We start from the raw sequence: 71390 nt of genomic DNA on the forward strand, positions 1-71390 counted from the left end.
CCCGTATGGCATCTTGCTGAATGAGTGAATCCATCCTGACAACAAATGGGATATAAGACAAAGAATATGTTTCCCTTCACTCCCCCGTATTACTAATAGATAGACTGTTGGGTTGCATAGCATAAATACTTTAACCACGTCTTCTCCATTTGTAACTGTGAGGCCCAAACAGATTCAAACAGGAACATATGAAATATAAATTTGCTATTTTATAATGGGCCTTTGTGTGTGCCTAAGTGTGTGTGTTCCATTGTAGGGATGCTCTGCAGGGACTCTCCTCAGCTCTTGCAGGCAGAGTAAATTGAGGAGGAAGAGAGACCAAGCTTTTCTGTGGGGACCAGAGACGTGATGGCAGGCAACAGCGGCAAGTCAGGGGAGGGAAACTATAATTCATCCAGCGACTCTTCTGCCCTAATTATCCCAGAAGCCTGACAATAAGCAGAGGAACTCTTTTAGCACTGTTTTTCACAGTAATCACTGCAGAAATGACAGAGATGTAGACGCATAGTGACATGCACATGGTGTGCATATGGTTAACTCATCTAAACAAGACAGTTGTGCATCAATTATCAATTTTAGTTACCAACAGTATTGCGTTAGCCCTTCTCTAAATGTTTTTTTTTTTTGGTCTAAGAATTCACTCTTTAGTACAGTTTATGGCACATGGCACTGAGTCTTGTGTAGTTTTAGAGAGCAAAGCAGAAGTTAAGCCAAATTGGAAAGGAAAGAAGATGGGAAAGCCAAATTAGAGGGAAAAAAGTGTGGGGAGGGGGGTGAAAAGAGCAAAGACAAGACTGCCTGGAACCGGATCGCACCGGTTGCTTACCACAGGAGAAAGCCTCGTTAGTTGAGCAAATGTACAGAGCTTGTTGACCAGAAGCAACATGGTGTCTTGGAGCTTGTACTACACAGCTGTTGGACATCATGTCAACCCGGGGATGATCCATCACGCTCAGGAATGCCCACACACACACACACTCGTGCACGCCGCTCCAGATTTGTCATTGTAACATCTGAGTAACACGTTGTTCGTCGGAGGCAGAACCGCTGTACAACAACTCCAGTCGAGGGTCCATCGTTGTAGCGGTCTGAGTTACATCCTGGCTTGTCTTGTTACGAGTGTAGGACTGCAGGCTGAGGCAATTATGGCGTCATGGATTTACACATAAACACACGCAAAAAACAACACTCCTAAGAATATGTTATATTGACTTGCGCTTACAGACACCGCTCATCTACACACCCGGTTACATGGGAACGACTGAGCGGACACAAATTGCTGAAATGATCTTAGTTTATTAAGTCTAAAAAAAAAAAAAAGGTGTAATAACTGGAGCAATGTGGAGAGATTGCAATAAAAACAGTTGCTTGTATCGATCCACGACTTGAGTTTAAAAACAAATGTGAAAAAAAAAAGCTACATAAAAGAACATTTTTGTTAATAATATTAAATAAACTAAAACATTTAGTTTATTTAAATGTTTTAGTTTAAATAAACTAAAACATTTAATAGTTTTAGTTTTAGTATTGCTTTAAATACTTTCATATTTAAAGCAATATGAAAGTATTAGTGTGAAAAGCAGAGACGCACATAATTTTCCACCACAAGTAGTTTTTTAAAAACTAAAGTAGATTATGGCCTACTGCCGAATTTGAGAAAATACGTTGATCACAAAGGGATGAAACCTTAATTATCTCTGTCTTGAATAAAAGGACTATTTTCTTGAACAAAAATGGGGGCGTAAAGTAAAAACAATTGTTAACTGCTCATGTAGGTTGAAGCTCCAGTGGATGACTTACATCCAAACCTAGTGAACACCGAGTATAAAAGAAGACAAAATCCTCTGAGGGGGGACAAGGAGAAATTTGGGCTGTGAGGGATTGGACAAAGGTCCGTCCACCTGAGAAAAGCAGCAGTTTAGATCGCCGCGGTAGTCGCTGATTGAGAGATAATCTCCTTATCCTCTCTTTTGTGGCAGGCGGCCACTGGATTTATCTGGAGTGACTCAATGCTGCTCCCTGTCTGCCTGATTGCCCTGCCTGACACACACACGCAGACACACACACACACACACACACACACATGAACGTGCACGCTTCAGACACTCTGCAAGACAAAATCCTTATGATATCAAACATTATTACACATTTTTCCAGCCATAATTCAGTTTACCATTATGTTGTGTCAGATTTACTTTTTTAAATTCTATACAACCACTTTTTTCACTGCTAGAGGGTAATAGTTAAATATAGTTTCATTTGAGTGAATGTTGTATTTGTGCATTTTTTTTTTTTTAGCAGCTGCTTGTACTAGAAGAGATGAAACCAGAGGGCTGGAGAGAAAAGCAGAAGTAGGGGTGGAAAAAAAGAGAGTTGGACCATTATTCAAATGTTATTAATGACTCGCTCATATGCATGTGCCGGACAATTAACCATTCACAGGTGAATGTAACCGATAGGCGCCTTAGCTTTCCTGCAGCAAATCGAATGAACTTTGATAACATCAACAGCATCCCTCTTTTCCCAGCACTCATTCATTTTGCTCTCCTCTTTTTTTCCCCCCGAGCTGTGGCCACAGGATGCTTTGGTTATCAAACTATCGCCAAAATTTGCTCAACCATATATCGAGGCCGAGCCAGGCAAGAAGAGCGGTAGAGGAGCCTAATTACTTTAGCCTGTTCCACTGTCAGGTCATTAATAAAAGAAAAACCCTTGTTATCTGCCGGTGACGTCCAGCCAGGAGACTTCCATATCGTTGCCTTATCTAAAAAAAATATTTTGGATTGTTTGGTTTTTTTACCTTCTCAAATAATTTAAGATTTTTGTCAGGTTTACATATTTAGCGCGGACAGAAGAAGAAAAATAAACTTTCAGGCTGTGCCAAGGATATTCACGATGTTAATGGAAAAGTGCGGGCCTGCATCTGTGTGTGTGTGTGTGTGTGTGTGTGTGTGTGCGTGTTTGTGCATGTGTGTGTTCCGCCTGGATAAATGTGCTAGAATTACATTGGCCTTGGCTTCATAAACACTGATGGATCTCGGCAACCTGCAAATGCAGATAAGGACACTGGGGGGGGAGAAAAAAAAATCACCGGGGCGGCTTTTTCCCACGTGACCGGTGTGTACTTTAAAGGGAGTTATATATGCTATAGGTTGCACATCCATTAGTTATTCCTTTGCCCCCGCAGTACATCAATGACATGCATGGGGAAAATGAATAGACAGTAATGCAGTGGCGGCGGGCTTGGCTGCCCGCGCATGTGTCACACCCACCTGTATAAAACAGGAAATACGATAGGGACTTCATTTCAGGCACCGTAACCCGCTGGGCCATTTCTGCAGCCCAGAGTTTGTAAATCAGGTTGGGAACACGGGGCAACTATGTTTTCACCTGTCACACTACAAGCCTGAAACCCAGGTTTTTGATCCCGACACCCGTATCCCAGCTACAGACATGGAGGAGGCGGACGCCCTCAGTGACTTTGGTGTCTGGGACATTGTACCAGGTCAAAGTTTTAAACCTTCCTGCTCACTATTATCAGAAATATTCCGCACAATGTTCCCGCCGAGCCCTCTGGGATGCAGCCCACATAATCTGCCTCGTTCCCTTTGCTCCCACTCTCTCTGTTGACAGGTCACTTCCAGCTGCTTTGAAGCCGTAGCGGCCCCCCAGCCGTGCGCACATCTCCCATCAAACAAGAGCCGCATTCAGCGGGAAAAGTGACTCAGTGGGGTAGCTGAATAAGAGACGGCACCGCTCCTTTTTTCAGATCACAGTGCTGCCCTCTCCTCCTCAATATTCCAGTGTATCAGCGCTCGTCGGAGGAGGGAGGAGCCGCGGCGAGATCAAACACCTAACCCCAACCCTAGCCGGAACAGGTGTCGTGCTTGTACCCAAAACTCCTCCAAGTTTAGCAGGGTCAAGGCTGACGCGAGGCAGTGGCATTGATTAGAACAAACACCTGGTTGCAGCTGTTGCCACTAACCCGAATGTCACTGCACTTTGTGATGTCACAAAGAGCTGATTTTCAGATAGCTGTTTTTTGTTTTTAAGATAAAGACTTTATCATTTCATTTGTAGACTAGAAACACAAATTATTGATACACTGAATTTTCCCTAATATGAGACCATTGATAATACAATTGTTGTTTAATCCAAATTCATGGATGTATTTTTATAGCAACACACACAGGGAATTATTATATCCTACATAATAGCAGGGGGTCGATGGGACAAAACAATTGGAATGTATTCCTTTTCACAACACTGTATGTGTATCAGCCATCTAAGTTGCTCACTAATGATGTTATCCTTGCTTGTTTTGTTTTTTTAAATGACTGTTCATGACCGCAGAACATTTCTTATGAAATTAAAATTGAACAGACTCTCAGATTAAATCAGCCTCACAGCTGGGGCACCAAGTATTTCTATTCAATCACACTGCTTTTATCTAATACGCCCCATGATACACACATAAACACACACACACACATGCATATACACTCTCTCTCTCTCTCTCTCTCTCACACACACACACACACACACACACACACACACACACAGAACCCTCCCCCTCCGATTCAGGGTCAGCCATGCCCATCTCCTCTGCTCTGCATTTAGGACTCATGAATAAGTAATGACATCTCTCATCACCTCAGAGCACTGACAGTTCAGGCCAAAAGCTTTCATCTGCTCCAGCCCATGTTCAATGTTAATGTTTTCCTTCCTCTCTGATCATGTGACAGACAAGCAGCTGACCCGAGACCACCATAAACAGTAGCAACCTGTAAGTGCATGACGGTGAGGCGATGGAAACGTCAGCCTTCATTATTCAATTTTAATTTGAAATCCTTTTAAAGTCATTACTTGAGCAGACTAAGATCTCCGGTTTACAAACTTTTCAGACCTTTGAAATGCATGAATGCTGTATTGATTGACGGCAGCTTGAAATATGATCTTAATCGTTGATGGCGTAAAATCATTTGAGCACTAAATCACTGCTTGTTTCAAAATTAGAAATAAAAGGATGGTTAAAAAATGTAGTTTACTGAAGGTTCTTTAGCATGTGGCTGCTACGATTCACCAGACAAGTCTTAAAGTGGTCCAAACTATATTTTATGTCCCAATCCGATAGATTATGAGAGTTTTAGGTTTCTTTATTCCAGCCAAGCTCATGTGAGTCCCAACGACACAGTAAAGTCTAAGAGACTGCATAATTTCCATGACCACTTTGTTGAAAGTAAACCATATGCACCACATGTTTGTTTTTTTTAAATGGTATCTAACTTGAAATCTGTTCAATTAATATTCACATGAGAAAGAGTTCACAAATTGCATTTTGAAATCAAGAGAATCTTTCAATAAAACATCATTGCTGGTTGGGCAGAAACGTTGATTATTTTTTTTTTAACTCTTCTCTTACTGAGAAGTTTGTCTCCGGTTTTGATGCAACTGCAAATCTGTCATTGTTTACAAAGTTACTGTAACTTCATGTTCAAGGCACAACTCAACCCTGGGTAAAGCTTTCTGTCCTCAAACTCTGCTGATTGGTCCTTCTGGCTGCAAACGAACAAACCAGCCTGGAGCTTTTCAAGGTGGATCTGGGAAAAATTCACCCTGGGAATCAAACACAAAGCAAGGTGGCCAGTCTGGTTTCATGTCCATCTTTGTTTAATGGTTTCACAAGGAAAAACTGCAGTTGCCCGAGTTTTACTTATATGTCCGTGTAACTGTGAGGACGCCTTAGTCCAAGCAGGGCTGCATCTGTGATGTATTCTCATCAGTAGATTTATTTGTGTGCGCAACAATGAATTGTGGCCGTGATTTGGCTCCGCTGCTTCCACTTTGTCATTGTGAAACACAGGGAAACCAAAGCGCCTTGTGATGGATTCGTCTCCAGGATGAGAGAACGCTTCTTCTCTTTTTTTTAAAGTATACTAATAATATCAAACCAGTCCCCATCTGTTATGTTCCCGCTCGCTCCCTTCTCCTCTTTCTTCCTCCCTTTTTTTCTGCGTCCCATCTCCCTCTTTTGTCATTGTTGAAGAGGCTGGCTGGTTGTTGCCATCCCTCCCTCTCTCCCTCCCTCCCCCCTTTTTTGCATATTCATTTCATGTTAAATTGATGGATTAAGTTATCCCTGGCTCAAAATCAATCGTGGCTCGCTCTGCCTTATTCCTTTACACTGGACCGCAATCCAAAGGAGAAGGAGGCGAGGGAGGGAGAGAGGGATGGAGGGAGGGGAGTGAGAGGAATAAGAGACTGGGAGAGAGAAAAGCATTGAGACACTGATAAGGCTCAGTCCCATTATATGTCATTTTAAACAAAGCAGCAAAGCAGCCTGCGGAGACTCCCTATCAGCTATTAAACAGAGACGTAGCAAGCAGCCTGAGATTGATGATTAGCATTTTCTCCTGGTAGAATAAAGATGCCGGCCTGGACCTGCGATAACCGCGGAGAGCAAAGGAAAGAAAAAAAAGAGAAAAACAGAAAGGCTTGCTTATTTCTGCCCACTTTTTCTTGTTTTTCTTTGAGCATTGTTCGCCCCTCTGTTCATAACACCATAAAAAAGCCATATCCATATTCTTTATTTCCCTCACCCACTTTATTTCCCTTCCCTAAACTCTCCCGCTTCCTCCTCACCCGTCACCCGGACGACGCGCCCCTTTGCTCTCCCCGCTCCCTTTCATGCCCAGGCTAATAAATGCGCGGGCCGCGTCGCTGTTCTTTTGTCTTGCGTCCTTGTATAATCTGTTAGGAGTGGACAACACGGAATCCCTTATGTCGCAGCCGGAGACTTGTAAGTCCCGGCCAGATACAAGGCGGAATGACACAGAATGAAAGTGGGCTAAAAGGAGGGATTTAAGTAAGAGTTTGATAGGAGCATGTCGGGTCATTGTTTTCTTTGCGGCGGGACCAATGTCAAGCATTGTGCCGGGACAGTTTGAACACCATGTAAGGGCTGTGAGACAGCTGGGCTTTAAGATGCGGAGAAAGGATGTTTGTGTTTGATAATCTACTGGTGAATGTCATTGTACGCAGCCGCCATGAGAAACTGCAGCGCCTGCTCCAAAGCTGCATGGAAACCAACCCATGGGTTTTTAGTGATCTCTTTTGAAATACTTCTCAGGGGTTTTGCAAAACGTATATAAAACACTACTTTTTATTTTTCTGTCTAAAAATGATAGAATCCCCAAGATTCAGCAGCATTTAATGAAAGTTGACCCTTTTTTCTCTCTCTAACCATTGCAGCAGTTCTGCTGCTGTACAGTTTAGGAAATTTTGCTTGTTTTTTTTTTACATTAATTCTATTTATGGGTTGTTTTTTGTACAACTATTTTAAATTTATGTCATGAAACTTTTCGTTAAGCAGCCAAGAAAGTCAAATATTTTAAACTTTCACATATGTGCTGTTGTCTCTCCTTCAGAGCAGAGGTGAGAAAGAAGTTTTGGTTTCACAATCCAATTCATTGCGTAATTTCTCTTTATGTCATTATCCTAGTAGACTTATTGTTCTGTGTTTCAGTGTTGAAAAAAAGTTTGTTCGACACAAAGATTGTGGTCCCTTGTCTTAAAATTGTTTGTTTATGAAAATAAGAAGCATTAAACAGTCAGCGGCAACACACATGCACATACTTTGGTGAGCTTTACACAAATGCATACACACATACACACACTCACACAAGCAATGTTTGTCTTGTGGTCCTCCTGCAGTGGCCTTCCCATGTGGTCAGAAAAACATCACTAGAGCTCCTCCATTTGCTCACACGTAGTACTGCAACAAGATGCACACGTACATACAGTACATTGTCTGACAATGTCAAACTTTGATGTACATCGTGTCAGAGTGGTGTATATATGTATCTCTAATTTAATATGTATGTATGCAATAATGTGGAAAAATTTCAAATTGGGTGTTTCACTGTGGTAATATATCAACAACATTCTTGCTTAAACTTAATATTTACGTGAGAAAACATCTTTTATGTCTTTGAAAAGGGAAATAATTATTATTTAAAATAAGCAAATTTAATCCTGTTGTCATTTCCCTTTCAAGAAAATAAAATATATCCAAACTCCCTCTTTAAAAACGCATTGCGGTGAATCGTCAGTGTTTCTATGCGCAAAAATGTTCTCGACTGAGTTACCCTCAAAGCCATCTTTCGACGATGCTCAGATCAAATTAACTTGACAGACATAAACATAAAACATGCATCGGCCCATATGGTTGCCTGTTGCTCGGCATTAGAATAAAGCTCAGTGCTCCCGTTTCTCAGTGGAAGCTGATCTCTTACCCATCCTCCTCGCTGAGTCCTCAGCGAGTTAACTGCTTGCTCAGCAGTAGTTCATTGATTGAGGGGTTTCTTCTTCCTTTTTTTCCCCTCTTCCCATTGTTTATATGTACTTTCCCAGGTCTGAGGTTATCTAACAAAGATAAAGTCTTGCCTTTTGGCTGTCATCAGAAACATGGCGATGTAGATCAGATGTCTGGGAGAAGATCAAGAAATGACCGGAGGAGTCCAACAGGAAGAGGGCGAACATGACATCAAAATCCTCTGATATCTTTGTCATCGGCAACGATGGCCATTTGGACTAAACATAATCTGTGGCGCAGAAAACGGACACTGCCTGAGAGGCAGAGAGAGAAAAGGGAGAATACACAGTTGCTGCACTGCGAACAGACATAAGACTAGAAATTTGAGCCTGAATTCAACTTTTTCGTAACGCGCTCATGCTGTATTCATTCCTGTATTCCACGGCAACTTGTTCCTATCAAAGTGGAGTAATTCTGTTTTAGTCTACATCTTTTTTTTTACATATGCTCTCAGGTGTGAGTAGACAAATATCAACAGGAATTATGTCAGCTACATGGCATTTATTAATCACAGCACTTAAAAAGTAAACACATCCCTGAAAGCGAATTTGCTTTACTGTTTTATTATAAACAACAAACAAAGTCTCTCTGAAATTCTGACTCCTTTTACACCTGTTTCTATAAATATCAAATAATATAATCCTCCTGTCAGATTTTTTTTTTTTTAAATCACCTTTATTTGCATTATTTAAAAAAAAAAAAAAAAAAAAAAGACAAATAATGTGTCCTTCATATTTGTCTATATTCATCCAAGGCTAACAGAAGCCCAAGGCAGCACGGCTGCTTTATTCTATGTTCTTCATCCAAAAGTAACCCTTAATGGATGTGGACTGCTCGAGCGATAGGTGTGCCTTTTAGTCAGGATCATTTAGGCCAATGCATATGCATAATAGATTGCTCCTACTAAATTATGAAGTGTAACACCTGCCATGCTATGATGTTGGCTGCGATGTTGTTTATTTCCGAAGCCAGACCGACGCTTGTTCCGAGCTCTAGCTTCTTAACCAGCGCGCCATGATAGCGCGGCGTGGGATTGAGGAAGTGATCAATTTGTAAAGGAACCTGTTGTCAAATGTGAATACATTTAATGTAGATAGTGATTCCCTTATTTTCTATTATTTATTATTGCAAAGTGTCGAGTAATGTGCCTCTCCCTCATTCACACACACACACACACACACACACACACACACACACACACACACACCAGCGTGTGGCTGTCCTGGTGCGTTATCATGGCTTTGGCAGTGACAGAGATCAGTGTGTTCTGTCAGCTGACACTCGACCCTTGGCCACAGCACAGCGTGGTATTTGTAATGTGTGTGTGAGTGCGCGCGTATGTGTGTGTCTGTGCGTGCACTGACAGCAGGCAGGAGTTTTATCACATTTCTCTTCCTGCTCTCTATCATCCCGCCACATTCCAAAGCCCCGACCTCATCCTCAGACATGCCCTCTTATATCCATATTGTCCCTCATCCATGTTTAGCCGGAGTCTGACTCTCTTGCGTCTTTGTGTGTCAAGTACCTTAAAGAGGCTCTCGACTCTTGTTTTGCCAGAAAGGTTCCCCTTCAATCGCCTTTTTTGAAGTCTTTAGTTTCCATCCCGGTTTCTGGTGGAGTAGCCTGGCACAATTGTTTATCCACAATAACAAAATACTTTTGTAGATCAAACGTCGGACTATGGTTGTCAGTATGAGGGATTTGTGCTTTCTGAGCTCTCTGTAGCTGCGTTGCCATTACAGGTTTTCGCAAAAAAAAAAAAAAAAAGCAATATTTCTAAAATTTCCCCAAAGTACAATTGTGATTTGCAGGTGTTTACGTTTGTTTACATTTGTTTGCTGTCAAGAATGGTTGTGGTTTGTTTCTCTTTGATTACTTGTAAAAAGAAAAAAACAATATTCCCTCTCCTCCTCCGTCCAAACAATGTGCTATTTTCACTTGAAGTGAACTGGTCACGTGACCCCGTACGCCAGGTCCTGTGACGTTTAAATAAAAAAAAAAAAAAAAAATGTCATATGCCAATATACCTCTATATAAATACGTCTGAAAAACCACCTCATGAGAGCATCAAAACCTTCTAGCAATATTTGAGAGTTTTTTCAAAGTTTAGGTGTTTCCATTACCAGTTTTCTATTGCAATATTTAGGTTTTGCACAGTTCTAGGGTTAATGGAAACGCAGCTTGTGACGTCACCAAGGGGCTCTATATTCCACATTACGTGAAATCTTTCTCTCGCCCTTTTATCGCGCACATTTTCTGAATGGGTGGGCAGGCAAAACAGGACTTAAAGGAAGGATGTTTGTCTTTTCTGAAGCTTTCACTGACGGTAAACATTTGTAAAGTGTATTTTTGTGTGCCAATCCTTTTGAAAGTAGGGTGAAACTTTGTCGTTGGATTGCTCACACCAGGCCGACAAAAGCTCTCTCCGAGGGTTCAAAGGTCCGTCACCTGCCGACATTTGTCACAAGTGTCAAATGTCACATTCATGTGTTCTGCGTATCGCTCTCACCTCCTGAAAGGCACGCTCTTTGGAGATGGGGGGGGCGGCGGCGATGACTTTTTCCCCGTCAAGCATTGCCCTTCAGAAGAGGCCACTCAGCGCCACTTAGCAAATTCTTCATAGCAAAAAAAAAAAACAGGCCTGCGAGCGCGCACTCCGCGTAAGCCCTCGTTACCCCCCATCGGCGTGACTCGTCTTTGTTTTTTTTTGGCCTGTGTAAAATTACAGTTGTACAGGTGTCCAGCGGCCAATGTGACGCTGACAGACAGGCACGCAAAGAGGACAGCCAAGCACTTGTGTTCGCCACAAAGATCTTTCTTGTCTTACAACTGGCTGTTCTGCCCGGCATGTGGCTTTGGTTACAAAAAAAACCCACTCTTTCAGCGAGAGCCGCCTTCATCTCCCGGCAAGGGGGGGGGGTGGACACAGAAGGACGGCGGAAGGTGCTTTCCAAGACGGGGCGGCAAAAGTGGCTTCCTCTTTCAAAGGGCCGCGGATGTACACGGCTCACGGATCCCCCGGTGTTTGCTGCGAGATAGCGCGGCACCTGGAAGAGGCCAGACGGGAAGAAAGGACGAGAGAGCAGAGGAGAGAGATGAGGCGGGAAGAACAACAGAGGGGAAGCTGCTTAGATGGCGTGCCAGGGAAAAGGCCGGCGGCTCTCTCAGATTTCAAATGTCCGTCGTGTGAAATTGCAGTTTCAAACGCTAACAATCTGACCGCCTGCTTACGTCCAACTCTCCCCTCCACTCCCTCCCCTTTTATCCCGCTCTCGCCGTCGTCATATCATGAAGCGTGTAGATTAGGGCTTCCGCAAAAGGCGCGCCGCACAAAGCCGAGCACCACGAATTTCGCATTTTACCTGTTGGACAGTAATCCCGCTCGTGGTGGGACAAACGAAGACTCCTTTTTCCGTTGTCTCTTGCCTTGCGGTTTCCTGCCGGGGCCAAATGTAAAACAGTTTGCGCTGACGAGACAAAAGGCGACGTCTTTGCTCTTGAAGCTCGCGACAAGGGGTAAAAAAAAAACAAAGGGCCTTTGGTGATTGACGCGTCCAGAGAGTCTCCTGCCAATCTTAGCGCACAATCCATTTCCCCCCAGCCAAAAGTGTTCCCTTTGTGCGTTGAATATGTTTGGGAACACGCCGGCCATTGATTGACACGGGCGCAGGGGCTGGTAAAACATTACTGCGGTGCGGCACGAACAACAGCCCGTCTGTCGCCCGAACCTCAGATGTTTGGCCTTAGGGGCTGTGCCGGTGTAATAATGTTACAAAAATCTGGACATTCTCTCTCTTGTTCTCATTCCCTTGTCCTCTCATGCTCTATTCCACTTGGCCCTGCTGAGCTAAAACAGTCTAATTTGTGTGTGTGTGTGTGTGTGTGTGTGTGTGTGTGTGTGTGTGTGTGTGCGTGTCCCCATGTCCCCCAACCCTGAATCTTTTCAACCCTCCACCTGCTCATTTCAACATTTGAACTGATCTGCTTCCGCTTCCACAATAGTGCGCAACCTAGATTAAAACTATATACTTCCCGAGGGGTGGAAATAGAAAAGTGTGAAGTCTTACCAGCACAAAAGCTTGTCCATCATGTCGACACCCCCAAGATCGGACTAATCACAGCCCCGCTTAAGTTTACTGACACAAAGTTTGTTCATTTCAAGGTTGATGGTTTCAAGGTACTGAAAGCAAAGACAATTTTTTACATTCTTTCTTTCTTGAGCTTGTACTGTAATAGAGTTGTGCTAAAACATCCCTTTCCACACCTCAAACAGTTGCAAGGCATAGCAGTGACACCCTGTACGAGTTGCCACCTTGCACCTTTCTGCCTCCAAATGAAAACATCTGAGAAAATGCTGTATGTATAAAATGTCCCGGTACTTGTGTATTTCCAAAATGTCATATGGATTGATTCAACAATGGCATTACAATTTTAATCAGCGGTGTTGAACCAGGTGTTCAAACGCGCGCGGCAGCCCTCCGGGCCATAAGAAATTGGACAAGGCACCAGGAAATTGTGTCTCCTCCAGAAACAAGTGTTTTGTGATTGTTTACCCCATGTCTTTAAATTGCATTTCTTCCTTTTTAATTTAAGCACCACAGCTACAGGAATTGAAGGAGGGGAATTGGGAGAGGAAAGGGGATGTGGGGATGAAAGTGGGGGTGGGCACTTTCCACTTGTTTTTTTTATTTTTTATCCCTCCATCTGCTGCAGTATTAACCCTGTCTGATGTGATTCCTGTCAAATGCAAATGTCACGACCTGATATGGTCAGCCCACGGGGCACTTTGACTGCATGTTTTCTAGCCAAATTAAAAAATAAGACGTTCAATGGTAGTGTGTGTGTGTGTGTGTGTGTGTGTGTGTGTGTGTGTGTGTGTTTGTATGTCTTTGAGTCGCTGATCTGGAAAAAGTTGCACAAACTGTAATTGCTCAGAGAAGAAAAGAGAAATCAAGTGAGTACATCACATAACCAAGTTCAATGCAGTCCAATCAATAGGTGCACAAGAGGAGATTACAGACTTATTCTTGAGAGTATATAGTAAAGAAAACGGCAAGCAATGAATGTGATGCCAAAAAATAACATTACATCAAGACACCTGTTTTTTGTGACATTTCGAAACTGCTGTGCATCCTGACACAAAATATTGTTTTCTTTCTGTTGTGATTGTAAGGAAACTATTTTCTGTTCTACGTGTCATTCTGCTCTTGCCCTCCAACACGACAGAACTCAATGAGAAGGGTCTGTGTCTGAACATTCCTGTCCTGTGTCCATGACAGCGGTCACGGGGTGAGGTACTCCAGACTGTATTGTGATGTTGTTGCCGCTAGAGGGAGGCACGCACTCAGTTTTTCAACGGCAAAGCGCGCGGCATTATTAATACAAAATTATACACCCGAGTTTGACTGAATGGTCGGCATAATTACACACTTACCACTTTGGCGTCATGGTTTATATTTATAGAAAGTGAACATAGGGCTGTATCATTGTTTTGCCTGTTAACAAACAATGTATTTTTAATAATGACTTCTTCTTTTTTTTTTTTTTACTCAGATAATTTCAATAGCATACAGCCTTCATGCAGCTTCTCAAGTGACGCATCAATGCATGAGGAACAGCGCGCATTCTTGAGACGCATACTTCCACTGTTTCACATCTATCGCCTGTGATTAGTATTCGCGCAGGCTGTTGACTTGTAGCATCCCTGATTACCTTGCGGTGATCAGCGGCGCGATGCGGCGAACATATAGCGTGTACATCACCTTTAAAAATACATTGTTCATCAATATATTCATGAGGTAATGTCTTGTCTGGCTGCTGAGAGTCATTTCACAGAGCCACTGGCTGCACTCAAAGCATTAGACCCACTCAGCTAACACGCGGCGGACACTCACACACGGCGCTCTTCTTGTCGACCATAAAACCCACTTCAGCGGTCGTTTTCATGTAGCTGCCTCATGATACGGGCACATTTTATGACTTCTAACCCTCTCCGAAGAATGTACTATCGCTTCTGTTTTTCATGGAATCTATCTATCTATCTATCTATCTATCTATCTATCTATCTATCTATCGGTATTTAAAAAAAAATGTATATAATATTAAAATACTAAACGATAAAAAGCCATCATTTGTATTCAAATGCCTCCAACCACTAACCAGCAAGCCCAAGACAAAAACAAACAAACAAATTAATATCAACGATCAAAATTTACGATATTTCACTGGACTCTGAAGGCAACATCCCGTCGTGCCGTGTGGATGTATCAGGGATGGAGATGCGAAGGATGGGTCCTGCGCATGCGCCCTTGTCAGCGCAGAATAACCGTGGTTCCCTTAGCATCCAGAGCTAACGGAGTGCTGCTGAGGGACCGCGGCGTGAGGGAAGGCTCCCGGCGTACTGTAGGTACAAAGATATCGTCGACTTGAAATATCCCCTCCTAATCCCCTAGCTAAGCATTATCCCTCCGTTCTGTCCCGGAAGGAAAGATAGCAGTTATATCCCCGCGCTGCCACCTCAATTAGCCGCCGTGCGAGACGGAGGAGAAGGGGAACTGCGCTGTGCGTGAAGGGGCAGAATCACTTTATCTCATCCAAAGACTAATTTAGCCCTCTCGGGTCTGCTTTAAAGGAACCCTGCTTCTTGTGAGAATGAGGCTGCCGTCTAGCAGACAATGTGGGACGGAAGGAGATGGGAAGAAGATGGACCAGGCACCTCCGATCAGGAACCCTTTTGTACACGTCTTGAAATTCACTCCTCTGGAAAAGGCAAAGGTAAAGTCAGGGGGTTTAAATGGGCGTGCTCATAAAGAAAAAGAAAGCGGTGCCACTTTTTTTCGTCGAGTCCAGTGAGATGCTCCTGTGGTTGTTTGTCGAATATGAACGCCGCTGAGTGAAAACAGGCTGTCACCATCACTTCACTTGGTACTTGGCGTGGTATCTGCGGAGCTGGTGTTAGCTCGCCAGCTAACAGAAGCTACGTACAGTACATGTTGCTTTTCTCCGTTACCTCGTAGGCTGTCTCCCTTCGAGCGTGGCTTGGTGAGCGTTTGTCTCAAACGCGATGACATGACGCGAAGTCCAACAAAACATAACAAAAAACACTCGACAGAGCCATCTGCTAACAGCCCACTAAAACGGGATAGAGCTATTTTAAGCATGGCCGCCTGTCCAGGGCGAGCCTAGCTTGTTGCTCCTTGATGGCTATCGGACGGAGCTAGTGGAAATTAGCGTATTTATTTGTTTTGTTTTGTTTTTCAACATAAACGTAGCTGATCAGTGAACGAAAAACCTTATTTTGGGTCCAATGTGCGCTTGCCTTGCTTCGGTGGTTATCATCACGTTAGTGAGGCAAACACGTGTGGAGAATGTGATGGAGATGGGAAGATGACATCTGTTAATTTCTGTTCTTTCTTCGGGTCAGATTAGATTAGAGATTTATTTCCATTTGTACAAGTTACAAACAGGTTCAAACAGGTACATACAGGAATTATTGCGCGTTTCCCTGAGTCAATGTAATGATAGTCTTATTCTACACTCCTAAATACGTCATGCTTACTTACATTACATAAATAATAAAAAATAATAGGGGCAAAGGCCGAAAATAATATGGGGGGCGGGGGGCAATTAATTTAGAGCTAGAAAAGGGTTTGACTTGGTATGGTTACACAAATATTGCACAAGGTAGTTATAAGTAGCGTATTCCTTCCCACCGTTTATTTATTTGTTTGTTTGTTTGTTTACCTATCTCTTGGATCCCTTGCTTTGTCATTAAGGTACACAACTCTGCAGCCATTCAAACCCACAACGTGTGGCCAAGATGCTGGTAGTTGCTGTTGCTAATCAGATTTAGGGCTTGCAGGTTTCAGCACTCAAGCTCGCCAGCTACTAAAGGTTTCCAGCAACTGGTGCTTTGCTGTTACTGAGCTTCATTGTGGGTCAATAAACACCTGGGAGTGCATCGTTTAGATGTAGCGAGTAGATATTTAAGATGTTTGAAACGTTCCAAGGCTCATTCATGCGATTGTGTCAAACACAATGCGCAGTTTCCACACAAAACATGTTGCATCAATGTGCATGTACAGATGAAAGAATGAGTGCGTTGCCTGTTCGAGTGAGGGGTGACTGTACGCACACACGGGACCGTTTTTCTCCCTGATGTGCCTGAAGCGCTCGGATAACAAAGGTAGTGTGTGGGCGTGCGCGAATCCATCCAGAGCTGTGTGCAGGCTTCTGCACAGCCGTTTCATTCATCACGACAATAAAAAATAATTAAGGCACGTTTTATTAAACAAATCTGTCAACAAAACAACAGTTTCAAGAACCGTCCGTCACTTATTGCGCATTCACAAATAAACTCCTGGGGTTGATTCAGTTCCAACAGGAAATGCCTCGTGCGTTTTTTGCACCTGCATGTACTGAAACAGGAAAAGCACATTAGTATCTCTCACATGGCATCTAAATGGTCCATAAAGACCGACAGATAGTGGTTGCGCTTGGAAAGTGTGGAATTGGGACACTGCTGTAGGGTGTTTCCAATAACAGACTTCACTCTAACCTGAGAGCCTGGTTTTAATGAATGGCGCTGCTCTGGCACGGCAGGTACAAGACCGTATCGCGTTACGTGTGAGAATAGGGTCTGTCGAAGGTTCACACACATTTTGTGTGGCAACAGGTTGTTTTGTGGCGTGCTGTTTTTGCCGCAGTTTCCCTGCTTTCAGGCAAATGCACAAGTTGGAACTCATGGAACGGGCTATCCCAGCAAAATACACCCCTTTGAGGTATAGCATCCATATGACATGCATCAGTTTCAGATTGGGAGAATTGGGTTGGAAGCGATGAAAGTTCAAAGCTATTGGTTGTACAAAATGTTCAATATGTGTGCGAGTTCTACTGGAAAAATGTGCAAGACAGCAAACATCATAAGCAGAAAGCACAGAGACCTTGCTGAAGCATTCAGTACTGAACAAGAAAAGTGGGATGTGAAACTTTGTGGACTGGAGCAAGTTACAGTCAGTGAGAAAGAGAAAGAGTCTAGTTTTGAGATGAGTGTCAATTAGTTGCCCACATTTGTCTGAAACTGTCGGAGTCGATAAATGAACAGTCTGTTTGTAGTTGACTGGAGAACATCACAACTACTTTTCCAAGCAGGTGCTTTATTCCTCTTTAAAAGTTGAACTGACTGCGATTCTTTGCAGTCGACTGTGCAGGATGGCAAAACCTTAGCAAGACCTTTCACTTCTTTCCTGTGTCTGCACCTTTCAACTGCCTTCTTTAAAGCAGTGGACTGGCTCTCACTCTCACTTCGCAAGTTCAATGAATAGTGATGCTCCTCCACACCTCTGTTGTTGAACACAGTGACCTAAGGGGAAGTAAAGTTGCTGTTGCAACTGGTTGAGCAAATGAATTGGTTTAGTCATCATACTGAACCAATGTTGTTTTGTTTTGTTTTTTCAACCAATTCAGACCGTTCAGCAAAAATGCCAATTGGCATCCAGCCGCCTCAAACCTGTCAACGGGCTAGCTGCTAATGTTGTAGCCAATTGAAATCCCTGTAATGCTTCGACAAGCCTAATTTACATTCCCTTTGTGGTTTATTAGGGAAACCCACAAACACCTTAATCTGTTATGATCCCACTCAGGCAGCAACAAGTCAATAGCTTAAAACGCCACACAGTGTGGGAATAAATACCTGTGATGTAGAGGTCAGTGAAGGTGTGAAGTGACCGCAGAAGTGTGCAACCAGCAGAATTAGGTAGTAGGTTCAAGGTTTTCTTTTTCTTTTCTTTTTTCTTTCTTATTTATTGTAGTCTTGTGTTCTGTGACCTGATTAACATGTAAAGATAACAGACAAATGGATCAAAATTTCTCTCCTTTTTAAAATGTAATTTCTTTCTTTTAAGAAATGTATATATCTGGTCTTACTGTTCAATGTGGGGATCAGCTACACCTGCTGCTTCTTGAAACTGCAAACTGTCTTGCAAAATTTCCTTTGTATACACAGTGAAAGGGGGGGAGTGTGAGGCATTTCGCTGACAGGAAACTCTGCATGTGTCCGCCGACTGAGAGAATCAGAGCTTGATTTAGAGTCACCTTCTGGTTATGAAGTTGCTTCCTGTTTAGGTGTAGTGTTAGCAAAGTGACTTAAGTGAGCACCAATATGTGGTTGGGCGGTCGCAGTTAGAGGAAATGGTCCCTCACGTCCACACTGTCATGCGCACATGTGGTGGTTAAGAACAACCCAGGTTAAACGAGACTGCGGTACCCAGTGGTAACTTTACCCTTCAGATTGCTGACACACAACATCTACATAACACAACTCTGCAGAATTCAGAATGTTTGAATTCTCCAGTTCAAGACTGCTGTGACCTTTTCTGGATGATTTTTTTTTAATATGCTTTCAGGGAAGCTTCTTTTGGAGCATAGCTTTTATATAAACGCTTGCTTTCATTTCTGTATTCTCCTGGTTTGGCGTAAGATACATTTTTAATCAAGTGCATTATGCAGTGGCGCTCCAGCACTCCCAGTATGGCCTCTTTTACATAAAATGAGGGGGGAAAAATGTCAATTGTTCAGCCCCATGGGTGCAAATATAGCTTTTTATTTAAATGAAATTGGAGCGATGGGTTGTGGCCATGAATTATTCATTCATCGTTATTGCATTTTAACGTAAACAACATGAACAAATGGGAAAATTGTTTTCAGTATATTTAAAAATTCTAAAATTTGTTTTGGATGTCATTTTAGGACTCCCATTCTACTGGGCATAATGCAAAATGTAATTTTCCTATAACCTTTTCAAAGGAGGATTCTGATAAGGGGGTAAAGGCAGAAGCATTTCTGTGTCACAAACTGGTAAATTAATCATTCAAATGTAATTTGACATTATAGAGGTGGAAGTGCTCAAGAATTTTTAGAATATCGTCTGGGTTTAAATAATTTCTAATGCATTTTTGTAAGTTCATGATTTTCATCCTTTTCTCACTTTATGAGCTCGAGAACAAAAATACCCATTATTTTTCTCATAAGTTTACACTTTATGAAAAAACAAAAAAACAAAAGACTGGTTTTCGGTTTTGTTTAAATACAGTTATAAAAAATCACAAAGAAAAAAAAATCAGCTCAGTCATCAGAAGCAGTCTCTTTAGTGCTTTTGAATTATGAGAGAGAGAGAGAGAGAGAAAAAAAAAATCATCTCCATTGTACAATTCAATAATGTTTCACATCCTTCACATCCAAACCAGGAACTGGTGCAAATTGATTGATTTAATCTGATCTGTTCTAGAGGCTGGCCCTGGATCAGATAGTGGAGATAAATCCCAGGCCTCCCAACGGTGGTCGCTATCAAGTCAAATATTTGCAGAAGATAGGTGCTGCTATCAGGTAGCAGTAACAAGCTGTTAAGCAAACAGTCATCAGTAGAATTGGAGCGCAGCGCCGGGGCCTCGAAGAAGAAAGAGCCAATGCTCTGATCGTCACATAGTGCAACATATAAACCACACTGACAGCGTCTCGGAAATGTTTTATGGTCCTGCGCTCTTGTCTGTTTTTTCTATTACGTACACCATGAGATTGCTGGAGCTCCTCGATCTCGTTGTACGCTCGCTAGACCTCGGAGAACGTGGCTAAAAAAATCTTACGACGTTGGGCTCTGTGATCATCTTCCAGATTGATCTCTGCAAGTCCAAGCTGAAGCCTTCCGCCCTGCTGGGCCTTGGCTGTGCTTTGCCTTCCTTGTAAGTAGGGTGGGGGCGGGGCATGAGTGAGTGGGGGAGGACTGGCTCTGCTGTTCCATATGACTCTAGCTGCTGACTGTTTAGAGGGGACGGGCATCACTGACATTGGGACGCAGACAACAGTTTGACAGCTGGATGAAGGCAACAATCATGTGTGCACCATCGGTGTATCACTCGTCAGTGACATAATGTACGAGTCAAATCCCTTGTTGGTGTGTGCAAACTTGGAAAACTTAAAGCTGATTCGGAAAGACAACATGCTAGACAATTATGTTTTGGCCTTTTTTTTTGTTTGTTTTTTTGTTTTTGTCTCGTACATAAAATATGCACTGCTTCTTTTACTGGCGCCCTTCCCTTCTGCAATATTTATTCCAGGAGCAGGAAGGTTGCAATAATAGTATTGCCCTTTGAGTAACATTGTGTTTGTTTCCTTCAGTGAGCTCGTTGAGCTGAGGCTGTTGCCGAATAGGCCAATTATATAGAGTACAGCCCTTGTCCCCGTATTCAGTGCCCTTTTCTGAATCTAGTTGCATCTTGAATCAGATTGTGTTGAGTGTTGTGCAAGGGTCGAGCACCAAGTGGTAAAAAGATATATTGAGCCAAGTTTGACTAACCCATTGTAACTCTGTATTTAGAAGGTCCCGTATAATACAAGTCACTTACATTTCGAACAGTAGTGAGCACCATCAAAAAGCAATTCTGTTATAAGTAATGTGTGACATTTCAAAAACCAGCAAGCCTGTCGCTGAATCTGCCCCCAAAAGAAACATCCGTCCTTCACTCTTTGGCGAGCTTCAGGAGGCGCGTGCTAAAACTGCAGTCAGTGGTGAAAACCCATTCTCTTTGATGTCACAGGTTTGTGTCAGTCAGCTGTAGCCTGGCGCCATCCACACTGAGTTCTGACACTGCCAATGTGGCAAAATGGGAAAATGTTCGGTGTTATTTGGACGTTATTTATTTATTTATTTATTTATTGAAGCCTTTTTCGCTCTCTCTCTCTCTCTCGCTCTCTCTCTTTCTCTCTCCCCCCCCCCTTTCTTCTGCCAACAACAGATCGCACTGATGACAGTGACGCTGTTCCCCATCCGTCTCTTCTTCGCTGCTTTCATGATGCTGTTGGCTTGGCCTTTTGCCTTCCTGGCCTCAGTCGGCCGCTCGGAGACCACTGTCGAACCACAGTGCCTCTGGAGAAGGTGGGTGTCCGTTCCTTAGTGCATCTACCAATACGCTTTTTTTTTTTCCCACTTCCGCACACACTTCCAGTGTGAGTGCGATCCATGCATGCCAGTACTGTTACTGACTATTACACCGCATTTGTGTGTCGCTCTCGCTCTTGTTTTTGTTGCGGTGTTATGTGTGAAGTTGCACAGAGCTGCGTTGATTAAAAACAATAAATAAAATCTATACAAATCAAAAATCTGTTGGGAGGATTTGAAAATGGCAACCCTTGCAGCGAGAGGAAGCTTGGTTGTGTGATTGTGCGCAAGGCGCGGCAGTCTCTGCGTGCGTTGACTCCACTGCGCCATTGATTGTTATCACAACAAAAACCGTGTGTGCACCAGCACCTGTTCACGGTGCGTTCAGTAGCTGCTCGGAAAAACTGGGGATACGCTACCAGTCAAAAGTTTGGACTCGCCCATTGAATTTAACGTCTTTTCTTTCATTCTCATGACTGCTGACATTGCAGTTTCTCACTAACCAATATGTGTGAACACACATGGGATTATGTAGGAAACAATAAAAGTGTAAAATAACTCAAAATTTTATATTTAAATTTTTCAAAATAGCCACCTTTCATAACAAGCATATTTAGTTATTTAACGTGGTTTTTCTTTGCTACATAATTACATAATATCTTGCTCATATATTTGATGTCTTCAGTGTCTATCTGCAGTGCAGGAAGTACTAAAGATAAAGAAAAACCATTGCATTTGATAGTGTGTCCCAACTTTTGACTGGTAGTGTATATTGAAGCACACGAGCGCTACTGCTGCAGTGCTGTCCGCTCGCTCGTGCTGCTCCTGTGATTGGCACAGAACACAGTCGCTGCCTGTTGGCTGCTCGCGAGCGCCTGAGTTGAATCCTTGACCTCGTGGAACCTCACGTGCCTGTGGAAGACTTGGACTCCTGCATTCTCCCACAGGCCAAACGCACACACACACACGCACACACACACACACACACACACACACCGTAGGCTCCGGTCATGACTCATAAGAAGCTGAATCTGAATTTCACTGTTAGCGGTTGTTTCTCTATGTTTGTCCTTGGATGAACTTCCAGTCTAAATCCGACTTCTACCACAACCCAAGTGGGAGAGGAAGGGAGACAAGAGACTTTATATACGGTACATGTTTGTGTGTGTGAGACTGTATATGCCTGTGTGTGTGTGTGTGTGTGTGTTTATGTGTGTATCATGGGGCGCATTAGTTAAAAGCAGTGTGATTGAATAGAAATTCTTGGTGCTCCAGCTAACATCAGTAGTGAGCAACTCAGATGGCTGACACACATACAGTCTTGCAAAAAGGAAAACAGGAAGACATTTTTATTGTTTTGTCCCATTGATCTGCTGTTATGTATGATATCAATCCATTTCCGCTACTTTGCCTGTGTGTGTTGCTAAAAAAAAAAAAAAAAATATCCATCCATGAATTAGCAATTGTGTTATTAATGGTCTCATATTAGGGAAAATTCAGTGTATCAATACTTTTCCTTTCTAGTCTACAAACAAATGTGTGCGTGCATACCTGTGTGTGCAAATATGGCACAACTTTATCCTGAAAATTAAGGCTAAAAGTTTGAAATTAGTGGCAGGGTTAGGTTGAGGTCAGGGTAAGAGTTCGGATTGTCTTGTACAATGGAATGAAAAATAAATTCTCTGAAAGATAAAGAAACGAGTGTGCTTGTTTTTGTTTGTCTGCTTTTGGTTCCCAAGGTACTTTTCCATTAACCCTCTGTGGTCAGGACACACCTTTCATTTTCATTTTTATTTGAATATATTCATTTTGCACTTGTAGCAACCAAGTCTCAAACACTTCACTCCTAATTGAACCACCCTCTCCTCCTCCTCCTCCTCCTCCTCCCCCTCCTCCCCTACAGGCTGGTGGACATCATTCTGAAGATCATCATGCGGGTCATGTGGTTTGCGGGAGGCTTCCACTGGATGGCGATTAAGGGGCGGAGGGCGCTACCCGCGGAGGCGCCCATCCTCACCCTGGCGCCCCACTCCTCCTACTTTGATGCCATTCCGGTCACCATGACCATGGCCTCAATCGTCATGAAGGCCGAGAGCAAGGACATACCTCTCTGGGGCAGTAAGTGACAAAGAAAGAGCTGCTTTTCGCCCCAGAAGCGTTCATTCATTCTGTCAGTATTTGATGATCGGGCTCTCTTTCCAAAACTGGCATGTTTCGACGCGGCTCTTCCTGTTCAGAGGTGTCGACTGTTGCTGTGGTGTGCCTGCCTTTGCTGCGGAGGCGTGACTGTGGAGTTCCGTCCAAACATGTCATTTTGAAAATACCTTTTTTTTGTGTGTGAGTGGAAAAGGAGCTAATGGTCTAAATATCTGCTTTTACCGTTGGCATTCCAGAACTGTTGAACAGTCTGGCGGCTTTGATCGGTTTGAAAAGCTATCTAGTAGGTTTTCAGACCTCCACAAAACTCTTTTTGGCTCAAGCAGGGATTCACTCTTCATACCTGCAACACCCTCCCATGTTTCCTCTCCTTCGCTATAGGGTCAGTGAAGTAAAACGCTCCCAGTCTAGTCAGTCTGGGGAGTGTCAGCTGCATCCCAGAAGCAGATCACTGCTCAGCTCGGCTAAAAATATGCGTCATTCCTTTTCTACTTCTTTTTTTTTTGTTGGACAGGAGCCATGTCCGCTATGTGTCATCTTAACCGAACTGATGACACCAGCCTGACAGTCACACACAGGACCAACATGAGCGTACGGTCGACTCTAAAAAAATACAATTCTAGCCGCAGTTTAAGAGCTCAAAAACAGAGAAAAGGCCTTGAAGAAAGTTGCCATGAGGTTACTGTAAAACCATAGAACCGTAACAGACAAATCAAGACACAATTCATGCCCGGTGAGTCCACACCAGACAGGTAAATGAACCTCCTTTCACATCCTACCGCTGGATCATGTGATCTCACAATCGCAGCTCCCTCAAGCAGAGCGCCGCTCTGCCGAAGAAGCTCCCAGTCTGGCGTGACAGTGTGAGGAGGTCGGCGCGAAGGCTCACCCAGCGGGAATTAGGAGGTTGTGCTGAAGTTCATTCAGCCGTGTTAAGAAACAAGACAAAATTTTCCCCTGAAAAGCATATTTTTTTGATGAAAAGCTAAAGGAGAAGAGTTGTCCGTCTCACCAGCCCAACTCTCATAGTTTTGCATGCGTTGAAGCCAAATACTGCCCACTGCGGAGATATTACACACAATGTGTGTGAACCTGCCCTGCAAGAGGAAGTGAAGAGGAAAAGCAGCTCCGCAGCTCATTTTTCAGCACATTAATTTCTTTCATTTGCATCGTTGTCGCCCCATATAACTTCACATTCTAAACTCAGCGGTTAAAAAAAGATATAGGCCAGGGTGAGGGTTGCGTGTTTGCGGTTTCCCTTACTACTGCATTCTCACCTCGCTCCTGAGTGCATCCTGTAAGGTGCCTCCAGATAGAAAACCGTCTACAGGAAATGCGCGCATCACCGTCAGAGGATCTGTCCACCGTATTTAAAATCACTCACCCGCTGTGGTTTCCAACGAGCTGCCAAATGGAGACTTAATTCTAAGTTCATCGGTCGCAGCCGCTGTGGTGCATCCCTCAGAAAAAGCAGAATAGGTCAGACGGCCGACCTGAGATTTTCTCTCTGCGCGCCACGCGAAGCTACATGCGGAGGCCAATCGGAGGGCTGCTCAGCGGCAGTCAGACGCACGCCAATATACCAGCAGCAGATCCTATTAACTGGCCCGGCGTGCGTAGCTGCCTCCAATTAAAGGCCTGGATGTGTGTCGCTTTAGTCGCCTTCACTTCTCTCCGCTACGTAAAGAAATTGTCGTTGTTATAAGGGAAAAATTCCAACATCAAAAGGCGTCTTTGCATCTCATTCTTTGTCGGCCGTGTGAAATCCCGGCCTGCTCCGAAAACGTCTTCAGTCTAAAGTGTGTTTTTTCTCCCCCTTTCTGCGATTTAATCTCCGAGCCTCCCCGTGCAGGATGATTTATGTGCTCAGTCCGACACAATAAGGCTTTCATCACTGAACGCGCCGCTATGCGCCCACTGTGAGTATGATTTCAGGAGGCAGCATTCAGCACTTATAGCCACAATCCTTCCAGCTCTCTTACGAACTGCGTTTCTATTACCTCTAGAATTGCACAAAACATGAATATCGCATTAAAAAACTGATATTGAAAACACCTGAACTTCGAAAAACCCCTCAAATTTCGCTAAAAGGTCTTTCATGAGATGGTTTTTCCGACATATCGATATCGAGGTATATCGCAAAAATGTCAAAAGTGAAAGTGGGGCCTCGCGGGACGAGATTTTCCGAGAATTACGCCTGATGCGCTTCACACCATTCAATGGAAACACCTGCAAAACGCAATTGTACTTTGTTGAAATTTTAGAAATATCGCTTTTATTTTGTAAAAAACTGTAATGGACACACAGTTGCACACACAGCTGCAGTAATAATGGACTTGACACAGAAGTACGAGGTGGCTTTTTTTGAAAAAATAACGGTCAGTCTTTTAGACTTTTATTTTTGGTGAATTGCCTGGTCTTAAGCACCACCCACCCGATGGTTGACCAATCAAGCCGAAGCTCGAATAAGCATTAAGACCTGATCAGCCGCGGTGACGATTCAGAGTCTTAATCTCGTCCTGTCAGCAGACAAGTCACAGTTGAAGTCAGTTCACTCTTTCCATGACCTTCCTGTACAAGTACTAATGGAGGTGGCTGGACATAAAACATGATTTCAACCAGGAAATGAACCTGCAGATGAAAGCAGACCTCGGTCGACTGCAGTTCCTCTCCGAATTCCATTTAGCTGAGTTCAGAATGCGCCAACCTTGTGTTTAACTGCATAACTCCCACTGTGACCTTTGGGGAAAAAAAGTTTTTTCTCATAATGGCAAATGAATCAAATACAAAGTCCTGATGTTTGCGTTTTTTCTGGAGGAGTAAGCTTTAATCACCCTGCTGGATTGTGTTTTTCTTCTTCTGAGGGGGGGAGATGAGCTGCATTATACACTGGTGGCAAATAGATTCTTCTTTTGTTTGTGGTCATAGCAAAAACAGAAGTTAGAACTAGTAGGAGGCAATGTTCTGCTGGTGCTGGGTCTGCTCTGCTCTGTCAAAGTTCAAAGTATTGTTGGGTTTCTTCTCGGAATGATTACTATGGAATTTCACAGTGACCCTAAACTAACAAAATAGAATAAGAAAATTATCTCAAATTGGCAGAGTTCTCCCGAGGTCAAAACACACCAGTTCGACTCCTTCCAAGCACTGAGTGTTCAAATCAAGGTGTGTGTGTGTGTGTGTGTGTGTGTGTGTGTGTGTGTGTGTGTGTGTGTGTGTGTGTGTGTGTGTGTGTGTGTGTGTGTGTGTGTGTGTGTGTGTGTGGAATTTCTCTCGAAGTTAAGCTAAAGAAACGCTGGAGCATCATGGAGTCGGTGGCGGAAATGAGACTGATGTAAAATATTTAACATGAGCAGCAGACTGTCACTATGCTCCACTGGGTTTTCCACGCTCCTCTGGTTCTTGTCATGCTCCTCCGCATGATGCCGTTCAGCTTTGGCTGTTTAACTTATTCAAGCTTTATTTTTGTTTCGTGGTCTCATTGTGTTCTGTGTTTCTATTTCCGAACCTGGCGTGACAGAACAAACTTTTCTTAAATCCTTTAAATCTGCCTTTTAAAAAGTCGGTTGTGGGAAGTGTGTGTGTGGGGGGGTGGCATCAAAGTATCTTTATTGTCCCATACAGCAGCCAGGAAGATGATCTCCTCCCTGTAAACTTATTGGCCACTTTACCAAGACCACCAAGCCTGTTTTTATTGGGGTCATGTTTCCTTACCAAGCAACAATGCAGAACATAAAAACAGATTCAGTAGAACTTCTGTAAAAGGGAATCATCATCATTATCTCTGGGCTAATGTTAAAAGAGGGCATTTCCCTCAGAAAGTAAAACGGTTGGGATTTTTTTTGTGAGTGTGGAGGCAACATAAGAAAATGAAAGCACAGATTACTTTCCTCCAACTACTCCCAGGTTTGTATTGCTGTCTGCGGGCCCAGTATCTGTACCATGGATTTATTCTAAGAACTGGGTACCGGACTAGTAATATGGCGGTGTGCTGGTTTTTCCTAATGGCCACGCAAGGTACTGCAGCAAAATAAAATCCCATGGGTCCAAAAAGAGTTTTTCCCCATAGACTGCAATACAAACTTAACACCTTTAAAACGGCTGACGGGGACGACTGTGACCTCAATCGCGATTCATAGCAAATCCTTCTATTGTAAATGTTCTTTTAGGCATTTTCTAAAAAAAATGATAAAGGCCAGAAAACCAACAGTAAAGAGTTTATTCCCAGTGTGACGTCACAACATCGTACGTGCTGCCGTGTCTCAGCTCGTTGTGATCGGCTGCGTCCTGGACGTGTCTGTAAGTGACGTTCTCCAGGATTGTTCTGATTGGCCAAATAGATCATGCGAGTTTCAGAGGCATGGTGGGAAGTAAGTGACACTACTGTGCGTGCTCGATGGGCCCATTAATGCGGAAGTCAAAAGCCTTTTTGCCGTATGCACTGCGTGAGAAACGTCATTGAAATGAGTGACCCTGAGGGTGTGGTCTGCACCTTTCATGATGGTTAATAGGGCAAGGACGGGACTTCCTCAAAACTTTTTCGAGTCAAACTCTTTGATGATTGCATGAATCTTTTGTCTGTCAGAGCGGACTAATCAGATTTTCCGCTGCCTGTTGAACGTTACAGTTTGGGGCTTCCTGCTGCTGCTCCCTCAAGAGCAGATTGCAGTGGCTCACTGCACCACTTCAGCGTTTTCCCGCATGGGTTTTTTTTTCCTCGTGTTGCTGCTAAATCAAGTCTCCATTTGTACAAATCCGGGATACCAGCAGAAATGCAAAGACAGTATAAACAGGGGACGCACACCGGGGCAAAGCGTCGGCCCTCTTGCCCCGTTTGCACATTTGTATAAATCATAAATAAGCCCCCGGGTCAACAGTTGTTTGCTCTAATTCCGTCAAGCTCAGCACAAGTTGCTCAGTTTTTCCGAGGTGTCTGAAAAGAGCCTCGGCTCCTGCGTTTAGTCACGCTGTGTTTCTCTGCTTCCTTTCAGCTTTGATCAAGTACATCAGGCCGGTGTTTGTATCGCGGTCAGACCAGGACTCCAGAAAAAAGACAGTGGAGGAGATCAAACGCAGAGCCCACTCAGGAGGAGAATGGCCTCAGGTAAAGGGACGTGGAGTCTTGTGCACATGATTTATTTTTCCCTTTGATATCGTCCATCTTTGCCAAACAGAGAACATGATAAACAGCTAGAATAAAAAAAAAAAAAAAACAAGCAGCCAACTGGATAGTTTTTTGTTTGTTTGTTTTTTTTACTTCATTTCGAGTTTCAAAACATCCTTCATACTATATTTAAATACACAAAGGAGTTATCTTAGACCTGATTACGGCTCCCTCTGGCTTAAGTGAGGGAAGAGCCAGCGGTTGCATTTAACTAGCCAGCTCTATCCTAACACCCTAAAACGCACACACACTCCCTGTTTGGGTATCAGCTGCTGTTTTGTTGCTGTTGTTGTCTGTGCGTGTGAATCGCTCTTTCTTTGCCAGATCATGATTTTTCCCGAGGGAACGTGCACCAACAGATCCTGCTTAATCACCTTTAAGCCAGGTAAAGCTCCCGCCGTCATTTATTTTCTCGTTTAGCCCTTTTCCCGGTTTCTGCCCTTCCACGGTGGAAAACCAAACAGTTTAAGTGCTTTTTGCCACATGCTTTTTCGCGATATGTTACGACTCAAAACGGGACGTGCTTAGTTGTGATTCCAACAGAAGCGCTGCTTCGGACCAATTCTGCTCACGACTGTGACATGTTTGCTAAAATGTCATCTCTTTGCCCTTTTCCCCTTTGCAGGGGCATTCATTCCAGCCGTGCCAGTGCAGCCTGTGGTCTTTCGTTACCCCAATAAACTGGTAAGCTTGCACCAAAACACATGAGTCAGTCCTTTGAATCATTTGTTGGAAAATCATTTGCAAATTGTATGACATGAAAATAAAATCCCTGGTTGGTAATACCTGGCTTCCCAAATGAGCCAGTGGCAGCTATTACATGGAGGTAGAGCTTTAATTTCTCCTGCATCAACTTTGCAACCTCTCTGCTGCCCACAATTTCTACATGCTCCAAGGAGTTTGTCACCATAATCACTGGTGCCCTGACATTCTTTGCAGAACGGGGCCTTGACTCAGGAGACACCTAGTGGTAGGCCAGGGAGGTTGACTTGTTTCAAGCCTGGTAATGAGGAGAACTTTGTGTGGCGCGCAGTGCAGCTTTTTGATGGCCTGGCTGAGAATCTTGATAATCACAGTTTGGAGTCCCGGCAGTGTAAAGGCGAATTTGTGAGGCTTCAGAGAGAAGAGCATCAAGAACGGTGGGATAGAATTGCATGCAAGGCTCTAATTGAGGTCAAGGTTGGGCTAAGCTGCTGGACAGTGCTGCCTGTTTCTTTTGGAAATCCTGGAAACGGGAAAAACCCTTGATAAAACACGTTGTAAGAATCACACTTGCAAATTTTGTTTAGTTGTTGAATGACGTTTTTGCAAACCAAGCCAAGAGTTTGTGTATAAATGTATTAATATATATATATATTTAAAAAAAAAAAAAAAAACATTCCTATTCGTCACTGAAGAAGTGGCCTTGCAACTTGTGTTGAAACTAGTGCAGCTGTGTGCGACTGTGTGGGTTTTGATTTGAAAAACATCCACAAACACAAGCTGTTTCTGCTCCCTGGAAATCTTTTTCACACTCTGTCTAACAACAATGTGTGTTTTTTTCCTCCTTTTTTTTTTTTTTTTTTTTTTTCTGTTTTCTTTCAGGACACAATTACATGGACGTGGCAAGGACCCGGAGCGTAAGCACTGCTTTCCTTTTTTGCTTTACTTAAGTGATGAGTGAATAATGTGAAGAAATGTGAAATCCTCTTTGCAACGTACCAGCCCAGAAACATAGAGCACTCTATCCATTCAATCCAGTATTTCTGTTACGTCACTTACTTTCCTTACTGTCCTTTTACACGTTTTTAGACAATGTTGTGTTAAAATATCCACCACCAGTAGGATCCAAACCTTTTGTGTTGGTCGCTCCAAATCTCACGGTGCCACCTCGGCATGTGGCCTCTTTGGTTCTTCTCTTTAATGTGAAACAATTTAGTCTCAAAGGTATTAATTAAAAACTCATTGATCGTGTGTGTGTGTGTGTGTGTGTGTGTGTGTGTGTGTGTGTGTGTGTGTGTGTGTGTGTGTGTGTGTGTGTGTGTGTGTGTGTGTGTGTGTGTGTTTTAATTGCTGGTGTCTCTTTTTCTATCCAGGTTTGAAATCTTGTGGCTGACGCTGTGCCAGTTCCACAATGAATTTACTATTGAGGTAAGCGCACGTGTTTTCTCCGCCCTTTGGGGAGAACTTTATTTAACTTTATTCTGTGCACCTGTGGCGACAAATGCCATTTCAAGATGAAGTGTCTGCTAGAGTAGCAGCCAGTATTGACGTTTTGACAATCGCTGGTCTGTACCCAAGCAATGCTTGGTCGCTTGTAAGACTGGCTGATGCGCGTTGGCTCCCCCTGCAGTTCCTTCCTGTTTACACGCCCTCGGAGGAGGAGAAGAGGAATCCTGCCCTCTTTGCCATCAACGTGAGACGCGTCATGGCCAAGTAGGTTGACAAACGCCATCTGCATGACATGCCAAAGTGCACTTTACCAATGCTGCCACATTTCTCGTACGAGTGCATTTATTGGGTTGTTCTGGTTCATTCGACCATAAACGACAAATTCAACGTAACTTTGCATCATTTTCTGCTCATCATCTGTGTGATTATGGTGTCTTTAAGAATATGTCATCTTTCGTGAATCTCGTCTTCTTTGGTTGAGATGTTTTGCGATGCTGCAAAAAAACTGCTGGTATCTCTGCTATGTTCAGAATATGTGAAAAAAAGTGTCAGTAGGTTTTCAGTCATCAAGGTCATTTTAATTTTTAGCTCTTGTCTTGTCGACAACTGAACTTTGTTCTTAATTCCTTGATGACGTTTCACCTTTTTACTCAAAAGGCTTCTTCAATTCTCCAAAGAAAAAAAGAGGTTTCCTTTCATTCTTATGCACTGAAGTGAAAAGTCTCCAGGTGAACCAGAACAAAGTCCAGTCACCTATATATCGACTCGTAAAGATGCAAAAGAATTTAGCATGATTAAAAAAAAGTGCTCACAACATTAAGAGCTGTACGTGTTACCGCTTTGGCCTTTTGTATTGATTTGCCTGCTCCACTCTGCTGCTCAGAGCCCTGGGGGTTCCCATCACCGACTACTCATTCGAAGACTGCCAGCTGGCCATGGCAGAGGGCCAGCTGAGGCTGCCAGTCGACACCTGTCTGCTGGAGTACGCCAAGCTGGTCCGGAGACTCGGGTGAGTCACTGGACCCGTCCCACGTTTCCCTCGTGCTCTCGTCAGAAAGTAAGGGAGGGAAGGAATGAGTGAGACAGGCAGAGGAGAGATAGTTACTGTGGAATAATGCAGGGAACTGGATTTTCTCACTGTGGCCTGAACAAAGGTTGCGCATAGAATTTATGAATGTGTGTGTTTGTATTTTATACAATGACAATAAATTTCTAATCTAATTAGGTGATTAGACAACGGGAAACATTGGAGAGCACATAGCCAAAGTCAATCAGGCACAAATTATTTCCAGCACGATGACACACTCATGCCTGAACTTGATGATTTCACCCGTCTCTCTCACTCTGAAAATGCTGCTCGTTTTACTTCCTCGCACGTGACCAAACCTTGTCGGACGTATTCGCTGCCCTAACGAGCGCTTCCCTCTCGCCGTCCCAGGCTGAAGCCGAAGAACACGGGGAAGGTCCTGCAGGAGTACGGCAACAGGGCCCGGAAGCTGGAGGGCCAGAAGCTGGACCTGGACGACTTTGCTCAGTTCCTGGACGTGCCGGTCTCGGACCTGCTGCGAGACATGTTTGCTCTGTTCGACGAGGTAGACGCCGTACCGATGTTCATCTGAATTTGACGTTGCACTTCCTGTGATGCGCTGACGGCTGCAAGCCGTTCTCTTCAGTTCATTGTTTTAACAAATGCTTCTCGAAACTCATCACCACACTTAGCTCAAGGATACTTTTGCAGAATGGCACTCAGAGAGAACCCGAAGGCCTTCTGCACGAGTCCTTCGTCTCCACGTCCTCACTCACCCTTTTTCCTGTTTCGTTCCAGCACGAAGATAACTGCATGGACATCAGAGAATACGTGATAGCCTTATCAGTTGTATGCAGACCTGCAAAAACCCTGGAGACAATGAAATTGGCCTTCAAGGTATTTTTTCTCACTGTTTGAAGTTTTATCTTAATCACCGGGCAGAGACGACTTCTCTCTGCTTGCAAGCGGTCGCGTGACATTTTAGTGTGTTACAGTGTTTCAATATTTTCTTGTCTTGCGTCAGAAACGTCCAGATTGCTGGAATAGTGAATAGTGGAATACTGTCGTTGTAACCGTGTAGATAATCTGAAGCTGATAGTTTTCCAGGATTTTTAACAAATGCATCAGTTTATGTGCTGAAAAGTAACATATTTACACACCTTTACTTCATCATCCCAGGCTGCAGCCAATTATTCTGTCATTATTGTCAGCAATGTAGAACAATACGCTGTGTGGATCGTCAGAGAATTCTGTTTTGCCCTCCAGCCTTCAGCAACTCTTATCACTTTTATGTCCCTGCTGAACCTGAGGCTTTGTCACATTTTGCATGTTTGAAAGGGAACAAGAAAACAAGGTGGCCTCAGAGTGTTGCCACCGTCCTGTCAGAGGTTTCAGTGCCCTTTGTGACATCACAGTGGGCTGATGTCCGCAGCCACTCGTTTAATACAAACTTGAAAAGCGGAGCAAGCAAAAGAATCAAAGACAGGATGGACTTTTCCATTTCCCGTGACCATTTCCTGCGACCGCATCTCCAGATGTTTGAGGCCGAGGAGGACGGAGCCATCACGGAGATGGAGTTGGCCGTCATCCTGAAGACCGCCCTGGGGGTGGCGCGGCTCAGTGTGTCGCATCTGTTCGCTGCCATCGACGTGGGCGACACGGGGAAGATCACGTTTGGTAAATGGAATGAAATCAGCCCAGGCTGTTCACTCAGTTTCCCACATGAACTCCTTTTCTCACACGTTCATGACAAGTATGACTCGGTTTGTTTCTTTTTATTAACCGTTGTTTTTGCATCTCTGGCGCCCCCCTGTGGTCGTCTCGCAGACAAGTTCCGGAGCTTTGTGGAGCAGCACCCGGAGTTTGCTGAGGACTACCTGTACACAGAAAACGAAGGCCTCCACGGCGCCCCCTGCTCCCACCACCACGCCAGCCCGCCTTCCCCGACGCTGCGCCACGGCACCGCGAAAACGGCCAACGGTATCTGCCCCGACTTCAGCCCCAACGACCACCGCACAACACACGGCCACCTCAAGAAACACAACTGAAGGGGTCTCAGATGCTGGATTGAGAAATCAGACTCCTCTCCTGGTGAGAGGTTGTTCCAATTTTTCTTTTCTTTTTGTTTTTTTTCTTTTAGAGTAGACATTTGAGCAGGAAGGGACTATCACCACAAATAACTCATGTAAAAAATGAGGTTTACCCAATTTTTTTTTATTAGATACAAGACCATGAATTTTTAATTATTTTAAACTTCTAAGATTATTTTGCTACAATGTTTTTTGCCGATTTCTTTCTTTCTTTTTTTTTTTTTTTTCTTTTTTTTAATATTCATGGCAGCGATCGTCAAAATGCCAAACACGGCTTTTTCGGGCTTTATAATGCTTGACTAATTTAAAGGGCAGACACTCAGAAGTAAATGCAGGGCAGATGTCTAATGTTGCTCTTCTTCTCCCTCCAACACGGTACAAAATGTGCATGTCTTTGCGTGAGGGGAGACGGAAATAAGACGAGCCCCGCGGCCCTGAAATCAAATATTTTTTTAAGTAGAAAAGAAAAAAAAAAGGCCAGTGTTGGGTTCTCTGCTTATTTGTGATATTGACCTATTTCCTCTCTTTGATGGTAGCTGCCTTTTTTTCACCGTCAGAGTGCAGAATGCATGGGCCCGCTTTACTTTACTGAGCTGAGTCACAGATTATTTGTGCGGAGGAGGAAGACCCCCGAGGCGACCAGTGACAATTGCGGCTCCTCGCAGCGTCCAGCTACAGCAGCCACGTTCGAGGTGAACTCGGGTCTCTGAGAGTCGTGTTTGTCATGAGCCTGTAATAGCGACTTCTGTACACACACACACACACACACACACACACACGTATACATATATAGACATTATAAATATATACAATGATATATTTCTTTTAGCTCAGGGTTCAGTGGCAAAAATTAAATTCTAACTTCTATGATGTCATCATACTGTCTGCTGTTCAGTTATGCCTGTGTCTTTTTTTTTCTCTTTTTTTTTTCTATTTGCATCATGATTTTGTTTAGCCCAGTAACTCCTCAGTCCTAGTTTCATTTCAGAGAAAAAAAAACAACACTTTTTGTTTTCATTTATTCTTGAACTCATACAAGATGGACCAAAAACGCATGATGTTTGCGTCACCTTTTATTTTTTTAAGCATCATTTCAAGTGATTTTCAGTGTTCAGCTGCTGAAAAAACACATTTGGCTCACGTCAAATGACCTCCCCGTTTCTTCTGAGGCATTCACATCACTACTTCACTGCATATCATTCCTGAACCACAGGACACGCTGCAATAATACTGTACAAGACCGTCTGCTAGTTTCAATTTCTGCTTTGAATTGCTTTTGGTGACAAAGTTTATTTTAGTTTTTTTTTGCTGCGGTTTGTTTTAAAAAACAAAACAAAAAACAATCAGCGGTATCTTGTGAAGGGACCAGACTGGATTAGGATTTTATTCTTTTTACCTCCGCTCGCATGTATGCTTTGTTTAAAAGGTGATACAGATGCCATTGCAGAAGTCATTGGCACACAAAATGTTTCCCTCTGAATGTGACTGGACGACCTCTACTGGCCGGATCAGGCCCATCCTCTTCCATTCCAATGGACATGAAGGAATAAATACCGGATCTGTTATATCTGTTATTAGTCACGTGACACATTTTAATCCTAGCTCTTTTAAGATAATGTTGCCTTGATTAATACGAGAGAGGAACCACTAACTGCGTACACTGCAAATATGTGTTGTTTTTTTAGTGTTACTTTAAGAAACGTGAAAATTACAATCAACTCTTTGATGTGTTAAAAGTTGGAGACAAAAGACATTTTCACTAACATGTCCACATTACCTACTGTTACATCTTGTGCCTGAAAGCGCACAACATAGGCCGTCATGCAAAGACGAAGAAAAACAACAAAGTATAAAGGTCAGAGGTCAGATCAAACTTGAATATTAAAGGGATGTTTTGTTCCCCCCCCCCCCCCCCCTCCCAAGACAAATACATGTATTAAAGGGAATAATTCCAGTACACATTCACATCAGTTTGCTGTCGGTTGTATGTAAAATCCGGCCTCACCCATCGATCGCGTCTGCGGCTGTTACAAGACATTTATTTATTTTTTAGCTGTTGTGCGAGCGTGACATTTCCACCACACTCGAGACAATGCATACTGCACATGCAACCTCCTGTTTTGGCTTTCAGTGAAGCAATATCTCTTAAGCCTTCTGCGAGCGTACGCTTTCAAAGAGTTCCAGTGTGTATTATTTTGGATATTCCGGAATGCAGGCCATTTTCGCGAATGTCCAACGTACACGTATGAACGACTTGTTCTCACTGCCATGACAAAGATCTGTGATCTTCTCTCTCCTCTGCGGATTGTACTGACGATTAAAACAACGAGCCAGTTTTCTTTCTTCTCTTTTGTATAATACTGCAGTTGTTTTTCTGTGTTATATTCCTCTGACGCAGTGTAAAGTTTTATTGCTGTATTAATATTATTAATTATTATTATTATTACTATTTACGCTAAGTTGACTGCTTAGACACAAAAATGCAGATTTCTTATGGAAACCAATAGCCTTGAATCTATAGGATTTTTACGCTGAAGAAGAGAATGTAAAGACAATCTTGTCACAATCAGAAGCTACTCAAAGCGCTGATCCACAGTGGATGTTTTCTTCCCCCCATGACCTGTCGGGTTTCAGCTGGACACCTGTTTGTCCCATTTAAACCTTCTCTCTGTTTTGTCTTCGAGGTGTAAGAAGTTGAAACGAGTGTGAGTGTGCGCGTGTGTCGAGCCCCGAGGTGACGTGTGCTACCACATGACGGGCCACGCGACAACAAAACACTCTAGAAGTGTACAAGAGAACACATTGAACCACAATCTTAGTATTTATACCCCTTTATACGTTTTAAATTCTCTGTATTTGTGCTTGCACTTTACATTTTTTTTTGGGGGGTGGGTTCTTTTTTTTTTTTTTTTTTTAAACAAATATCACATTGCTGCGAAGCATCTAAAGTTTTTAGGTTACATTATTGTATCTCAAATTTGTTTATAGGGTTTCTTTTTTGCCTATTGTGGCTGCAATAATGGGAGCACAGAATAAATGAGGGGCCACGCTTTTAAGGAGGGTGTCTCCCATTTGGTGTTTGAATATTGTTTTGTTTAATTTTTTTTTAAACAAAAAAAAAAGAAGCCTGGATAGATTTGAACCCACTATTGAGATCATTTTGTTCAGTGTTGTCTCATGATTGTAGAAAACCTATAGTGTGAAATGACTGTGAACTCGTAGGACTCTACAGCAACGTACCAATTTGAATGACTAAAATATTGTTTGCACGGTGGAATTGATAAGTATTAAATGTACTCCTAGGTAATGTGATTTTTCATGGCAGGCGGCTGAGTGTGTCATTCACCTCGTCCTGTTACTGTACATTGGTGGGAATCAAGTCTGAATCGCGCCAGAAACACAGTCGATGTTCAAGGCCGGGACTCAAACGTTAAGACACTCCGGTCCTCCTTTGATTTTTTTTTGTTTGATTTTTAAACAAATTGCTTTTGAATGTCTTAAGGATGTCAAACGTTCATTGTTGTGTTCATCAAGTTCATGAGAATTCGTTTGCTTCCCCCTTTTTTTTTAAGAAAGTACCTCAATGGAGGGTTAATCTGGTAAAAATGTAAGCCCTGCGAAAGATCAACTTGTATTTATGCTGATGCTGCTTGCCTGTTTTGCCACTGTTTGTCCAGCCGTGAGCCTAAGACGAAAGACCTGTGTACTCTGACGGAGCGATGTTGTCTTTCTGACGGCTCACTGTCTGTGGATCAAGAAACTGAGAACTGTTTTCTCTGTAGTTTACTCCCTGTCCTTTTCTATACACAAGTTTTATTTTGGTAATGCATTTTGATGATGAAGAGTCATTTACTGCAAGCTACGTTGAATTTGTCTGTTCAGGACTGCTATGATATAACTTGTTCATGTGACTCTTGGGATTGAATAAAAAAATGCGAAAAGGTAAACGCACAATGAAGCGATCGTTGAGTTGTTTTTTGACGCCTGTGTCAATTTGAATGGTGTACGGATGCTGTTTGCCCGGAGGCATAATTGAATGAAGTTGAATTAAATGATACTGCTTGTATACAGGACATTTTGAATAACCACAGTGTGGGTCGTTTTTAAGAGCTTGCTTATTGCTTAATATAATGCGTGTTCTGAGGTACTGCCCATAAATCCATTGTGGCAATACCAGTTAACCTGGCCGTCAATAGCTGTCAACGGAAATGCCTATAATAATAATTACACATTGGCAACGGTGCAAGTTCTTGCGTTGATCGTACATTGATGTCTGTAGACGCTCTGTCCCCTCTAACCAGGATTTTGTTTGCTTACAAAAAAAAAAAAACTCCACTGTGACCATGTTCGTTCTGACGTTCTAAATGGTGTTAAATGTGCTCACAAGAGTAATGTTCTGGAGAAACCCGAGATTTTCTTTTTTCTTCTCTCATCAGCTATTTAAAAGTGTTTCTGACCTGTACCACAGCTCACCACCAGAGAGCGATGGCGGTATTTTCCGTGCTCTTTGAGGCGCTCCCTGAAGAAGTGTTAAACTTTGTGAGTAACTTAACGTATCTGTTACAAAGAAGAAAAAAAACTATAACCATATCAACATGCCAACGTATTAAGTAGGAACTTGGGGTAAGTATGGAAATGTGAGCAGACATTGCACAGTAGCTGTTAGCTAACACGGCTAATGTCAGTTTTCCCTCCCGCTGTCATTTGTTTTTTACAGAACGTGCTTCAGATGTCTGAGCATTTACAATAAACCTTGCAGATCGTATTTAAAGATTTAAAGTGTGTCATCACTGATGTAATGTTTACTTCAAAATTATTCGTCCATCCACGGTTTTAATTAGACGCCGTTTTGTGTTTGGGGGGGGGCACGATTGACATGTTAATTGTCCAAACTCAGTGGTTTGAGTCATGACTCACTGTGTCAAGAATGTGTCCTCAATCCTTTCTTTCTTTCTTTCTTTCTTATGAGTGACACGAAGACAGTGGTCAGAAAATGCATGTCTCCCTTCATGAGATATATTTCGACTACCTGCCAATGCTTATATTGTTGTTTATGCCTAATTATGTTTTTAAAGGTCTCATCGTGAACCGTTTCATCATCAATTTATATCCCAGACTGCAGCGGAATGTCTGCACAATTAGTTCTTTTAAAAAAGGTTTTCAGATTCGCCTAAATGTACCCTTCTAGTCAAAAGCTTGGACACAACTTCTCATTATTATTATTATTATTATTTTTATTATTTTTATCTTTACAACTTTCTACACTGCAGATAAATACAGAAGACATCAAATATATGAACAAGATATCGTGCAACAAAGAAAAACAACTTAAATAAATCTAAATATGCTTTTATGAAAGGTGGCTGTTTTGAAGACTTTTAATATAAAACATGTTAAGAGTTAATTTACTCTTTCGTTGTTTCCTACATAATTCTGTGTGTTCATATGTAGTTTTGATGCCTTCAGTGAGAAACTGCGATGACAATAGTCATGAGAATGAAAGAAAGGACATTCAATTCATAGGTCAAAACTTTTGACTGGTAGTGTCTATATAGCCTGAATCCTGTTAATTGAACACTATATGTGGCACAAAACAAAATTAGCCGTCACCTGAGCAATGTGTTGTTTGACCCTCCGCGTCTTTGGACAGGCACTAAAACTGCGACCGGAAGTGTGTTGTCACTAGGGAGAGGCTTTGGTGCCCTTTATGACATCACAGAGGGCTGGTTTCCAGAACAACACATTTTAGCACAACCAACTTTTTTTTTTAAAGCAATAGAGCTGGAAGCAAACTCAGGAGTTCGCTGACAAGCTAAAAAAAAAACATGTTACAGAACATTGCAGGCCAATTTATTGTTCTTGATTACACTATTTGTCCTGCCTTTTCTCCTCTGTCTTTCTTCTTTACCTCACCCATCGTCTTCCGCCTCCATCCCTCCATCCCCCCACCACCACCAGGCCCCAGCTGGTGTCTCTCTGAAAACAAGACATTTAATTATGTGGCCTCATCGTTGTGTAAACTCCATCAGAACACTCGCGTCCATCCTGGCATACATCGACCTGGCAATTTCTGATGCGAGACCCGAAGGGCTTGATAGATGATTGCACTTTAAAGGGCCTTGCGTCTTGGCGGAGATTAGTGTCCAATTGATCATTGCGATTGGTGTGCAAACAACAAGCCGTCATTCTGGATATGGGGGGGTCATAAATCTATGCAGGCTGATCGTGTTATTTCGTCTCCCTGCCCGCCCCACCTGCTTTTGCTTGTGTTTTAAATTGGAGCAGTCTTGATATCAGAGCCTGTGTGTTAAAGCCTGTCAAGCATCACAGGACTTTTGTCTAAAGACTTCAGGGTGATACTCTGTTACAGAGTAATACAGGAGGACATTTTTTGACTTGCATAGGCAGGAAGGCAAATACACATCAGGCATGTGCTGTATGTACATTTGCAAATGTGAAACAGAAATATTATGTGGCTTTTAAAGAGAAATGTCCTTTTTTCTTGTTTCACAGGATGAGGGACAGTGAATAGATATTATTTACATCCATTAATTTATGGTGACTCATTGTTTCTTCAAATATATGTATGTATATATGTATATATATATATATATATACATATATATATATACATATATATATATATATATATATATATATATATATATATATATATATATATATGTATATATATGTATATATATATGTATATATATGTATATATTTGTTTGATAATCCATCTTGTTGATCAGCCACACTTTAATCATTTAAAATATTATTTTTTGTGTGTGTGTGGCAACAAAGTGAGTTGTTACTGTTCTTTTTAATGACAGGATTACTTATCAAAATGATATAAAACAGACAAATCTTAAATGAAAGAGATCATTTATCATTTATCTTTAACACTTTGTCCCAGACAAATCATCGGACATATTTTAAGTTGAACAACATACCTATTAAAATTATAACAGCCTTCGTCCTGCAGAGATCTGTGTTAAAATAGCTCATTTGTGCCTGTGTTCGCCCCCACAGTCGTGGAGGTGCCGAGACGGGAGAGAGAGGGGTGGGAGCAGATGAGGCTCGGGTGAGGCAGGAGGGAGGAGAATGATGCTGAGTGACGGGGGGCGAGGAGGGTGTTGTTGATTGTTTCTCTTACAAGAGTGGTATTACAGACGGATCTGCGGAGCACACCACAGGGTACCCTGAGCTCTGGTGGGAGGCTCCCAGCAACTCTGAGATTAACTGTTGCTGTCATTTCTACCCCTCTTTACCCTCGTCTCGGTCTTGCTTCCACTTCATTTTTTTCTCACCCAAACAAAAACATTTTTTTTTCCTGCAATCAATGCAAGAAAAAGCTGCTGCGGACAGTCGACAAAATTATGGTTAGCGACATTTTCAATTGCACCGAACAACATCAGCACAGCAGGAATTCAATCATCCCATCTGCCAAGTTGAGAAGCTTTTACATGTAATATTTTTCACAGGTAAGTGTTTTATTCCCTTTTCATGTTTCTTTTTTAAGTTAAGTTGTTTTTTGTCTTTTTAAATGAGAAATGATCTTTCTCCCATGAGAACTTTTGACTGTAACTGAATATTGACAAGATAAAGTTAGAAAATCTGTAAATTTATTTAGTTTCATTTTTATTTCAAAACAATTTACAACATAAAAAGTGTTGTTTTTTTTTTAATTACCTGAAGAGCAGAAGGGATGCGTTCAGTCCTGCAATGTGTGTATATAAAAAGTGAACAGTCAAAGAGAAAATAAATATTTGCGTTTTTTTCTGTGGTGTGTATGAAAATGCTTTCATTCATTTCAATAATTTCCTGTCTGTCTCTTAAAAAAAACACATTGCTATAGTAGATAAGAAATCAACAAGGACACAAAACTACTTTGAATTTAAGCCTTGAAAACAGGAATGTACATTAAATCAGGCAAAAAAATAAATTTTCCATTGAAGGTTGGTCAACCCTGAGCGAGACGTATGATCAAAATGGCGATCAACAGGTGCGAAATGAAATCAGCACCGGTCTCTTCCCCCCCACTGCAAGCCGCCATCTGCCTTTCTTGATTCATTTTCCATATACACATCAAAATGTTTAAAAAAAAGTTTTTGAAAAATCTTTTGACAAGTATTGAGTATTGTATTCTGCGCTGAATACACTACTATATATGTTTGTATTTGTTATGAAATATAATTAGTTTCCCCTCTGTTGTCTTTAAAGATACCCTCAGTTCTGTCCTATTTGGCTCTTTACAGGAGGCTCTTTGGCTGCACCTACATTTTTCCACTACCAGCACCACCCCAAAGCCTTTGCAGCTCTCTATGCTGACAGAGAGACTTCCTGTCGGCCTGATGTCCTCTGTCGTAGCCCCGGAAAAACCTGCCCCCAACACCATGGGCCCCAAAGAGGTCAGGAGAAATCTATCAAAACTGTAGTTGAGTCCTCACATTGAGTCTCTTTGAGTTCTCTTACTCACTGTTTTCTATTCGTGTACGTCCTCTCATACAGGCTGCAGACTTTAAAGTACAATAACAGCGGCACATGCCAGATTTGATATGTTTGCACAGTAAAAATGACTCGTTTGATTTACGACTGACTCAGTCTCGGAAAGTGAGAGTTTTAACAGAGATTTTGGTGAAATACCAGGCTGGAAATACCTGCCCAGCACCAACAACCATGTTCAAAGTCACCTAAATCCTCTTTCTTCCACATCTGACAGCCGTGGTGAACATCTCTACCTTGTCTTTCCCTTTGCCTTGTGATTGGCTGATTAACTATTTTTTGTTGACAATAAATTTTGACAAGAAAATTGTACCTAATTAAGTGGCCAGTAAGTGGACATTGTGTTTGAACTGTAAGTTTGTTTGTTTTGTTTTTTTGTTTTTTTTTAATAATTATTTTTCCTCTGTTATCTGTTCTTGTAGGATATGGTTCATTTCTAATAATGGAATTTGTTTTGTTTCTTGTTTTTTTTTATTATTGAAAACTCAGTCTTATGAAAACCTAAGAAGTTGTTCATGCCGATAAGTCCTGAACAACGTGACCCTCCAGGTGGAGCTGATCCTGGTGAAGGAGCAGAATGGGGTTCAATTTACCTCGACGACCCTGGTGGCTGCGCCTCCCTCCCAGGCGAACCGCTGTGAGGAGGAAGACAGGGAGACCTGGGGGAAGAAGATCGACTTCCTCCTGTCTGTCATAGGCTTTGCCGTGGACCTGGCCAACGTCTGGAGATTTCCCTACTTGTGCTACAAGAACGGAGGAGGTGAGAGAGGCCAGAGGGCTGAGTGTATATGTGTGAAGATGATGCTGCTCAACTTGAGCAATCAACACTAAAGAACGATGAGACAGTGAAGAAGATGATAGTGATGCTTACTTTTTTACGATATTTCACTTGAATGATCAACGCATCAATCCTGCATGGATGGATGAATGAATGACCTCTGTGTACAGTGTTTATGAGGACGTGAAGGTGTGTGATGTTGTGTGTTATCAAGTCTTATCACTTACTCTTTTGTTGTTTTTCACCTCTTCCCAGAGATCAAAATAGAGGGGGGGGGATGGGTGTGGGGGGCACTGCAGCTGCTACGAATAGATTAGCGCTAACAATCACTGTCACTAATTGCAGCTGTTTAACATAGGGTTCTAATTACGTTTAAGAGCTGCAAATGCTGCTGTAGCCCTCGTCAAGACTCGGCGCATGTCTCCAGACTCTGCATGTTGTCATGTCAAAAGAGAAGAGTTGCACGTTATGAAGCAAACCTGTGCTGCTAAGTTTCACCCAGGGTTTTTAATTAGCAAACAAATTGGTCTTGTCAAGGAAATTGTCAAAGCAAAAAGTCCAGTCCTAAATAAACTGATGCAGCTGCACCATCCGTGTTGCAGGCACCACTGTTTAGAAAGCTGGCTTTAGCTTCATGTTTTTGTCACACAACTGAATCCTGCCCCGCAGTTGCCACCTTTTTCTCTTCAAAGGACTCTGACAGGTCCAGTTAAAAACATCTCGGGTGGGGAATTCTGCACTTGAATCTCAGCTGCCTCTCCAAGTTTGGGAACGTGAGGTAATAAACTCGTATAATTATCATTAACCACTTTCATTGCGTTTTTGTCTTCGAAGGCGCTTTCCTGGTGCCGTACCTCTTCTTCATGGTGATCGCTGGCATGCCCCTCTTCTACATGGAGCTGGCTCTGGGACAGTACAACAGAGAGGGAGCAGCGGGGGTCTGGAAGATCTGCCCCATATTTAAAGGTACGAAGAGACACAAGCTGTGTTTCCATTACCCCTAGAATTGCGCGAAACCTAAATTGCAATAAAAAAACTGGTAATGGAAAACACCTAAACTTCAAAAAGCCTCTCTAATATGGCTAAAAGATTTTGACGCTCTCATGAGGTGGTTTTCGTATCGATATAGACGTATATCGCAAAAGTGTCATGGAAACACTTTTTTTGCATTTGCACGTCACCAGACGTGACGTACGGGGTCACATGATCAGTTCACTTCAAGTGAAAATGGTGCGTTATGTCTGGACGGAGGAGGACACTGAATATGTCTGTCTCCCGATGACAACAGCGGCAACAGCAGGAGTGACAACTGAAATATCTGCTCCAAAATGTTTTGTACCTCCCTCCTCCTCAAAGTGGGTTCTCGCGGGACGAGACTTTACGAGAATTACGGCTTATGCGCTTCACACCATTCAATGGAAACACCTGTAAATCGCAATTGTACTTGTCGAAATTTTAGAAATATCGCTTTTATTTTGCAAAAAACTGTAACGGAAACGGAGCTCCTGAGGCGTGAACATGCCAATTACCGCTGCCTGACACCTGCATGTCTTTTTTTTTTCCCTCCTCCATGGGCTGGCCAGCAGGTGTGTTAGATCTGCCACTGTGATACATCCACCTGCGTTTCGTGCTTTCCGCCTGATAATTTCGAGCCTCCTCTCTCTCCTCCATGTCCTCGTCGTCCTATCTTCTTTCCTTCCCACACGCCTGTCCATCCGCTCGCCGAGCTCCATTGTCCTCTCGTCCCTGTGACGAGCGGCGACAGGCGCTGTTTATCCTCCCCGCAACGTCGGCCTCCGTTGGCACTCAGATGGAAAGCGAGTGAAAATTGGGCTTTTAGACTTTAGTCCTTAAGGTCCAAATCCTTCCGTCAAGCATTGGTGGAGCCAAGAGCAGACGCTAACAAGTGGTACTTTTCAACACATCAGTAGGCATGCAATTCTGGGCAACATTAAGACCAATTGAGGCAAAAGCTTCAGGGAAATGTTTTAAATTGGTTGCACAATTCCTTTTTGCAGTTTACATTTATTCATTTATTTTACATTTTTTTAAGGAAACGGGAACAAACTAAAGTAAACATCATTTCTTATTCATATTAAGTTCTAAAAATTGTACTATACTACTATTCTACGTATGAACACACATGGAATTATGTAGGAAACAGTAAAAGTGTAAAATAAGTCAAACACGCTTTATATTTAAATTCTTCAAAATAGCCACCTTTATTAAAAAAGCGTATTCAGAGTTATTGAAGGTGTTTTTCTTTGCTGCATAATTACATATATCTTGTTCATATATTTGATGTCTTCACTATCTATCTGCAGTGGAGAAAGTTGTAAAGATAAAAAAAAAAGAAAAGGCATGAGAAGGTGTGTCCAAACTTTTGACTGGTAGTGTATAAACAGCACAAACAACAAACTACTGAAAGATATCAAAATAAATATATATTTTTTTACTCCTGTAGCTTCACTCAAACCCCATTTAACACAATCGTTCAACAACATTGGCATTTAACCTCAAAGACCGTTGTTGCGTTCCACTGTTAACCATCATCGCTCGCCTCTGTGCCACTCTATTATGTTCCTTTGTTCCGTATCATCCCTGGTGGTCTGAAGGTGCCTCGCTGTGTCTACAGATTCCTTCCCGTATGTCTGGTTGGGGCCTTTTGAGACAGACTGTGCATGTCTGATCGCCACTGTGTGTGTGTGTGTGTGTGTGTGTGAACATTCGCCATCTGTCAAGGGAGCGCACTGAACAGGTTGACACTCTAATCACACGCTTCACTCTCGCTCCTCAGCGGGCAAAGAACAGTAATCGTTCAAATACACACATACACATGGCGGTATTGACAGTAATTACTCTGATGAACTCGCTGGTCCCCCCCCCCAAGGATCAATGCGTTTGAAGACAAACAAATGGCGAAGGACAGATTTCGAAGATATGGGAAGAAAATATGGCCGCATGTGGCGCTAATAAGAGGCATCGCTCCTCAGCCAAATATCACATCCACATCACAAAGGAGTCGATAAAGTGCGGCTGTGGTCATGCTTTCCTGCAAAGGTTATCAATTAAATTCAGTCTTAGAAGGGGCAGCGTGGCACACACTTTGTCTTCTTCATATTGACACTTCTGAGGCTGAAGACTGTTCATATGGGTATGACAGTTAGTTGGGGCCATGCTGTTGTCATGTGCGGAAATAAGGCCTTTGATAATACATTACATTAATGTGGCAAAAGATGTTTAAGTTTAGAGAAATAAATCAATTCTATTCACAGAATTGTTCTCTTTTTTTGCCATTATTAGTTGAGAGGGTATATTGCCATGTATCTACCTAAGGGGGAAGTGCTGAGTTCAATATTATACAACCTTCAGATTTTAATAACCTTACCTTCATTGTATTGCATCAGGGCACACACCAGGCGCCTCAAGGACAGTTTTTATCCTCAGGCAATTAGAGTATAAAGTAGCACTTAGTGTCTCACTGTCTTACGCTGCTTATTTATTATAGAGCTAATTTGTTTCCCAGTTCATTTTCTAATCTAAATGATGTTCCTTTCTTTTATTTATTCACTCTGTCCAAGGGTTGTGCAGGTGTCAGCCGAAATGAATTTCACTGAATTGACAGCACACTGTAGTTTTAATGTCTGTGATCGTGAACAATCGATTGATTGAAAAGACTGTCTTGCTGGAAGCATAGAGTCCGTCTGTTTTGGGTCAAGAAGGACCAAAACATTCTGCTGTTAGATTTCTATGAAGTCCTCCAAATGAATAAAGTAGCCGGTACCTGAATATGATTCATATCTTCTGTCTCTATTTTCACTGGTATTACTTGGTTTTTTTTTTCTGACAGGTGTGGGCTTCACAGTGATCCTCATTTCCCTTTACGTCGGCTTCTACTACAACGTCATCATCTCCTGGGCGCTCTTCTACCTCTTCTCCTCGTTCTCCAGCGAGCTACCGTGGGTCCACTGCAACAACACCTGGAACAGTCCCAACTGCTCCGACCGCGCAGACAACAGCTCCCTCAGCGACATTTACAAGCCCACCCCGGCTCAAGAGTACTTTGAGTAAGTCAGCGGGCACAAAGGAATGCTTAGAAAGCAGTTGGTTCACATGTCGACGCTTCGAACTGATGAAGTAGAAATTTAGAAAATAGCATTCACCTGAACATCAGCAACGTTTTCATTGACACATTCAGAGATTTATAGCCCGTGAACCCACGTGCACAGAGTCTGAGCCCCCCGCTGAACATTTGGCAGTTCACCCACTTCCAAATCTGTCTTCAGTGTTAGTTATTAGTGATTGTTATTTCAGAGCCTCACACAATGACATGTGCAGCCCTGTTACCAAAGTTTCTTCTTCCCCCAAAGGCGAGCGGTGCTTCACATTCAGGACAGTAGCGGTATCGATGATCTTGGCCGGCCACGCTGGCAGTTGACCTCCTGTCTCGGTGTGGTGATTGTCCTGCTCTACTTCAGTCTCTGGAAGGGAGTCAAGACCTCTGGAAAGGTAGGAAGCGGTACAGTCGCCACACGATAATATACTTTCACTCTCACGGGAAAATCTTCGGACAAGTCGGCATTACGGAGTGTGAAATATGATTGGAAACAAAAGGAAACGTTCCCTGTGGCTCTTCAGCCATTGTTTTTCTACATTTGCTCTCAGGGATGCGTACAGGAAGTGTGACTCTCTGGCTTGAGATATTTTTTTTCCCCTTGCGTGCGTGAACCTTCTGCGACCGTTCCAGGTTGTGTGGATCACAGCCACGATGCCCTATGTGGTCCTGACTGTGCTGCTGCTCCGTGGAGTCACCCTGCCCGGAGCCATGGATGGCATTAAGGCCTACCTGTCTGTGGACTTCCGGAGACTCTGCGAAGCCAAGGTGAGCTCTGACAGCAGGGATGGGGGGAGGGGAGGGCACGACGACACGGTCTGCCTCGACTCTCCACTAATGCGTCACTTCATTTTTTTTTGTATGTTTCTTTATTGTTCCGTTTGTTTTCAGTATAGCATTTTATTAAAATCAGAAATATAATCAATATCCTGTCTGATTTCATATTAACTAGGCTAGATTAGTATCAATCTATATCATTCATAGTAATAATATGAATAATTAGCACAAAAATTTAGCGCAGTGGTTCCAACTCAAAATTGTACTCACTCAACAAAAAATTCCCAGAATCATCTTTGCATGGTTGAAAAATAAAACCCGAATGTGAAGCCTGATTCATTTGTAAATAATAAGCTGTATTCTGAGGTTGGCGATCTCAAATATCAACCCAGAAGCCGTCCTCGTAAGGACAAAAGAACAGCGTGTACCCTGCTGTTGAAACATTTCACTAATAGCATAAATAGCAGTAAACCCATTATTAGATCATATAAGAACACCGTTGGTTTTTTTTGTTTTTTTCAAGAGAGAAGGCGTGTAACAAGTGAGCATGTGCCACTTCACAACTCAGCTGTGGAGAATGAGAGGGAAAAAGCGACGGAGAGAGAGAAAGATGCACGGCGGCAACCTGAGAATTAGATTAGATAGATGCATGGAGCAGTAATTTGCAAAATTACCCCCTGTATTCAGTGGCGTCTTTCATCTACTGCCGTTGAATGAGTTTCCTGCAATTATCCCTAATAGTGGCTTTTTTTTTTTCCCCCTCCTGCGCCTTTTGTTTGCCGCTTCACACGAGTCTCCCCCGGGTCTGTCGCACACAGGTTTGGATCGAGGCGGCGACACAGATTTGCTTCTCGCTGGGAGTGGGGTTTGGTGTGCTAATCGCCTTTTCCAGCTACAACAAATTCACCAACAACTGTTACAGGTAAAAGGCACATGATGGGGCGGGGGATACAGAGGAGAGAACGGGGGGGGGGGGGGGGGGGATCGCTCTGACATCCACAGTCGCACGTGCAACACGAGCAGGCGTATCGCAATAACCTTTGAAGCACCTTGAAACCCGCCGCGTCTCTGGCACCACGCTGTGCAAACAGACAGCCGCCACGGCAATTGGAGCTGTCGCACTCTCTGGAAATTACCAGCGTCACGCGGGAGGCTTTTATCCCCACTTTTTTTTTTCTTCTTGGCTTTCTAATGTTTACGGCGACCGACGCGAGACGCCTTGAGGATTCTCACTTTGACAACGCAACAAAAATATTGAAACGAGGGCTACAGATTTTTAGATTGCGATCAATCCAACGTACACAACAGGACACTCACATTACTCTTATTTTCTTTTGTCCAGACAAATAAGTAGAGATGTAAAGATTACCTGCTTGACAGTTTTGACTATGACTCCAGTCTTCCACAGAAGCGCCATTTGATGTGCTGCTGAGGTGTCATTTAACAGCTGACCGACTAAAACCGATAAATGACAAGTCAGCAGCACGTCGGAGGACACTTTGACTGAGAAAGACTGGAGTCGCAGTCGAAACCGTCAAGCAGGTAACATCTTTACGTCTCGACTTATTTGTCTGAACAATGAAGATCAAGACAAAATGAACATTTTTAGTCTACGACACTCACAGGTCAGACAACAGTTTCTATTTGGACTGGCTATACATTTGTCTGTGTTCTCATTTTGGGCCTACTTCTTTGTTCAGGGACGCTATCATCACCAGCTCCATCAACTCTTTGACCAGCTTCTTCTCCGGCTTTGTGGTCTTCTCCTTCCTTGGTTACATGTCCCACAAGCACAACGTGGCCTTGGACAAAGTTGCCAGAGACGGTAGAGACATCGATGATGAGAAACATTTCCTCTAACAACAACATCAGCATGTTGAGATTTTATGCCAGCAAGCAGAGTTGTACAGATTATTCATTGAAGTACATTTCATGAAAGTACCTCACATTTTTGAATCAAGTCTTAATGGTTGAGTTTTCTCTTTGCCTCTCTCCCTCTTATGTCATTCTGCAATGTCTTGATCTTCAGGTGCGGGCTTAGTGTTTGTTATTTACCCAGAAGCCATTGCAACGCTCCCTGGGTCGTCTGTGTGGGCGGTTATCTTCTTCATCATGCTGCTGACTCTGGGAATCGACAGCGCTGTGAGGATGCACCCACATGCACTCACACATGGGACGCCCGTCGTGTCAGCCGGGTCATATGTGTATATACAATACATTTTTATCAATTAAAAAAAGAAAAATCTTAGAGGTGTCAGAGGTTGTTTTGGTCAAAGTTTGTGAAGTAGAAGGTTTTCGAAATCCAGAGATTCATTTGATATTTGATGGATCTGCACCTATATTCCCAATAAACTCAGAATAATTATTCCCACTTGTTCTGAGCGTCTGTTTGGTAGCTGTGCTCGGAAATGCTCACTTTTCACGTTGTCCCAAACTCTCTGTGTTTCTGTTGCAGATGGGTGGGATGGAATCAGTCATCACAGGGCTGATAGACGAGTTTAAAGTCCTCCACAAGCATCGAGAGCTTTTCACACTATTCATTGTTGTCGGCACCTTTCTTATGTCACTCTTTTGTGTTACCAATGTAAGTGCATTTTTTTTTGCGTTGTTGTGAGTAGTAAAGATAAAAAATATTGCATGAGAAGGTGTGTCCAAACATATATATGTATATATATATATATATATATATATATATATATATATATATATGTATATATCTTACCTCCTTTCAGCCTATAGCGTCAGACTGACTTTAATACAGTAACGCGCTTGTTTTGCATTTGACTATGCTTCCCCAGGGCGGGATGTACGTGTTCACCCTGCTGGATCACTTTGCGGCAGGAACATCGATTCTCTTCGGAGTGCTCATTGAGGCCATCGGCATTTCGTGGTTCTACGGTGAGAGAGATGATTCATGTTTCATGGCCAGCAAAGCTGATACTGTATTAAGTGTTTGATGAGAAATCTTTCTGGTATAGATGTTCTGTGCCTCAGTGGATCATGGTCCTATTAGACAGGTGGAGTCTGCAGCGAAGCCGGGCTGTCCGCCTTTGCCGTCTGTTCATCTGTCTGTTAGATGTGAGAATACACTGTGGTGTTGTCCTTCTCGCGAGCTGACGGCTTTTGACGGCTGAACACCTTGGTGTGCAGCCGGCGCAGCCTCCACATGAGGAAAATTGCAGCTGAGCAACGGGCAATCTTGATTTGACATGGGCAGGAGTCAGCTGTCTAATAGCTGGGCTGTAGACTGTTGTTACTGTGTGTGCCAAGTACGGTGGGGTTCAAAGTAGCTTTGGCTCCAGATGTCCCAATGTCAATGACACATTGGTTTATACAAAACGGCATCTTGCTATTGGTAAATGACTTGTGTCAAGGGAAATGAGAGGCGCTTTTAAACGACGTTGTGGACCTTTTTTTAAGAGGAAAAACTCAACTCGCCATATAGTCAGAATGCTGGATATGAACTGGAAGTGTATTGGAGTTTCTTCCCCCCACGACTGCAGAGGAATCCACAAAGGGCTAAATCTTCATCAGCCTGAGGCGGAGAGGTCACCATATTGCCCCAATTTGGTGAGTTCTGACCTTGGCAAGTCAGATAAATCAAGCCTGAGGCTTCATTGGGCCTTTTTTGCCAATGCTATAACTGCTGGCAGGCACCTTTGACCCCCTGATCACTGTGGTCTTTCCTTCAGCTGTCTGCAGCATAGGAACATTTAGATTCGCCAAGTACCTGGTTGTCAGGCTCGGTTTATTTTCCTGCAGGCAGAGAGGAAGGCATGAGGGTGAAATGTGCATCTAGTTTTACGAGAAAAGGGAAGTCGTGATAAGGCAAAAAGGTGCTGTTAAGGACATTCAAGACTTGTGCGCACTCTGTTGCCAGTAAGGGGGAAAAGTGCGGCCACTTCAGTGGCTGTTTAGAATTGTAAAGACTTAACGTTAAAAAAAATACTTATCATCATATCATATTTTACCATTGCTTTGCATGGGTAATAATCCCAAACAATATCTAGATCACATTTAGTTTTCCTGCTTCTTGCAAAAAATGCCCTTTACTGACACTTTGTGGGACCTTGCACATATTTGCTGTGCAGAACTTTGCCTTTTTGCACACGTAATACTGTATCCCTGAAATAATCCAGAAATCACTTTTAGTGTTTCTTTTGCATTTCTAAAAATGTATGAATGAATATCAAGTACTTCCATGTGTGTTAGGAGTGGACCGATTCAGTGATGATATCAAGGAGATGATTGGCCAGCGGCCAGGAAGGTACTGGAGACTGTGTTGGAAGTTTGTCAGCCCATGCTTCCTTCTGGTGAGTGTAGACAGAAACATTAAGAGAACCCAAACATGAAAACACGCTCACACAAACAAGTCAACCTTGGTGTCTTGGCAAACCTAGGACCTGCACTAAGGAAGAGCAACACCTTTACATCCCAGCTGCAGCTGCAACATGAACTCGCTTTTCTACTTTCAATGCTTTTTGTCCCGAATACATTCTCTCACAGTTCATGGTGGTGGTGAGCTTTGCCACGTTCAACCCTCCAGTCTACGACTCCTACATGTTTCCTCCTTGGGCAAACATGGTGGGCTGGTGTCTGGCAATGTCCTCCATGGCAATGGTGCCCTTGTACGCCATCTACAAGCTGTGCACGCTGCCTGGGAAGTTTTGTGATGTAAGTCGGAGTTTGGCGGAAAGGGATTGGAATAAAATCAATAAATGTTGACCTGTTTAAGGGCGTTTGTTTAAAAAGGAGCACATTCTTCTTAAATCTGTTGAGATTTTGAATCCAAAGAATTGCAAATAAATATTTGTTCTTTGCCCTCCAACAGAGACTGGCCTACGCTATCACCCCAGAGACAGAGCATCATTTGGTTGACAATGGAGAAGTTCGACAGTTCACAGTAAGTCTCGGCTTTATTCTGATGTCTGGTTATTGCTGTAGCCGAATAACATACAACACACATTCTCTTTCAATCAGCCCATTGTAATTGTAATTATGTTTCACTCCCCCCCCCCCCCCCCCCCAACAGCTTCACCATTGGCTGGTGGTTTGAAAAACACAAAAAGTGAATGAAAGCATGGAATTTAAGTGTCTGAATGGCATGGCAAAGGTCTAAGAAGCGAAGAAGAAAGACGTACGTGTAGCTATTAGGCTGATTACAATGATAGTGGCAGAGAAAGGGAGGGGCTGGTTAAAAGTGCCAATAAAAACCCATAGAAACTTAATTGATCTTAAGTTCCAATGGATCCTCTGTAATTCCTTCATGTGAAGTTATGTATTGTGTTGAATGGGACTCAGTCAAAAACGTCAATGTGGTGTTCAGGCCGGTTCTTCCATCTGTAACACACACACACCCACACCCACACACGTACGCACACATGCACACCCATGCACACCCACACAAACGCACACATACACTTTAGCCTGTGAAGCGTTTTTAAGTTGCACTTCCACTTGTGACATTCACACAAAACAGTTTCTATGACAAATGATCTCCAAGTAATGTTTCTCTCCGACGTAGTTTTGAACATGTATCAATCTATTGCATTTACTTAAAGACTGTTAGACACACACGTATGAATCCTGCAAAAAAAAAAAAATACTACTCTTGTGTTTTTGTTTACATGAAACATTTTCTTGGATAGAACAGCAACAGACGAAAGACAGCATGGTGTCATCCTCCTTTGGTGAAGCACTTTGTAACATGGCTTTGGAAAATGAAGAGTGGGGAATCAATACCTGAGCTTTCTTAAATAGGACCAAGCTTTACATGTGAAAGTGCTTAAACTACTCCACTGCGGAACAGCACATCGCCACTATCATCAGACTTGCTTGATGCTAAATGAACTAGAATGGTTTCAGACACATTGCCGATCCGACGAACCAAAGACTAAAGTAAAGATTCAGATATTGATGTCTCACACTCTATCTTTAACTCAGTGCATTGTTTCGCTTTTTGCGGTCTACTTTTGTGGCCACTGCACGTGTCGTTATTCACATTCAGGTATCACGAGAAACATATTAATTAGGTTATATGAATGCCACAAGACTCACATTTTCCAAAAAGCGTGACGCTTTAATTTTACCGTTTACAGAACCTTGTTCAGTGTTTCAAGACTGTTCCAAAAGCTGCTTTTGATTGAGCTGCAAAGACAATATAGTGTGTAAGATAATATACAATAATATAATTTGCATATCTATGTAAAAGTAACGTAGAGGGGCTTGTATTGTTCTTTCTGTATTATATTGAATACTGAGATGCTGTCAAACAGGTCAGTACTGACTTGTCTTCACCTTGTGGTACATGTAACTAACTAAAAGGATCGATATATCCCAAACTGTGCTCCTGTACTGTACCTTGTGGTGTTTCTGACTCTGTGACTTTATTTTGTACTGTCAAATAAAGTTTAAATTATATCAAGTGTCTCATTTTGACATTGCTGTTCCCCATTATTTAACTTTATGGTCTTGTATTGGCAAAACTCAATGTAACTTTCATAATGTAACATACATCATGACAAACCTTGTTTTTAATGCCAGATTTAATGTGTGGCCACACATATATTGTAATGTATTGGAGCATCTTAATTAGCTGTATGTTTGTATTATATTAAATACAATATGAAAGCTTGCATTATCCACATCAGACGGATAAATACAGTAACATTTTCAGAGCTCACATTTTAATCCATGTGTCTTATAAGTTCTTAAAAATGAAACATAAGCAGAGTTTTCAAATGTGCAAATCGAAAAAACCTTCAGTCATCTTAAAGATTGGGAGCAGCTGAAGATTGCCTCTTCTCGAGGGAGCATCCTCTGGATTGGTCAGCATGACCCTGAATCCCAAGTGTTCTTTACGGTAAACGGAAATGGAACGCATCATGTCAGGGACAATCCACACAGACGGAGGAGCCAATATCCACCGCAGACAACATTTCAGAATGATTGCAGTCCTGAAAGCTTTCAGATATATTGATGTGTTGTAATCGAGAGGTGGCCTGAATGTTCCTGAAACAGGTTTGGTCAAATTTACTAGTACACCTGTTGCTCATTTAGTACAACCTTTTCAGGGGTTACAACTATTTCAGATTATAGAGGTCTTGCTAAGGCACAGCTACAAAAGCATACAGAGCATGTGTATTTTTTATACAAAGACAGTTGTTGGCACCAAATGTTTTATTTAGTTAGTGTTTGATCATAAACACTAACTTTGATTGTCCCCCCCCCCCCCCCCCCCACACACACACACAAACATTACATTCTCACAACTCTTCAATATTGACAAATGATGGAACTGGAAAAATGTTGCATAACGTTGGAAACATTTTTGTGCAGACTGCGAACTGAAGAAATAAAAATAAGCACAGATCTCTTTCTCTCTCACACCATCAAATCTTTCACATTTTCCCTTTTAATTAAAAAATTATCCTTGAAAAAGTTTTTTTCTGTTTTGTTGACGCGCATAAAGAGCTGTGACAGATGCCACCAGCATTCTTTTCCAAAATGATTTCAAGCAGAGACAATTGCAAAACCATTTTGGCTTCGGATAAAGGCTCCTTTATTGCGTCCAATAAACAAAAGCAATCATGTATCATTCCATGGCTGACGAGGTGGAAGAAATATTTATTTTGAGGTATATTGCTATTGTTTTATGCTTCATTTCGTGTTTCTTTAGGAAGGGAGTTACTATGGACCAACCAGCTGCTGATTTTAGCGGAGGTACACCATATCTCAGCTGAAACAAAGATATAAACTAAAGCTGCAGTTTAGAGACTTGGTCTGATGGTGTTGGGTTTGCTGACAGTGTTTGATGTTGTTGTTGCTCTGATGTTAAAGTTCTTGTTCACAGTGGTAGATGTTCAAGTTCCAAAGGATTTATGATTGATGCATAGCCTTTGATGGGCATGAGCAGGCCTGGGTCCACCACAAAAACTCATATCAGTCAATCACAAGCTCTTTGAATGGGTTCTAAATGGTATCTTGATGAAAGTCAGTGATTAGAAGCTGTTAATGTCCCTTTTGGTGCCCAGCAGTACCTCTGCTGTGGATTATTTAGGTAAATTCAGCCAAGTCGGTGTTTGGTCATTGCTTCATTGCTTTGGGTGTTGTGACAATGTACAAAGGATCGTTTTTGTGGGATAGGTTTGCCAATGTCATTTTCTCTGTGGCCACTTACAGCATGATTTCTGTCAGTACTATAGATTTTTGTAACACAGTAATGCAAGAAAATGGATGACGCCATATTAGCCTTTAACCTTGCTTATTCACTCTATAGATCACTCATCTTAAAAATGTCCATTTGTCACTTTTAATGTTTTGCATATTTTAATTCTACAAATGCTGCAATTTAGTAAGAAGGGGGATTTCATTAAGATTTTTACAGAACATGTATGAAACAAAACAACCATAGCTATTCTCCTGTATCCAGGTACAAGACTATTCTGTTAGAAAAATCATAATATTCAAGAATGTTATATGATCACATAAACCAAGATTTTTTTCCTTGGATTAGATTTTGTTTGTGTAATTTAAGACCTCTGAAATTACATTTCCAGTGTCTGATTAGAAACGTGGAACTGCATTAATGGTATGGTGAGAGTAGCAGGTTTTCCTGTCCATTCGTTTCCAACACGCTGCTGAATAGGTTTGTTCTGCAGGTTGCTCTTGTTGCGTACTGCCCTCTGCTGACACGAAAGCACAACTACAAAAAGCAATGAATAATAAGACAAGACCTTGATGACGAAATGACGGTGAGATAGTACAAATGGGCCTCCGGGGTGATCTGTTTTTTTGTTGTTTTTTTCTATTACCAATGCCAATAGTGGATCGAACCATCGTAAATACGCACTTTTATGTATTTGTTTATTTGTTTTGGGAGCCAGGTGAAGGTAATCAGGCAGAGCACGCGAGGAAGGAGCAGAGTGAGTGAGTGAAAGATAAATCTGTCCCTCTGGTTAAAACAGATATGAACGACAACAACAAAAATATTCGACCGTAATGAAAAATATAGAAGACTATGTGAGACAAAAAACAAAAACAAAAACACAACAACAAAACAAAACATGGTAAGAACTTAAGATGAGGGGTTGGCTGTTCACTTTTAGAGTTTTAATGGCCGTGCAAACGAAACGTGGCGCAATACAAACAAGTACATCGTGTACATGTTCCCCGCTGTGGCGTCACACCAACATTAGCACGAACAAACATGTTTTCGTCGCCACTTTGGCGCTGTCACCGGGAAACACGTGTTCTCAACGGCTCCCTCGACGCTCAATTAACTTTCTCACAAGTGAAGTTGCCCTGGTGTCCGCAAACTAGCCGTAGCCACAACGGAACTAGTCTCTTTCCGTTTTTTAATACTTCTCGTCCCGCCGTTTTTGGCGAACGAGGCAAAGAAAACCAACTTTTTTTTTTTTTCTGTATCCCTCCGCTTTTGTAGATGAACGGTTAACCATCACCACGTTGACTGCAGTGCTGTGGCGTCCCTGCTAATCGACCAGAGAACCGCGTCGTGTTTCCATAGTGACATCCCAACAGATGAGCTCCCACGATGGGCCAGCCTACATCCTGGAGAACACTGCCCCCCCGGCTGCCTTTCCTCGTCTCCAGCTGCGTCAGGGTACAACACCTGAATGACTCCGCGTTCTTTTGCCTGTCAGGGAAGTTAGTTTGAGTCGGTGTATAACTGGCGGTGATTTCGTAGGAGAGCTATAGCCGTGGTTTCGTAGGCGCACTGTCGTTTTTCTTTTAAATTCAATCCCTGATATCTCTTTTTGACGGACCCCTGTATCCAGAGTGCGAAAAAAAAAAAAAAAAAATCTGCGCGTGACCGCTCACCCGCGCAAAACGTTCCTCCTGAAATGGATCTGCACTAACTTCAAGATGACAGCCTGCGAGCGTGGGATCCGTGTCCGGTGCCTTTAGCCAATACCTCTCTCTGTCTCTCTCTCTCTCTCTCTCTCTCTCTCTCTCTCTCTCTCTCTCTCTCTCTGTCTCTCTCTCTCCGCGTCGCACGTCTCCCCGCCTTTTCACGCACGACGATGAGCGTGGAGAAGCCCAACTTTTTGACTCAGCCCGTCGTCAAGAACGTCTTCATGTTCCGCAACGGCGACCCCTACTACCAGGCTCGGCGCATCGTCATCAACCAGAAGAGGGTGTCCACCTTCGAGACGCTCCTCAGAGAGGTGACCGGCGGGATACAGGCCCCGTTCGGGGCTGTGAGGAACATCTACACGCCGAGGGGAGGCCACAAGGTGGACTGCATGGAGAGCCTGAAGACTGGGGAGCAGTACGTTGCAGCTGGCAGGGAGAAGTTCAAAAAGCTAGAGTAAGTGAAATGTTTGTCTCCCTTTTCTTTTCTTTTTTTTTTCTTTTCTTTTTAATATTAATAATAATAAGGTTAGTCTTTTCAAAACAGTGATTGAGCTTTTACCTGTTGCAAGACCTCATTTTAAAGTTATTCAGCTCATTGCATGCTACCAGTGTCAGACAAGAAATTGTCAGGAAGAAGGGTGGGTAGAGCACTGGGGTTTTACAAATTTTTACAGTTTTTTTTTTATCTGATTTATTTTTCATCATTGACATTGCTTTCTATGCGAAAAATAAACATGTTATGTTAATATTTTAATTTGTTATTGAATGATTTAAGCGTTTTCATTTGTTCTTTTGTTTTTGCGACTTATTTACATTTATTTTTTGTTTTCTAATCAAACCTGTTAGAAACAAACTTTCATTCATTTAGTAATTGTCCTTTTTTTAACAAGACACTCTATTACTTTTCATTATGCAACCTATGTTGTTGCTGTACACTCACAGAGGACGCATGCCAAACTTATATTGCACGCTTGTGCATAATTCAGTGGTCAAGAGTTCTGATTTAATTAGCTTGCTGATTCTTAATAGGATGTTATGTATTGTAGTACATCTAGTAGCAGGACAAAGTAAAATAAAATGTATTGTATTATACTTTACGTGCTTTTACACTGTTGTGAGATGAAATAGACCCATGTTAATCTGAATGGAATTGGCATAATATCTTTGCTAAAGCAAAGAATGTTTGTACACTTTCTATAAACTTATTTCCTGGTTTTCTAGTTACCAACAGATTGGTTCCCGGAGAAAAAAGATGATGCAGACGTCCCCTGTGCAGGTAGGGAAAGGAGTGTGGCCACATCACCAAGCCACAAAATAATTAATGATTCAAATTGAAAGTGAGTTCCTGTTTAAACCTCTAAAATGTCTAGCTGTGGTGACTCGCACTATTTCAAGTTTTGTGGAATTTCAATCAAAATGTATTTATGTTTGCCAACACTGTACAGTCAAAGGTCTTCAAGTAGTCCTGCATCCTGAGACAGTTGTGAGAAATGTTCCTTGATCTTTTTCATCATGATGGAAGCCAGTACTAAAGAAATACAATCTGACTTTTTCCCTTTCATTTCACAATAAGCCAAATTCCACATCAAGTGCACAGGCAGAATATACTGTATGTATTTTGTAAAGGTGAAATCCAAATACATTTGTCTGATCTTATTCAATTTAAACATCTATTTTTTTGTGTTTTTGTTTGTTTGAAGTGAACTCTTTTACTAGCTGCATTTTACTAGCAATGTTCCCTTACAACATCCTATCTAAATTTAGCTTAGACAACATTTGAGACAACAACTATATGCAAGATGCATGAGGATTTTGCACGCTTGTGTTCACACCCCCAGTGTAAAGGTTTAGAAAGATCATTTAAGCAAGGTGTTGTGTTTAGCAATGCACCTGTTGTTGACCATGAAGAATCACTTTGTTGTAGTCTCAGTTGCCATGCATTATTGATCAATGGATCATAATCATCTCCTTTTTTTTCAATGTATCTTTTATCAGCAGCTTTGAAGTTAGAGCTGAAACAAGAGACGCTTAAAGCCAGACGTCCGACTGGCTCATATGTGTTTGCACAAAGGGGTTTAAAACTGACTGAGGTTCTTAGTTTTGCTCTCAGTAAACCGAGTTTTCCTTTTAACCGTTGACACAAAGCATCATGGATAACTTTTAGAGCATATTATTGTCTGACGACGTCACAAACATAAAAGTAGGACCCCATTAATAACCCACTTGACCTTCATGATTGCTGCCATTTATTTTGCATTAGAAGCGGGTTGAAAAAAATCTTGCTTTAAGAAAAAACAAAAAAAACAATTTTAGAATCCATGTATGAAAAACCTTTGTTCATTTTGTTTTTATGTTTTGTTTTAAAACAAACTATTCTCAATGTCCAGACACTGATTGTTGTAATGAGGTAGGGCCTCTTCTGGTTTACAATCAAATATAACATATTTTTAGACCCATACAAAATGAAGGAAGTCTCTCCGAAAAGCAATCAATCTAACAGCATCCTTGATTTTTATAAGCAGTCTTAACTGTTTCTCTTAGCTCATGATTTCATTTTTACATAATCACTGAATGGCTTCTTTATCCCATTGAGTTTCCTTAAGGAGGCCTTTCTGATTTTCTATGGTTAGACAAAATGAAGGACTTATTTTCTTCTTAAGATAAACAAGGGGCTGTGGCCATCATTTATCATTATCAGTTGTACTCTCTGTCCATCTGCATTATTGACATGCATGTCAATAATAGAAAACACTGACATGTATTGACTTGTTATTGACATGTTATTTTTTTTTTAGTGATGTTGTCAGTGCTTCTTTACATCGTGTAATGTTAGCACTTCTTTTAGAAAAGTAAGGTGTGGAGTGTGCAATTAACTGAAATCAGAGATTTACACTTTTTGATCAATTCATTAAGGATATAGTTATTACACATTTCTTGCTTTGATTCCTAATTCCTCTTAGCCAAGATAGAACAGCAACCCACACAACTGGCTTGCACATCTCTGTTGCCGAGGTGCAATCACAGCCCCCAGAAGACTTTTAATAATACACCTTCTCTCACACACACACACATGATCATCTTAGTCACCATGGGTTACCAGTTAGTGGAGTGCTAGCCCTTTGTAGCCCTTACTAAGAGCCCATTCTTTTGCAGACACAGGGATTAAAAACTGATTATTTGAGTGTGTATAATATATATATTTTTTTTAATCCTTGACTTCAAGGGAAGGATTATCATCAACTTCTTCTTGCCAATCACAAACAGGTTTTGAAAAATGGTTTTGTTGTCAAAAAAAATGTCAAAAATATGATTTTCAATTGCAAATTCTTGGAGCTTGTGCTCTATTTTCAGGCACCTCATGCCTGTCACAAATTTGAATTCTCTATGCTGACTGATGTCCTTATTTCTTGGACTTCGCAAGTGACATTGTATTCTAAGGCTCTGATGTTAGTAATGGTTTTCAAAGGTGACCATATTTCCATGCTGCAAACTTGGGACTCATGAATTTGACATTAACTGATAGATGACACCTCAGTCGATGAAGTCACTGCATGCATTTTATGGTGTTTATTGTCTTTCACTTCAGCAGTCCAGTGTTTGTTTGTTTGTTTTTTTTTTTTTTAAATGGACGGGGCAATGTTTTGACGAGTAAATATGACTATTAAATCTGAGTCTCTACTTTGGGCCAAAAAGTTCTTGCAGCGTCCACAGGCTCACTTTACCCTTTGTCCTTTCTTGTCTTAGGCCAAACCGCTTCCACAGAATCGAATCATTGTGTCGGCACGTTTCCTTAAACCCATCAAGGAGCCATGTACAATATTGTAAGACCAGCTTTCCAGTTATAATATTTATCCTTATGTTGTTTCTTTTGCATTTTTGTACAGAACTGGATTCTTAAACCGTGTGGGGCACTATGACCTCTTCATCATTCTATGTAGAAACTCAAGTCGTACAATTGTGCGACAAACGCGCAAAACCAATCCTGCCAAATCCAAAGCCAAATTTACATCTGCAGTCCTCAAACTGACGACAAAAGGAAATTAGCCGTATGCAAAGTCTGATGCAGAGCTTTTTTTTCTTGCATACTGTCCCGTCAAATGGGATACAGTAATCTAAATGCAATGTGTTTTCTTGTCAGTGTGGTAGCAAATGGCGATGTGTTGAACCCAGCCATGAGGCTGCTGATCCACCAGAGGATACTCAGCCAGTTTGAGAGGATACTAGAGATGATCACAGAGAAGATGGGCCTGAAAGTCTTAGGTGGTGTTCGAAGGTAAAGCGTGGTGTTTTTAAAGGTTTTGTGTACGTTGACGGATTAACGACGCATGCTCCTGTCACACTTCCATCTTTCATTGCAGACGATGCCTATTGAAATGCAGCCCAGTGCAGTGTCATTTTTCAGATAAATGACAAAAGTCTCCAAAGGCTTTAATGCTTTTGCACTTAACAGGTTGAATTTCAATAGCCCAGTGAGGGCGCTAACAGGAGTAGACCATTCTAACAGCGACTGGTCTTACAATGGGCATTTTGAATAGCTGTTTTTCCATACACAGTTTACATAATCAAAATCAATGTTTTGTTTTGGCTGTTGGCTTGTTTGAAAAAGTTTTACATTAAATGAAACTTTAAACCGATAAAATATATCAATATCAATAGCTATACCATATTTTCCTCAGTGATTCCAGCTGGGCTGAACTAAAACCACCACAAAGAGCCCCAGGACAAAGAGCCCCAGGTGTTGAACTGGCTTTCCAAAATCCCCAGATCTCAATTCAATTAGGAGGCATCTAGTGCTGGAAAAAGCCTGATTCATCTATTGTCCACTGCTCACAAGTGTCCACCCACTTCCTGTCTGTGCCCTAATGGGTCTGAGATGTCGACAACCCAGGGGGGGATTTCACATTGTTATTCAATCTGTGGTTTTAAAGTTGTGACTGATTAGTTGACTGTGTGTTGTCCAGCCTCTACACCTACGAAGGCACCCCAGTGACTGATGGCAGTCGGCTGGAGAGCGGCCAGCTTTACGTGGCAGTGGGGAGAGAGAGGTTTAAGAAGCTGCCCTATAGTGACCTGCTCTTCACCAAACCCAGAGGAACAAGGAGGGTCAACGGGTGAATACTTGGACAGCTTGTTGTCTAAAACCTGTGCCTTGGTAGCTATTGTCAACGCATTTTGATGTCGCAGCCATACGTAACATGGTAAAACAAGTCAAAGCAGTTTAGTGAAGTCTCTGTGTGCTTGCAAGCACTGTAGAAAGAGCGACCTCAGTAGATGGTGATCATTTAATCTGACTCATCAGTTCCATCATGATGAGTTTTGGAAATTTAAAGCTACCAGGCCTACCAGGGACGGTTCTTGGAGACTGGGACCACAGGTTGTCTTTGTAATGACTCCTCCAGGGCCAGTAACTCCTAAGTCTCCTGAAACCTGCCTCCCCAAGCACCAAGCAATATTTCAAAGGACAAGCAGACAGTACTGAGGGAACAAATGTTGTTTTTGATGTTATAGAAGTCACATGTCAATTTAATTTGAAAATCACTTTCAAAATAGGATTTGGCTCTCACCGGGTTTATAGACATTGATTGAGTTGAATTTAGGTGAGTTCAGTCATTGGAGTTCCGTGTGAAGGACAACATTTAAAATGCATGTTGGAATGTGTTTTTTTTTTTTTTTTTTCATTTACAGGATGAAGGCTCACTCTCTACCACCTATCTACAGATTCTCCAAGCAAAATGGAAATGTAAGAATTTAATGTTTTATTTTTTTGCACAATACCAATAACAACACAGCAGTAGATTTTGCTTGCATGTTCTATCTTTGCATTGCCATCAACGTCTCCCTTCAGTTGAGAGAGCGTTTTTGTTTCCTCCAGAGTAAGCCCTTGATTAATGGCAGTGACAGCACGGACGGAGACTGTAAAGCCTCCCCTCCACGCAACAAGGAGCATCTGTCCTCCATCGTGAGAGAGATCTCTCAGGCCAGGCTCATCTCCCTCAGGAAAAAGAGGAGTGGACAAAGCATGACACTCAGCCTCTCTGACAACGGTAATGTGAAACAAACACAAAAGAATACATATTAATGGAATATATAATATATGCATCAAGGAGGTCCGTTGACTACGTTGTAGCCTTAGGTCAGTGTGTGCATTAGTTTCACACACATTAAAAAAAAAATCCATGTAAAACAGGATGAACAAGTTACATGAAGTAAAACAATTTTACATTGAAAAAAATAGTTTGAGTTTGAGTAAGTTCATAGTTTGAAGGGCTGTAACTCGGGCGTCCAATTTGCATTATGCCGAGAAGAGTCTCGTCGTCAAGGAGAATTGTACGTTTGGTTCCTGTGGTAAAAATAAAAAAGAATGACAGGTAGGTACATAATAATAATACATAAGATTAGATTATATTTATCCTCTTACATAAATAAAACACAAAGGTTTAGGTCATGCATGGGTTGAAACCTTATGCAACCTGTGCTCTCAAACGTCCACATGGTGGAGCTGTTGCTCTGCAAGCAAAGGTGACTCACTGACAGCCAGAGAAAGTAGGTCTTGCATGATGACATTCACAAATTTCACAAGTAATACATTACGTCATCTTTTGGGCTGGTGATCAGTGTGTTATAATGTCCTGCAGAAACTCTGCGTCCCCAGCGTGTCGTAACTCCTGCGCTCATTGGCAGCTGGCGCCTCCTCTGAACATTAAGATGTTTTGTTGCTTTGGGACACCAACAGATGCCTTCCTCAAAAAAAGGCACAAACACGGCATACAAGAGTGCGAGCGGGAATTTAGAGCGCCTGTGTTTCTTTTCCCCAAATTTCACACGAAAAGGGATTTGAGTGTTGTGCAAGCGCGCCCGCGACCTCGCTGTGACACCTACTGCGGTATGAGACGCATTACGTCATCTGCTGGCTGGTGATAGATGTTGCCTGTTTCCTCCTCTGGCAGGAGAGTTGACAGCAGAAGCCCAGAGGAGCGTAGAGAATTGTGTATGTGGTTCAGGGGAGCTGGCATTTTGCATCAAAAGAGAGGGATGAGGAATGTGTGTGCGTGCGTTCTTTGTGGCAGCCTGTGTGCACATTTGAAACCTGTAATTTCACCCTCAAAATCCACCATGCATCAGCTTGCATGGCATGTGGCATTGGAGCAATAAAACATGCTGCATTATTGGTCCCCCATGGGTGACACTGACCAAAGATTGAATTAACAGACAGACAGCTTGGAAAACAAGATCAGGCATTAGACTAGAAGATGGTTTAAATGGCTTTGAAAGCATATCATACTCTTATCCATCCTTTACTGTTTGACACACAAAGGTGCTTTTTTTTCCCTTCATTTTGTCATGTTTTTAAGAGGCATTTCTTTCATACGCAACCAAGACCGTTGGAAAGCGCTGCCTGTTACTCTGTCCATGGTGCTGAACTAGGGTTTGCCTTTTTCAGTTTTTGTTTTTGGAAGTACTGTCGATATCACCATTTGGGAAATGTGAAAGCACAAAGGTGTGTGTGTGTGTGTGTGTGTGTGTGTGTGTGTGTGTGTGTGTGTGTGTGTGTGTGTGTGTGTGTGTGTGTGATGGAAAAATCCTGCCATGTCTTGCTTCCTAGGTAACTACAATTACTTGCTTCTCTTTCCTGAGGTAAAGAGATGGAAAGAGCACAGCATGCAACCGAAACTACTGGTAATTGTGTAGGTCACACCACAAAACAAAAGATTGTTTTATTGGTGTCATGCCAGTAATTGGCCAAGCGCACCGTGGTATGAGAAAGAAAAAAAAAAACAGTATTTCACAACCACAAATATTTTCTGTCCTACTTTGTTCCCCTCTCGTCTCCTTACATCTTTTTTTTTTACATGTATTTACAGAGAAGAGGATTTGAAATAAAATGAGAGAAATGTTAGAGCAGGTACAAAAGGTAAGGTTGAGAGTGAATTAGACAGAGGGAAGGTGCGACTGTGGATTCAACCACAGTTCTGTGTCCACTTTATTGTGGCGGGGTGCGTGCGTGCGTGTGCACTCGTGTGTGATTGTCAGCACACCAGTGCCTATTACTCACTGTCTAACAGCTGTTTGGAATAAGTCCAGCAGTTTCTGCCCCGTTGTATTCCAAAAGCTTCAGATTTTTCTGCTTCATTAGAAAGAACATAGCACTGAGTGACAGCAAAGACAGCAGAGGGGTGGGGAGCGACATCATGCAACAGCTCATGCAGCAAAGGTCACAGAATAAATCTGAACACGATATAACACAGACATTCGCTTGCAAAGACTTAACCAACAAGACATATTGCCTGCTGCACGCTTCACACAACACAGTTATGGAAGCTGTTTTGTAACAGGGAAAAATTATTGGTGCAATTTGGCCGGTGTGAGCCTTTAACCACACGCTCGGGTTATAAAAGTCAGGACACAGTTCGCACTGATCTCAAAATAGAAATGGTAAGAGCATAAGTGTTCCCATTCGTAAAGGCCTTTTGTGACCAGTTGAGTTCAGTTAGTGGCTCCGTTGCGAGTGGAGAGTATAGAGGAAGATGCTAAAAACCGGCAGAAGGAATGAAGGGAAAGGATGGCGGAAAGTACTGAGCGGTGAAGGGATGAGGAAATGGAGGGACTTGGACTGATGAAAGGCAAAAAAGGGCATTAAAAGGTTGAGATGATGAAGGCAGGAGAACATTATGAGGAACAAGAAGAGGGGCAAGAAAAGAGAGCACAGGTGGAATCAAGTGGCGAATATGATGAATAGCCTGAGATGTTGAAGTGTGAGCAGTGAGTGGAACAAGAAATAAAAAGGACCCAGAGATATTGAAGGGCAGAGGGAAGGGTGAGGTTTGGATAATTGCCTTTCATTTGGATAATCACTCCATTTAGAGTCATCAAAAGCAGAATTTTACTGGCCCGTGCCCCTTGCTGTGAACAAATTGCCTCTCCGAAAATTAACAACAACAAAAAAAGCCTTGAGGAGAAAGAACAGGCTCAACGGTGTAGACAAGCAGGAAAGAGTAAAGTAGGAACAAGCTGAGAGAGAGGGAGGGGAGGCTTTCCCCTGATTGCATGGACACTATGTGCACTGTTTTTTAGTAGAGCTGGATACAAAATTCAGCTCAGTAGACTTTAAGAATAAAACATTTTTTCAATGTACAGAACTAGTGGTGCCATGGGTGTAGAGTAGACGGAAGGGACATCAGGCACTGGAGGGTAATGAGGGTGTGCCTGCACTGGTTTGTTTTGGTATACATGCAGTCTACAAGTATGACTTGATTTGGTAAAATTTGTGCATATATCCTCTTAATCTCAGTATAATTTACCAAATGTAGCAGGTTTAACCATGTTTATACTGAATTTGTGAAGATTTAATTAGGCTGAAAATGTTGGACATTAATTACATGTGTGTATGTTATGTATGTACATCACATTTCGCTTCAGTCCAAAGCACATTTCAAAGGAACTTTACCCTATTTCTCTGTGGTGACTGCTGCACGGTTCTGAGCTTTACCGTGTGTCACGATGAGCAGTAATTATTTACGGCCCTGCAAAAATATTTCTTGAAAGTGTACGACTTATGCAGCCTCAGCAGCCTGAGAGTGAGCAATATGGCAGTGAATTGCACGTTCACCAAATCAAGAAGCTGCTTCACTTAAGATCACACCCCTTGTTTCCTGAAAGCAAAAATGTCATGTCAAGGAGAAGGAGCAAATAAATACCTGTAATGTGTTTTATAATAATAATAATAATAATGGATTAGATTTATATAGTGCTTTTCTCGTTCAGATATGTGCATTTTTATGTACTTTTTTTAATTGATACAATAATTAAGTCGACAAGGTGGCAGCCATTTATTAAGGTTTTTAAAACAAGGTTTCGAGACCCGTGTTTATGTAAGTCAAAATAATGAGGTTTTTGATAATTGATTTCAATTTTCAACCTTTGCGCCAGTACGTTTCAACTGCAACCTTGAGTTCCCACAAGTAAGCACCTGGCTATTTAATTCGGTTCACCATCCCAAGGCTCGGCCGCTGTTGATTAAAACCACCCAGAAGTGAACGTGGGAGAGACGGGAGCGTTTTCTGTCTGTGCCCTTGTGCTAATGTGTTGCCTTTGCAACACGCAGCAGCCATCCAGGCGCATCAGCCCTCTGCCTCGGGTGTCATAAAATGTGATGCCGCCTCAGGGAATTAGCCTTGTTAGCATATGTATCCATAATTCCTATCAGGATGAAATGTGGTTCAAAACAGCACAGAGGGAGCAGGAGACATGCTCAGAAAGAGGCGGCGTGTCATAAAAAGGCTCAGCGGCACGGGATGAGACATGGCAACCTTTTCTTCTTGCAGTCAACAGTTTTGTGTTAAAAAAAAAAAAAAAAAATCCTGGGTTTCCAATATTTTATTTTTTTATGCTCATCTGTGCCTGCGCGAATGTCAAATTCTGAGACAACACAGCCGCCCTTCCCAAAACCTCCTTCGCACTTCCGCCTCTTTCATCTCGCCACTTTTGCCGAAAAAGGTTCCTCGCGAACCTTTGATGCAGGATTACTGGATTAAAGAGCAGGGTAGCTGCACTAATCTGCCACATTAATCTGTTAACAAGTGTTTCCGCGGTGACACACAAGAGCGCCGGCTGCGACATGTGAAGTATGGGGTTAGTGTACCGCCTGACACTTCCATTGACACAAATTTTCTTCATTTCTGTCACTTCTAATCTAGCCCCGCTTTGCCTGTTACATTATTTATATTGCCGCCCCCCCCCCTTCCTTTTTTTTTTGAGCTTGAGCCGGGAGAGCATCTGGAGTAGCTGCCATAGGAACACCATCATCTGTAGGCTTTCTGCATCAGCCTGAGACACCGAAACAGCTTTGACATTCAACCTAAATGGCAAGAATAAATGTGTGACATTTGTGCGGCTGGAAAGTTTACATCCCGCGCCGGAGCCGGGCTTAAGAGGGCATCAGAAGTCAGAGTTGCCAGTGCAGAGTGTTTTTTGTTCATTACTGTCACTTGTAACGCGGTCACACACGCGCTCACAGGGGTGGCACTTATATTCCCCGCTGTTTAACTCAAAAGTATGCAGTTTCCCATGAAACGTAAGCATTGTGAGAGTTCAAGAGCTCAAAGTTTGTTCAGAAATAACGAATGACGCGTTTCGTGGAAGAAAATAATTGTGTTAAAAATATCGACTTTGGTCAGCCTTTCTTTCTTTTTGAATGTATACCTTGATTGCTTTGATGTTTGTAGTCACACAAGACACCTTTCACTGAACCATTTCATGCAATTGAGATTCATAGATATAGATTATCAATGTCTATATTAGATTATGGATAACATTTTAGCCTCAAATCCACAGCTTCCCCCAAACTCACCAAGTTAATTTAAAACGCTACGGTTGGCAGCAAACCATCGAAGAAGCAGAAGTCAAACTGGAAAAGAAAGGAGTAGTGGCTATGGCAATGTACAGCTTGACAAATTGAGAACATGGCGACAGGTCTGAAGGGATAATTATGCTAGTAATACTTGACTAATATGGTCAAGTTATAATTGCTCTCCCTGTTCAGCTGGTAAACTTCATGTTTAACTCTATACAGGGATATATATATGGCGTACTGGAATTACATAGTCAGCAGGAACACCGTGTCATGCCATTCAGTGTTGCACTGCGTCACATCCTATTTTGTAAATGACTCTCATAAATCTATCTCGTCCCTGCGAACAAAAAAAAGCTTTTTGAAGGAGATTCTTTTTCGTGTGATGTAATAATGTAGGTGTTTCTGTTGCTCTTTTCTGCCACAGTCCTCCAAAATGTGCTTTGAAAGAAGGTAATGGGAGACCCAGCAAGTGAGCAAGTTCTCACCGAGCATGATGTGGATCATCACTTTTCTGAAAATCCTTGACGAACTAGAGTTTACGACGGGGAGTGTAGTGCTTTTTGTGACTAGTAAACAAAATTTAATGAGATGAATTCTAGTTAAAAAAAAAAAAAAAGTCACAATGACATTTTAAAGTAAGGAGCGATGTAAAAGAGTTGGATAAGCTGAGCTTCGCCACGTTAATGATTGTATTCGCAAAATTGACGATTCTCTTCAAAGCTTTAATGTTTGAGTCTCTGCCAGTTAAGATCATTTTATGATGAATCTTGTTTATTTTTTATGCTTGCATGAAAGACAGTGCGAATTATATGAAAAAGTGCGGCGTCAAGTCATCACATTTTCCACAGAACAGCTGCATTGCCCTCCTCCCCCACCTTGTGTCCCATCGCTATAAAGTCAACACCAACTGGGCCTTTCATTTGTGGCCGGCCGCACAGCCATCAAATGCTTTAACAAGACCCTGGTCAGAGCCTGGAACCCACTTGCTGAGTGGCAACATTTCATAATTATCACTCCGAGTTACTACTAGTGTTGTTTTACACCCCGCCATAACTCAGCCATGTGCTGAGTGGCTTAAATCAGCGGAATATAAACAAGCACTATACTGTACCGCACCGCGTTTGTGATCATATACAGGTCGCGCAGAGTGATTTAGGTACATTAAGTAGTACATCAAGACCTGAGTGTGTATTTAACACTGAGGAGCTAATCCGCTGAAAGTAGAACTGGCTTGTGGAGGGCATTCCAGTGATTATTTCCTGTGTTTATGAGTTTATGAGCACAAATGCAACAGAGGTAGCTTGTGTGGATTTAGAACTACAATCTTTGCTCTTTATGCATTGATTTAAAAAAACAAAACAACAACAACAACAACTGATGTAGTAAGAAAAGATTGTTTGCTTTAGAAAATCACTCTTTTGACATCCAAAGCACTCTTAACATCTAACAAAACAGAAGCAAATTATTTTCACGTTCATTTCACGACAAATTTTTATTATATTTAGTCGTGTGTTCAAGACTGGAGTTTTTATGTTTTTATTTTGCTCCGGCTGGAACCAAAAATAAACACAGGGTCAAAACTCAATTTCTGTCCTGACTGCCAGGAGCAGGAATTACTCAATACCAAAGTGTGTGGGTGTGTGTGTAGTAGTAGTAGTTAACTCACAACTTCATGCGTGTGTTTTCACATTCAGCATCTAGCAAGTCACATCATTTACAATGGGCTCTGACCTCACCAGACGGTTGCGGGGTTGTCATTAGAGCAGTGCGCAAAGCATTTTCAAAAATGTTACTAATAACACCATTACAACGTGACTGCATTCCCACTGAGTGGTGTTGTGCCGCAATAAATGATTATGGAAGTGCTAAATTCTGCCATTTTAATGGCAGTGCAACAGCCTCAGGCTACTGACTGTTATTTTTCTAAATGGAAGGCCATGTAGGTGTGTTATGGGAGCTACGGTGCTAATTTTTGTGCTTAATAAGTCCCACGATTTGACAAAACAACTGTGGATTCAAAGCCTCAGAATTACCCACTCAAATTGTATCATTTTCGCATGTGGAAATGTTGGAGCACAGCTCTATTAAGCATTTCAATT

General features: G+C 42.3%; 3 protein-coding genes across 6 annotated transcripts in view; all 3 read left to right on the forward strand.

The window, feature by feature from the left end:
* Window positions 1–14640: 14640 nt before the first annotated feature.
* On the forward strand, window positions 14641–37849 carry LOC142879321 (lysophosphatidylcholine acyltransferase 1). 4 transcript variants are annotated; one of them, XM_076012513.1, is made up of 16 exons: window positions 14641–14780; window positions 15006–15148; window positions 21163–21302; window positions 23209–23423; window positions 28451–28563; window positions 28948–29008; window positions 29249–29307; window positions 30208–30242; window positions 30699–30753; window positions 30956–31038; window positions 31658–31783; window positions 32213–32366; window positions 32600–32698; window positions 33337–33478; window positions 33629–33892; window positions 34428–37849. In XM_076012513.1, exons 1-15 carry the CDS (start codon window positions 14675–14677, stop codon window positions 33847–33849), a joined length of 1752 nt encoding a protein of 583 aa, XP_075868628.1. In that variant the 5' UTR covers window positions 14641–14674; the 3' UTR covers window positions 33850–33892; window positions 34428–37849. The 4 variants fall into 4 exon arrangements, with proteins under 4 accessions (XP_075868628.1, XP_075868629.1, XP_075868627.1 ...); XM_076012514.1 differs by having other exon boundaries at window positions 34449–37849; XM_076012512.1 differs by having other exon boundaries at window positions 33629–37849.
* A 3147-nt stretch (window positions 37850–40996) lies between these two features.
* On the forward strand, window positions 40997–54483 carry slc6a3 (solute carrier family 6 member 3). Its single transcript, XM_076012844.1, has 16 exons — window positions 40997–41375; window positions 42150–42302; window positions 42946–43156; window positions 44009–44140; window positions 47025–47241; window positions 47545–47683; window positions 47922–48056; window positions 48884–48987; window positions 49766–49890; window positions 50095–50207; window positions 50521–50649; window positions 50864–50963; window positions 52278–52378; window positions 52572–52739; window positions 52897–52968; window positions 53098–54483. The coding sequence occupies exons 2-16, from the start codon at window positions 42216–42218 to the stop codon at window positions 53119–53121; spliced, it is 1857 nt and encodes a 618-aa protein (XP_075868959.1). The 5' UTR covers window positions 40997–41375; window positions 42150–42215; the 3' UTR covers window positions 53122–54483.
* A 3586-nt stretch (window positions 54484–58069) lies between these two features.
* Window positions 58070–71390, forward strand: part of LOC142879488 (uncharacterized) — an 18542-nt gene continuing 5221 nt past the window's right edge. Inside the window, exons 1-7 of the mRNA XM_076012829.1 lie at window positions 58070–58395; window positions 59163–59217; window positions 61686–61762; window positions 62080–62214; window positions 62903–63052; window positions 63627–63681; window positions 63814–63985. Of these exons, the coding sequence (XP_075868944.1) occupies window positions 58109–58395; window positions 59163–59217; window positions 61686–61762; window positions 62080–62214; window positions 62903–63052; window positions 63627–63681; window positions 63814–63985 (931 nt within the window). The 5' untranslated portion in view covers window positions 58070–58108. The remainder of the gene's footprint in view (window positions 58396–59162; window positions 59218–61685; window positions 61763–62079; window positions 62215–62902; window positions 63053–63626; window positions 63682–63813; window positions 63986–71390) is intronic.

This window comes from Nelusetta ayraudi, unplaced genomic scaffold, assembly GCF_046127955.1.
Source record: "Nelusetta ayraudi isolate G7.1 ecotype Tasmania unplaced genomic scaffold, CSIRO-AGI_Nayr_v1 ptg000136l, whole genome shotgun sequence".
NCBI lineage: Eukaryota > Metazoa > Chordata > Actinopteri > Tetraodontiformes > Monacanthidae > Nelusetta > Nelusetta ayraudi.

Excerpts from the sequence above, each read along its gene's own strand:
- LOC142879321 (XM_076012512.1), top strand. The coding sequence starts at position 14,675 with ATGCGCCCTTGTCAGCGCAGAATAACCGTGGTTCCCTTAGCATCCAGA. Across the intron at positions 14,781-15,005 it reads AGGCTCCCGGCGTACTGTAG|GAACCCTGCTTCTTGTGAGA; the intron begins GTACAAAGATAT and ends TCTGCTTTAAAG. Across the intron at positions 21,303-23,208 it reads CCACAGTGCCTCTGGAGAAG|GCTGGTGGACATCATTCTGA; the intron begins GTGGGTGTCCGT and ends CCTCCCCTACAG.
- slc6a3 (XM_076012844.1), top strand. The coding sequence starts at position 42,216 with ATGCTGACAGAGAGACTTCCTGTCGGCCTGATGTCCTCTGTCGTAGCC. Across the intron at positions 43,157-44,008 it reads GTGCTACAAGAACGGAGGAG|GCGCTTTCCTGGTGCCGTAC; the intron begins GTGAGAGAGGCC and ends TTGTCTTCGAAG. Across the intron at positions 52,740-52,896 it reads TGCCTGGGAAGTTTTGTGAT|AGACTGGCCTACGCTATCAC; the intron begins GTAAGTCGGAGT and ends GCCCTCCAACAG.